The 64,530-nt window shown below is 31.3% G+C and overlaps 3 protein-coding genes across 5 annotated transcripts; all 3 read right to left on the bottom strand.

Moving 5' to 3' along the window:
- Positions 1-4,110: 4,110 nt before the first annotated feature.
- LOC133703779 (protein HOMOLOG OF MAMMALIAN LYST-INTERACTING PROTEIN 5) lies at positions 4,111-8,972 on the bottom strand. The gene is made up of 6 exons (XM_062128454.1): positions 8,802-8,972; positions 8,600-8,700; positions 6,826-6,935; positions 5,832-5,907; positions 5,563-5,703; positions 4,111-5,073 (listed from the first exon to the last, which is right to left on the bottom strand). The coding sequence occupies exons 1-6, from the start codon at positions 8,893-8,895 to the stop codon at positions 4,285-4,287; spliced, it is 1,311 nt and encodes a 436-aa protein (XP_061984438.1). The 5' UTR covers positions 8,896-8,972; the 3' UTR covers positions 4,111-4,284.
- Positions 8,973-28,562: 19,590 nt separating this feature from the next.
- On the bottom strand, positions 28,563-32,311 carry LOC133703413 (uncharacterized). Its single transcript, XM_062127900.1, has 3 exons — positions 31,461-32,311; positions 30,940-31,002; positions 28,563-29,106 (listed from the first exon to the last, which is right to left on the bottom strand). Exons 1-3 carry the CDS (start codon positions 31,632-31,634, stop codon positions 28,675-28,677), a joined length of 669 nt encoding a protein of 222 aa, XP_061983884.1. The 5' UTR covers positions 31,635-32,311; the 3' UTR covers positions 28,563-28,674.
- An 11,309-nt stretch (positions 32,312-43,620) lies between these two features.
- LOC133703751 (putative hydrolase C777.06c) lies at positions 43,621-55,838 on the bottom strand. Of its 3 annotated transcripts, none has more exons than XM_062128386.1 (10): positions 55,489-55,837; positions 55,240-55,378; positions 55,025-55,152; positions 54,428-54,575; positions 54,221-54,326; positions 53,941-53,999; positions 49,534-49,569; positions 49,343-49,452; positions 49,188-49,249; positions 43,621-44,543 (listed from the first exon to the last, which is right to left on the bottom strand). In XM_062128386.1, the coding sequence occupies exons 1-9, from the start codon at positions 55,659-55,661 to the stop codon at positions 49,189-49,191; spliced, it is 960 nt and encodes a 319-aa protein (XP_061984370.1). In that variant the 5' UTR covers positions 55,662-55,837; the 3' UTR covers positions 43,621-44,543; position 49,188. The 3 variants fall into 3 exon arrangements, 2 of the variants coding, with proteins under 2 accessions (XP_061984370.1, XP_061984371.1); XM_062128387.1 differs by having other exon boundaries at positions 43,621-44,535; XR_009843930.1 differs by lacking the exon at positions 43,621-44,543 and having other exon boundaries at positions 49,114-49,249; positions 49,534-49,613; positions 55,489-55,838.
- Between the last annotated feature and the right edge of the window lie 8,692 nt (positions 55,839-64,530).

Here is a 64,530-nt window from a genome sequence, read left to right as displayed (position 1 = left end):
CTTTTGATATAATTTTATTAAATTAGTTATTATATTTTTGTTCTTCTATATAGTTTTTGACATGTTTAGTTTTGTTTATTATTGAATTAAAAAATAAGTGATACTCACAATATTAATTACTTAAAAATAGTTGTTTCCTTTCAATATATCAAAACACTAAATATATAATCAATCAAAAGAGACATCGTGATTCTATCAAAACCTTGATGTTTGATAGAAAATCATAATTGAAAAAAAAGGGATGGATTACCATTCACACGGAAGGATGTTAGAAACTTAATTCATCATCAATGTTATAAAGGAAAAGAAAATGATGTTAATCCTGAGGGGTATAGTTAGATTGATTAGATTTTAGGTTTATGTTTTAGAAGTTATTAGATCAAATTCCATAAATCTCAAGATTATTGGAGGTTTACATTATTATTAACTTCAGGGCTCGTGGGATTAGTCGAGGTGTACACAAACTGGCCCGGACACTCACGTTAATAATAATAAAAAAAAACAAGAAGATGATGACATGAAGCTAATTAAATTTCAATACATGCAAGGCCAGGCACGCATAAAATACATTAAGTATCATAACGAAGATACAAAAATCATTACATGTGCCTATAAATTACATGTTCACCTGAAATAACGACCATGCATCAAGAAATATGAGATCAAAGAAGCAACAATAGGAAGAAGAAACAACACTCTCTTGGGCATTGCTACAACTCCATTGTTTCCAGATCCCTCTTCGATAATGGTATCCAATCTTGGAAAAGAAGAGCGTGATCTTTGTCGAGATATCAAGAGTGCTGGCGCAACATCCCCCCATTTTTGCATGCATTTCATCTTCTTCATCATCTTCTCTAGCGTGTAAATGCAAACAAAAACAAGATCAGTCTACCTGCTTATAATCGAAACCTGTTTTTGTACTATCGAAAGTATGAATTCTGGCAACAATTAATGTATGAATGCATGCTTATATACGCTTAGAGATTGGAAGGAATTGGATGGAGAGAAAGATCAGGGCTTATAGCCTAAAATAAAATGGCTATTAGTTAGCATTGTTGAGTTAGATTGATGGCAAACATGAGTCTGCATGTGTTGGCACAACACTAAAAATGTCTTGTGGGGAAGCTCTGAGAGGTTTCACGTGACTTTCTCATTTCATTTACTAATTATATGGATGAAGGACTATATAATAGTCCTAGCTAGGATATAGGAAATTATCTAAGTCTGGTGAAAAGAAATTTCGCAAATTACAATTTCCCCGCAGTCCTCTCTTTATTTGGACTCCTTCCTCTCTTTCTAAAACCACTTTATAATAGTATATATATATATATAATTAGTCATCTTGAACTATTTTACTTTTAATTTAGAAATAGTTTTTGTTACATAAATCGTTTCTTTTCATTATAAGGGCCTTTATATTTCTTTAAAATGACATAAAATATAGGCATTTTAAAGAAGATATAAATTATAGATCTATCTTATATTAATTATTTATTAAATATGTTTTGAAAAAAAATAAAAAATTATATAGTTTGTAAAGTATATAGATTGTTGAAGAAATTAAAATTGTCATGAAATGTTCTATAGATGTTTTCTCATCCTTCCACGGTATCTTGAGACCACCGTGTTAAGATCTTTGATGATTATTTTATTTTGGAGAAAAGTTTGCAAAATTAGTTAATACGATAGAATAAGTTATTATATGTGTATTAAGAAAGCAATGATATATAGATTGTAAGAATAGTGAATATCTTGTTATGGGAATATGATTATAAGGTGCTGTCATTTTTTATTTATTTATTTAAATTGTTTACCATTATCATAAGCTAATGCGACTGCAAAAGGATGAGTTTGAGGTTTATATATATAATCCTTATTTTTCACTAACATAATTATTGAAAAGGTGCAAATCCCGTTAAAAAAAGTATGGGGGTTACATAGGTCATTTTCTACGTTTCCTCAAAAGTTTTAGGGAAATTTGTAAGACTCGAATTCTTGATTTTTGCGATATAGGTGTCTGTACTTGCCATTTTGCATAAGAAATCATTCTAGGATTTTTTTCATTTAAGTTTTTTGGGATAAACCTAAAAGCCTTTTAGATCCGTCCCTAATGATTTTGATGCCAATCACATAGTTTGCTTCACTCCCGTCCTTCATTTCAAAGTTTGAGGACAACTACTTTTTCTATGAGAGTCATCTCCTTATCATTTCTAACAATTAATATTCATCTATATATAATGACACGATGAAAAATCCCTTATTGTATCGTTTAACATTCATACAATGATCATCTTTAATCATCAATAAACCCATCAGTGATTGCTAGAATCACAATGATTGCTAGAATTAGATGAGTGGAGACAAACCTAACTATTGGAGGGGAAGTTTCTTAATAGCTTATACCTTTTTGTTAGGTATATAGTCTTTTTTTTCCACTAAGCTAGCCTTGTATCTTTCTATGGACCTGTCTGCTTGACATTTCACATTAAGAACCCAGTTTTAACATTGTATTGTTGTCTCTAATGAAAGTAAACCATTATGTTGTTATTTCCATTTGAATGGAAAGCGTTATGGTTTTCTCGAATCCAAAAAAGAAAAAAAAAATTATGGTTGCCTTCATTCCATATGGAGACCATTGTGCGCTATCAAAATAAAGAGAGGAAACTATTGTAATCGTCTTCACCGTGAGATGAAAATTGATGTAAAGTGGGGATTTCCAAAGAAAATTGAAGTCCTTGGAGTCGCATCCAATACAAATGAAGATCCTTTCCGATGACAAAATCTAGAGTTAAAAGTCAGTAAAAATAAATGAATAGATAAGTCGATGGGAATTCAAGAAGAATGGAATCAAGTTTAAATATCACAGATATTATTATAATGGTATGTTTAGAAATCTAAATATTGCTACTCTAAAAGATAAATAGCTTATATTAATGAATGACATGCTAATTAATGCAACATTTGACAATAAAATACTCAATTTCATAGATGACCATTCTAGTTACAACCAAAACTTCATTCCAGAAAAATGTTTCCAAGACTACATTCAGAGATGTCCTGATTCACAAAGGATATATTAATGGATAGCAATGCTATTTAGATCATAAAACATCAATTCAGCATAACAAAGAGCCATGAATTGTGATATGAAGGTTTAAAATCTACCCACCTAAATGAACTGCGTTTGCATCAACAATGATTGATGAGTTTTTGAGGTGCAAGCAAGCAATTTTCTATGGTTTTTGTGCATCAACAAGGTATGTATGTGGAGAAGAATAAAGAATGAACAATAATGAAAGCAAAACCTTCATAGAGCAAAAAGAAAATCCTTATTGGCAAGATAAATTTTCTAATAAGGATTATATCAAATATTATAAAGAAGATTGAACCCCTAATGTTGGCCCCTAGGATTGCAAAACCTTCAAGGAAGAAGGATAAATTGAAGTGAAACCCCTACGTATGTTAAGGGTAATACACCGACAATTAATGGTCATAATAAAAAAAAATATTGAAAAGCAATTATATAATACAAATGCTGTTCACAGTGGAAGCATCAATCGTCTAACAGCTTCCATTCCTTGGAAAGCGAACTGAAAAATAAAAATTCCAGGTACGAGTCATGCGAAAGCTTAGGGCAGGACTTGACACCCTGCTAATCATTATTTTAGTCATGCACAAATTTAATCCTTTAATTAAATGTTTTCAAGTAAAAGCAAGAAAACCCCATGTTGACGATCATCTTGAAGAGTTCTTGGCACCCAGTGACTCATGCCTCTAGGTGTTATCCGAGAATTCAAGTCACATTACCATATCCATCACTGCTTTCTGCATTCCGACAAACCAAGACAGGCTGCACATGTTTAGGTCACTACGGAGTTGTTGCTGGATCATCACTCATGTTCTTGAAAGCAGAAAGTTGATATTTATTGTTTTGGTTCCAAACTAAGATCACATTGGCCCTGGTACTCAAATGACATATATTCCAGCAATATATGCTTTTTTAAGAATGCTAGGAGAAACAAAGGCAAAAATTTGCATCGCAGAGATTTTCAAAATGATGGGAAAAGGTTTCTCTAAACCAAGCAAAGTCAACTATCAGTAATTTAGATGTTTCAAAGAAGAGAGAATAGCCATTAACATTCATTCACATCAAAGGGTCAAGATGATCAACAGCAAAGCTTTGGTGCAAATATCCGACCACTTTACATATGAAGTTCACACCATACAAAAGCCAAAACCGAATGATAGCACAGAATCCAACCCACAAAAAAATAAGAAAGAAACTCACTGACCAACTGATGGATTTGTCAGCAATTCAAGTGATTTCCTCAAGTAGTCCACAGCAACTGACACGTCATCGAATGCCAAGGCTCCAACTGCAAATCTTGCAGCTTTGTGTGCCTCTACAATTTTCTCAGGAGGTGGTTGGTAATTGTTGTCATATTGGTATGTCTTAGCAGAAGTTGATGCAGGATCCGAGTTGGCCCTCATTATGCTGCTTGAAGGGTACTGTGGAGTTGATGAATAGCTGCTTGTGGGAGGGGCCGGCGGGGGGCTGTGTGAAGAATCAGAACCCTGATAGTATGATGGGTGATGTAATGGTACTGATGGGAGACTACTCTCTGAGAAACTTGGATAAGACTGGAAGTTGGGATAAGAGTATGAGGAAGGTTCATGAGATTGGTAATTTTGTGGCAAATGTGGTTGAGGTTCTTGCGAGTTGGATTGATGGTGGTATGGTTGAGCATATGCAGAATTCTCTGATCTGCTTGCTGGAGGAGGTGGATGAAAATCATGTGAAGGATAGCCAGCAGCAGGGTAAAAAGAAGGTGGAGGGGTGTCTGTCGAATGTTGGTTGCTAGCTGAGTCATAGAACAGAGATGGTGGTGGAACGTGTGCAGAATGGTGGTTGTTTACCTTATCATGGAACAGAGGGGATGGTGGAATGTTTGTATAGGGCTCATCATTAACTTGATCGTGGAACTGAGGTGATGGATCAGATTCTGGACGAGCATTGCTAGCTGCAGATTCTGGACGAGCATTGCTAGCTGCAGATTCACTTGGTCCAAGATCCTGCAAGGACAATTATAGTATGAGCACTGAAGATGCTCAGGTTTGCATTGACTGATAGCTAAATCGAGAGTGCTAATATGAGGGTAATTAATACTACTCCATTGTTAAATTAATTGACCATCTATTCGTCCAATGTCAGAGCCAATTTACCAGGAACTTTTAAACTATGACAAATCATAGTACTAAATAAACAATAGCATTTCATAGAAGATTCTATCAGAATGTCTAGCTTGCTAATAAAACAAATGCAATAACTATAAAGCTAAAATCAATGGAAGAAAAAAAAAAAAAAACCCTAAGGGATCTGCTCATAAGGAGACTCCATAAGCAATAATATTCAAGACAATGGGCAGAAGAATGTAGAATCACTAAATGCCCACGCCCATTTTGTTTAGAACTTTCAGGTTATGAATAAATTCAGGGGAAAAAAATGATGTTACATTCCAGCAAACAAGATTAACTATGGTACTGTTGATATTCGAAACGTACATATCCACCACTAGGTGTGCTTGATGGAATTGATAGATTTTCATCATCAGCAGGTGGGCCTGGGTTGGGCTTCCTTCCCTCTTTCAGAGCTTTCCTTATGTCTGCAGCTTTCCAAACTGCATACTTCTGTTTCTGCTCAAGCTGGCAAAAGAGTGAAAAGTGTTAACAACATTCAACCAACCAACCATATTTGCATTCATGCAGTAAATGTGAACAATTTAAAGAGCAAATATAGATTTCAAGTGGAAATATGATAAACAGGAACTCACATCAGGCTGAAGCGCACCAAATTGAGTTATGATCTCAAAGAATATGCTTGCTGCATAAAATGTTTTTGCAGTATTCCTGTAACAAGATAAAAGTTTAATTTGAAAATCCAAATTTAGCAATTTTGTGAAAAATGTTTGATGAGCATAGACATATCCGACCATTAAAAAATTCAATCATCTAATTAAAGCAGCCATAGTCTTTATGATTACGCATTGATTTTCAAAGATCATGTAATTAGTGCACAGTCACAGAACCCAGAGGAACAATAAAAACAATGATGAATAAATTAAGGCACACCTAAGGCAAAATATTACCAATTGAGTGCAATACAAGGTATTTAGGCTCCCTGTCAATGAATCATATCAGATAGTATCAGACTTACCACAACCAAGTGAAGCCACCAAAAAAGACCTGGCTTGGGCTTGCATAATGATGCTATGCACCTATGCGAGTTACTCTCGTCAAAATTATTACAAGAATAGTTTTAATATCCTTCTGGAAAGCTGTCACTTGCATAGTTTTAGATGACAACATTCCTATTCTCTTGTCCTCTTGGCAGGGGGTGCAAGCTTTGAAGCATATATTTTGAGTGAAACCTCATACAAACATGCAAGTGCACACGCAACACAAAACAAAAACTTAACTGGCAAATCATAATTATAAGATGCCAATTTGCATTTGTGCAAGACATTTTATATGAATGTCCCAAATAAAAGGCCCTCAGCTCTCCCAAGACAAACTACACAAGTGGATGAAGCTAATTTTTTCATTTGAATTCTGTTGTGACTAAAACTAGTTCAGTCAGGAATGAGGACAGCCACTGAGGGAATCTCAAGGAACAAGTTCCATCAGTTCCTCACTAGTAACAAGTAGATGAGCGATGATTAAGGTATTTCTGCTAATATCAGCTATAGGTACACCTGGATGCATCAGAAACATAAACCATGTTGATAACATAATAACATAGGAGAGAAAAAAATAGATGCATCATACAAATCAGCTCGTCCAGCACGATCTTGTTTGTCTGCCTTCCCAAACACATTCAAGGCAAATCCTTCAAGATACAGATTGTCTTCAGGTCCCAAATTCAATGATTTCTTATCCTGTAAACAGCAAACCCACACTGTGATGAGTGAAGTTGTGATCAAAGACATTTTAAATATAAAGTACATGGTTAACCATTGCTCAAACACAAGTATGCAAGGAACAATATAAAGGGATAGCATAAGTTTCCTTTCCCCCATTAAATCCTCAACAAAGACTGGTTAGATCTATCAATCCAATAAACGACATGAAACATCTGGAAGCATCCGCTTGTATAATAATTTGTATCTTTATATAATAGTATAAATGAAAAACATAATTTTCAGAGCATTGTTTTAAATCACAATTCCAGAAGTAAGAACATTCATTATTGAAATACGAAAAATCCCAATTTTAGTTTGAAGCTGCTACAAATTTAGGAATTATTTGAATATAAAGGCAAAGTAAATACTTTCTGAGATAATAAATTAAAACGCTTCATGAATATGGAATACTGTTTTCTATTATTATTTTTTTTCAAGAAACAACATTTACTCTATCAAATTTTCAAACTCCTCAGACCAGAATAACAACCAACCAAAGAAAAATAATCAGTAGGCAACACTATAGCCTGAAAAATAGTAACCAAACATGTTGAATTGCTTAGCACAAGCACAAAAGGTATTTTCACAATTGAAAAGAGAATTTTCTGAACGAGGAAAGCTTTGAAGATTGTGAGGGCATTACAGATAGCAAGAACACAAGCACTGGTTTAAGCTACAAAGCAGATTCCAACCATTGATTTTAAACATTCAGATTAAGCAACCTGGTCCATTAAGAGGCGCTCAGTGACATAGAAGTGTCTAATGGTGTTATTGATGTTGGGCAACTTGAGTTTAGGTTGGCCATGCAAATGAATGAAGTTCTTGATGTTGTTTATTGTCAGTGTGGGCCAACTTTGAACTCAAATTTGCAAATCTTCATCGCATGGGAAAAAAAGTTTATCCTATGTGATTTTAAAGTTTAGAACGTGATCTTTTCTTATTATCCAACAATGCATGCATTGGAGTTATGTACATATGGTTGTTTTGGTTTCTAAGCTTTCTATGTGCCTATTTGTGTTTCCAATAAATCAAAACCTGTGTTATTTATTATCTGCCAAGTTTTCTATTTAAGTCATTTATTTTAGTCTCAATCTGTCATTTTGGTTTATCCTTAGACTTCGAGGGTTTTTCCAAGTGTATAATGATCATCCAAACCATGAATTAATGATCTTTGGTTAAAAATTGAATTAAAAAAACTATGACTTGGCCTTATGGCACCTTATTCAGTTTTGTATCACCTTGTTAGAAGTGAACTTTTATGCTTAACCTTGTATCTCTAAAGTGGTGAGTAAATCTGTATATTTAGATCTCTTTGGTTTTGATTGGTTTTGTATCTTAGAGTGGCGAGCATAAAGTATCCTTTGTGTGTGTGAACTATTTCTACCCTAAAATCACAAAAGCATGCTTAATATTTGTTAACATTAAAACAACAAAAGTATCATACTACTTCCCCTTTATTTTGTTCAACTTACTCGGAAATTATAAGAACCCGGTTGAATAAAGCTTCACCACCCAGAATTTATTAATCGAAAAGAAAAGAAACCCGGATTTTAAAACTTGAAAATTCAACAAAAAAAAAGAAGAAAACATACTTTAAAAAATAATGAAAATAACAAAGAAAAATAAGGATGAGAGAGAACCTTTTCGAGCTGATTCATGAGAGAAATAAGGAGAGAATTAGTGATCTTAGTCCGTTCATTTTGTGGAATCCTCAATCCTTTCTCCATCGCATATAATCGACCTGATTAGATTGACAGAACATAGATGAATAAACAAGTTTTCTCAATTCAAAGAGAAATTGAGAGAGAAAACCTTAGGGTTTAAGAAATTGAAAAGACTCACAGTAATAAGCGACGAGAGTTTCATGTTTCTGTAGCTCATCGGCTCTTTGCAGGTACGGTAAAAGGAGTTTCGCTGGCTCGTTCTCGCTCCCCATTGCCTTCTTACGTTTTAACTTCCGTGTTTATTCTCTCTTTGTTCTTTTATTGCCTTGCAAGACAATTGCAGTGTTGACGCCCCTAGGCCTCAGCCTAGCTTAACATATTAATTAACAATTAATATTAAAAAAAAAAACCTCCAAGAAAAGTATTGTTACCACGATATTTATTAAAGCGAAATGCAGTAAACTGTATTTTTTTTAAAAAAAAAATTATTAAATTTTTTTTTTATGTTTTTAAATTATTTTAATATATATATATATCAAAAATAATTTTTTAAAAATAAAAAAATTATTATTTTAATGCATTTCTAAGTAAAAAATATTTTGAACCATACCGCTACCACAATCTCAAACAAAAATGTAACAAATCAAAATGAATTATCTTACTGATTTGTTTTTTCAGTTTATATTTTTATATGTTTTTATAGATCTAAATTAATGAAAAATTAAAGTATATTTATTTTAAAAAAAAGCTAAAAAAAATTGTTTTTCTAAACTTAGAAGCTAAACATACATTTTAATTCTTTAACTTTTCAAATTATAAACCTACAGTTTCTAAAAATATATAAATTTTAGTTTTAGTTTTAAACTTCATTTTCTTTATTTTTTGGTATTTGGTTTGACAAAAAAGAGAGAAAATAGCTGAATTTTGATAATTAAAAGATAAAATCTAGGTTGAAATCGATTTTAACTATGAAAACAAATGATTTTAATGTTAATGGATTTCTTTTGATGAAAAATTTTATACAAAGCGTTCTTTTTCTTAAACTTGTTTCAAATGGTAGATTTGCACCCGGAAAAAAATTATTTTGCGTTGATGGTGGGTTTTGAAGCTATTTTTTGGATTGTTAGATGCTATGAATATGTTTTAGAAGGTGTGAGTTTTTTTTTTTTGGTTGAAATATAGATGAAAATAGGTTTTTTCTGGTTTGAAACAAACTAACCTAATTTTCCAATGACTAGAGGTTGTCTAAATCTAGGTAGTATAAATGACGCACCGCTAGCTATTTTTTTTTTCAAAGCATCAAAGGGAAGATGATCCTTAAAAAAATTTAATAATAATAATAAGGCTCATGCCTGCACGCCTTGGCCTTTTTCTAGACGCTCAGGAACTCTAAATCTTCCTAACCCAAGAGATTGGGCTTTTTTTATTATTTTTATCCAATATAATTGCATTTTTTTTTTAATTTCTGGTTGATTATTAATTGAGCAACATAATTTGTTTTGGTTTGATTTTTTTTCTAATCACTTTGGTATTTTGTTGGTTCTTGATTTTGTAGTTGTTTATTTTAGATCAAAACTTATAAAAAAAAATGTTGAACACAATTGAGTTCATGACTCATATCACAAATTTAACTAATTAACTTTTGCTAGATAGGAATTGAGCTTGGTAATTTTTTTGTTGCATAAATAATTCTTGTTGATATTTTGAATTTTGATAGGATTTTTTATATATATAGAAACACATTGTAAAAATCTATATATAAATTTTTTTTAAGAAAGAAAAAATATTCAACCCAAGCACGGGTCAAATAGCTAATATAAATTATTTTTTATAAATAATTAAATTCTTAATAATTCGATTATATCCGTACTTAGATAATTCCCATGTCTATAAAAAATGTTTAGCTTATAATTTATCTCATCAAAAGGCTGGAAAACAAAATTTGTTTAAAAATGATTTTTATATTATTTTAAACTCATTCCATATTGTACTACCCAAAACATAATAATTCAACTCAATTAATCATTTTTAGAGTAATTTAATAATAAGAATTTAATTGAGATAATTTATATCTCTAAATGAAAAAAAAAGAGAATAAACTATGCATTCTATATTTTGATGATATTGAATTTAAATTCTTAATTTTTTATAATTATTAAATTATATATATTATAAATGACAGTGCATTACTTGATATGGTAATTTATTTAATAAAATAACTTAATTGTAAACTAATAAGAATGAGAATAAATTACAATTTAAAGCAAAATATTTTAAATTATGATATATATATATATATATATATATATATATATATATTCTTTTTCTTATATTAAAAGTGATTACTATATTTTCTCGCAAAAAATAAGTTTTTAATATTTTTGAAATGAAACTAAAATTCTTTTAGGATTTTTTTATCCCAGACTTCTTGTAAAATCCAAGCAAAACTTTTTTTTTTCTAAAACATGCCAAAGTACTTTAAATTTTTAAAAAATGCTAAAATAATTTTTAGAATTTTTGGTGGTATGAAAAAAAATAATTTATTGTTGTAAAATATTTTTTATATTATTTTTATAAGGCTTTGTTTGGTAAAAAAAAATATTTTTTTAAAATAAAATTGTCAAAATAGGTATAAAAATATATTTGTCAAACACACCTTTAAGCCAAAAAAATCCTTTATAAAAAAAAAATTGAAAACCAAACAAGGCCTTTCCCAAATGACTCCAATTATTACGTTGACTTGAAATCTTTGATTCGACTATAAATCTAACGAAAAACACTAGTTTGACCAAAAACAAACTAAAACCAAATAGATCAAACTTGTAAAAAACACAAAAAACTTGAATTTTTTTTTTCAAAAATGGATCAAAACTCATAAAACTCAAGAACACGAAAAGCTTGTCTTGTAAACATGAATCAAAATCTAGATCAGATATGAACAATCCAAGGACATAGGCATGTTGAAAATTAATCACTAAACAATAATTAAACATCAAACATCATCAATTATTAACCAATAATCACGATTTGATCAAAATAGGTTTCATAGCAAAAAACAAAACCTTATGATTAAAACTAAAAAAAAAATTATTGATGTGAATTAACCCTTGATTATTAATTAATCATGTCTTGTAAAATTGCTGGTGCACAAAATTAAACCAAAACTTGTCCAAATTATGGAGCCAAGATAATGTTCTTCCCAAGAACACGAAAAACAAAATAACAAAATTGCCTAGAAATATTCCAGCTATTGCCAAACCCAAAATTTTACCTTGCAAGCCGAGAAACCAAGTTTTTTTTTGTTCACACAAACCACATTACCATTGTTACACATGATTAAGCAAACATGAACAAGAAACAACACTAAATCATCAAAAGCTGCTTAATATTCCAATTCTCAAAACTTCCAAATTAAAATAGTAAGCATATTTGATAATTTGATGGTCATAACTGACATTTTAACACTTAATAAAACTCGTACAAACCCAGAAACCAAGATCATGTATCAAAGCAAACATCAAAAGCCTACTTCCACTTTTAGGCAGGTTTCAAAAATACTGCATTAAAAAACAAAACCACAAACATATCTTATTGGCATCTAGTAACATCAACAACAAACTCAAATCATAATTAAGCATAGAAAAATAATATTTTTATGCATTAATTAAAATGCAAGCTCAACACAATGTAACACCAAAACAAGTTCAAAACATCATTCAAACAAGCAAGGAAGAGCTATAGGTGCCTCATAGACATCACCTGCTAGTTTAGAGATGGTTTATACCTTCAAAGTTTCAATTAATGGCTATTATCCTTTTTGCTCTCTTTTGAAAAATTTTGCCTCCACAAATATCTACCTTTCCAAATCTAAAGAAACCCTCATGCTAGGCTTGTGAACATTCACAACTAGGATTTCTTTGTCTATATTTTTCTCTTTTTTTTCTCCTTCCTTTTCTCTAGATTATCAATAGGTATTTATAGGTTTTTGCTAAGATTTTTTAATGGATTCAATCAAGGATTGATCAATGATTGACCCTTTGATCAATATAGGAGGGTTTTGGAATGGTTTTAATAGCTAAAAGCTCTAGATCACATTGGTTTTGCAATGGTGGTTTTGCAATAAACTTGGTTTTGGGGATTGTTGATGGTTTTGATAAACTTGGAGGCTAAGAAGTTGTTTCCAACCTATTGAACTTAAGATAAACGTGGTCAACTCTTGATAAGAACCCATCAAGAAGATTTAAAATGTTAATATACAAAGAAATCCTGTGGTTTTGCACAATATGTATCACATTCATGGTTGACCGAGCTAACCACTTTCAAAGCCTTGTTAGAGCAACTATAATGTCATTATCATCAGAGACCATCTAAAGTTGGTAAAGGGTAGTCATACATTTCGTTTGGATCTAACATTGCTTAATTTAGAGTCTATAGCTTCACATTCATTCATTTAAAGATGTTAACTCAATCAGCCCAAAACTACCAAAAAAGAAGATGAATAGTGGATAGACTACATGTCGTTTACCTTCTATTCCAATTGTTGCATGTCATCTAGTTTAACCACTAATTAATTAGGGTTTTTAACTTTGGATTTGGCTAAAATTAAATTTAGCCCCTAATTATTTGATTTCTTAAAATTGCACCCGTAATTAACTTATAACTTTTGAATTTAAGCAGTTAGGTCTTTGATTTTTGTCAATTCAAATCCCTTTATTCTTACGCTTTTTACAGTTTGGTTTTTGGTTTTGAACTTCTTTAATGAATTCATCTATTTCAGTCCCTGAAACTGCACACATTTTTTTGTTTTGGTCCTTATTTTTGAATTTCTTTAATTAAGTTCCTAATTACTCATAAAACTTTAATATTTATTAAATTAAATCCCTGATTTAATCAAATTAGCCTTTTAAATTGTAATTTAACCTCTAGACTTTAATTTCTTTCAATTATAGCCTAAATTGAACTCAAAAACCAATTTTCATTTAATTGAGCCTTCAATATATTCAATTAAACCCTACAAAAAATTTCAATTGAATCCTTAAACATCCAATTTTAAAATTTTCTTCCCAAATTCAATTTTCTAATTCATGGGGCCTTCACCAGTCCATATTGGACTGCCAAATTTTTCAACCTTGTATATTTTGACCCTCTCCGACCAGTCTTCGATAATTTTTTAGGGCATTCTTCATGTCCTCTCTCTCTCTCTCTCTCTCTCTCTCTCTATATATATATATATATATATATATATATATATATTATTTCGACCTTTTCAATTTTTATTTTGTATTTTCTTTTTTATTTTTTTCCTTTTATTTTTGGTATTTTAATATGGACCTCTAAAATAGATAACAACATGTGTCATTGTCTTTCCATGAATTATATGGCTTTCATGCTATATAAGAAAACTAGAGGGTGGTGATAAAATTGGGGATTTGATTCTACAATTAAAAGAAGAGTTTTCCTAACTAATTTGGGACATCAAAGGCAGCTAAAACTATCTTAAACTTTCTAGGATGCTAAATTCGACCATAAGGAATTCTAGGTAAGGAAGGAAATTGTTTTGGGCTATTTAAACTTGTTTTTATAAAGAACTATATTTATTATTTGAGATTTGCATTATTGTCATTATATTTTTTTTTAGGTTCATGATAACCCTTTAGTTATTGTTAAGTGTTTTAGGCTTTATTTTTTTGTTGGGCTTTGTTTTGGGCCTTGGGTTTATGATCCATTAGGATTATCTGAGTTTAAATACTCTATTATAGGAACTTATTTTAGTTAGATGATTATTAATGTTTTTTCCATAGCTTTGCTTGTGTGTTATGAGGTATTCTAACAATTTTTTACTTATTGAAAGAACTAAATTTGACTTATCGACGAACACATGTCTTCATGACATCTTCCTTATACTTCTCATTCATGATTTGCTAATCATTATATAGGGGTTCAAACTCCAGTAATGTTGGTGCCTTAGTTCAAGGTAATTATTCTATCCTTTTTTTTTATCAAATCTAATTTCTGGCTTGCCAAGATTATGTCAATCTTGTTTGTGGGTTTCTGGATCAATATATTCACGAGGTTCGAATAAGTTGGTATTAGAGCTTGGCTTTAAAAACTAGGTTATATCACTTTTAATCTTTCATTGTTTGGTTTATTTATGAGTCTAATCTCTTGTTTCTATCCATATTTTTTTTGGGTCAGTTTACTTTATTCCTTGATTTTTTTTTAATGTTCTGTACTGTCATTAGCATTTTAGGGTTTGTGATAAAAAAAAATTTTTGTACATGTCAACTTAGAATAAGAAAATAAAGGAAACAACAAACAAATTATAAATTCAATGGAGCTGTTACAATCATTATAGTGCTAAGAAATTAATTATGACATGTATTCTAATGAAGCATTATCACCAAGAGAGAGGGACAAACAAATAAGGGTTCTAGTTAAAGAACAAAAAAGCTTATCATGTATGCTAGGGGTGGTGTAGAAACAACTTGATGATTTAAAATAATTAATTAATGCTAGGCAAACTTTAGAAAGAGATGAGCATCAATGCGAAAAGAATGAAAGATGAAAGAAAAGGGTTGCTACTTTCATACAGTGTTGTTAAAGACGAGTGTTAGCAAGGAAAAAGCATTGAAAGCTTAAACAAGAAGTTGGTGAAGTATCCATTATTCCTATTAAATATTCAAGGATGAATATTTATTAGAGAGAGAATGACATGATCCATGCAAGGGATGACATCTTGTTCTTAGAGGGAAAAGTCTTATTTAAGGAGTCGTCACCTAGTATTATGGTCACTAGGAACCCTAACTCGTCAAGATTTTATGATACGAGACTGGTTACATAAAAAGAAAGATATTATCACCCCTAAAACATCCCATCTAAGATAGGCTGCATTGCTGATTTTATCTTAAATTGCTAAGGGTCAGTTGTGTTATATTATCAATGGTCTGCCTCTAATATTCCTAACTCTGATGTTAGTGAATATTCAACTACAAAGACTTTCAACTGTGGTGTTGGTAAGTATTACATGAAAAAAAGGCACGATATTCCTAACTTTGATGTCACTGAATATTGGAGTTCAATAATTCTCAATTCTAGCATCAATATTCCTAACTCTGATGGTAGTGAATACCAATAGTATTTATAATAGTCTAATTTCCAGGACAACACCTAAACAATATTACGTGGAAATTTTTTTTTGTATATGTAAGTCCATAAAAAATGTACTGAAATTTCAACAGAGTCTCCCCTATACTGGGAGGTCTCAAGTTATTGATATAAACTTGTTTTATTCATATAAATCTTTCCTCAATTTTGATCCAATCATCATGGATCTTAATCACAACATTTATAATCTTCACATCACAAATTCCATACAACAATACACATCATAAATTGCATCTAAAGAAGCCTTAACACACACACACACACACACATACACACACACACACACACACCAAAAGCTTATCATTAAATTACAAGTTACCAAAAGTTTACATGGTTTCAAAATACACATATAATGTTCCTAGTTTAGCTAACAAAAGATGGAATAAAGTAGGAATCACTCTTGGCGTGAATACGATGGACTTGGAGAAATACAACATATGATGTAAATATTTAAAAAATAATAATAACATTGACAATGGAATCATTACTAGATTTTTCACTTCTCTTTATCAATTTCAAACGCAACATTAAGACTTTTTTTTTGTTTTTTTAACTTTCATCATTCAATGATACTCTGTATATCTGCTGTGATCCAAGCAATACCAAAAGATCCATTGGAGGTTCTAATTGGTCTAGGGCTAAGAGGTTCAAAGAGACTTTCAATTGATTCTTCGATATATATAGGTTAAGAAGGACTTCAAGAGGGTAATAAATAATGAAAAGAAATCCTTGATTTGTGTATTATTTAAATTGGGTTTATGTGTGACCTATTAAGAAAACTAGGGTTACTTAGCTTTCTAGTATAATTTTTTTTGAAGAATATTAAGAGAAACAAATTTTGCAAACTAAAAGTATTGTTTCTCTTGGTTCTTGATTGAACTTCAACTCTTCAAAGAATTGATCAATCTTTGCTAGTGATTTTATACTTCTTTTGCTCGTCTTTAGATCTAGGCATTGTGATTGAGTGGTTTATAGTCTTGTTGTCTTAGAGCAAGTCTTTCATTGTGATAAGCTTATCTTCATACTCAAACATGAATTAGATAGATCTTGGGTTTGCGAATTCCATTAAGTTCCGTTAGGGTTCGCATCATTAGGTCCGACCCAATCCAATATATTTAATAATAATATTAAAAAAATTAATAAAAGAACAAAATTTAAATTCTACAAAGGACATTTTAAAATATTTATGGGCCTATCACATGTTTTTCCAACCATCTTGCATAATATCGGGCTATATATTTATATTGTAAGATATATATCCGGTATTAAAATATCCGGTTTTCTCCAAAACATTTCCAAACATTTTGAAACTTTAAACTAATTTCCTCTTTATAAAAAAAAATATTTTTTTTTCATGCATACAACGCATACAACTGAATCCTAAAAGTTTTCTAAGCATATTTTCATTAAAAAAAATTGCATCTTTCTCATGTTTTGAAATGTAAAATGGATATCACAACCAGTTTATGATTATCCATTAGGGTTTGGTCAAAATATAAAAAATTCATCACTAATCATTTTGTTCACTTTATAATTAAAGTGTAAGGATTTAATTATAGACTTTAATATTTAGGGGTATAAAATTACATTATAAAGTATACCACCCTTAGGTATTAAAGATACAAAGCGCAAAATAAATGCGATGCTAAAATTTAAACTTTAGAACGATTAGGATTTAACTCAATAAGGTAGAGACTTCTTCACAAAGGGAGATCCACCTTGAACCTTAGACGAGACCAACAAATAGAAAATTGACCTAGAAAAATAATCAAATAATAATATGGCTTACCTCAGGTAGGGTGTATTAGGGGTAATGCGTCTTTTCCTTGCACAACCAGTCTCTTAGTTGGACTTTCACGGACCATAGGTTTCCTAGTAACCATAATACTAGATGGTGACTTCTAAACCTTATAATCATAACTTTATGATTATACCTAAACCCCTTTTCAACACACACTTATAGAAGGTAGACAACACCATTCTCGACAATGTGCACACCCCGTGACACTGGCAATTGGATCATAAAAGGCACCAGAACCTTAGACTACTACTATGGAGTTTCAAGCTTGACCACCTTGGGTTGTCATAAGGTAATACTGGATGATAATGATATTTGACGTCAATATCTTGGTCATATTAACTTTAAGGACTTGTTAAAGATCTTTGAAAGGGAAGCAGTACGTGGTTTACTAAATTTACAAACAGTCAGGAAGATGATGTGTGGAGCATGTTAGGAAGGAAAACAAACTGAGACTCAACATAAGAAAATTACTAACATTCTGACCTCAAAACCCTTTGAATTGTTGTGTATGGATCTAATGGGTCCAACTTAAACTGAGAGTTTGTGTGGAAAGAAGTATATCATGGTTATGGTGGATGACTATTTAAGATATAGTTGGGTTATTTTGTTAAGATAAAAGTTTGAATCCTTTGATTTTACAAGGGAACAATTCAGATGAATGCAAACAAAAAACAATCTTTTCAAGTTTAGAATTCATAATGACTATGGCAAAGAATTTAAAAATGCTAACTTTTTATCCTTTTGTGATGAACATGGTATATATCAAGAATTCTCTACTCCTATCACTCCTTAGCAGAATGGTATAGTTGAGAAGAAGAATAGAGCTATATAAGAAATGGATCAAATTATGTTCAATATTAAAAAAGTTGCATTATACTTATAGGATAAAGCTATCAACACTATTGTCGCACGTGATCGCGACGACGCATGACTGAGCTTGCTAAAAAATATATGTGGGCGTGCCTCCATAAGAGGCTTGTTATTGGGAAGGAAATGGTTTTGAGTTTAAGCATAAAATTATGATTAAGGTTTAGGAGTAGCCACCTAGTATTATGGTTACTAGGAACCTATGGTTTGCGAGAGGCTGAGTAAGGGACTAGTTGTGCAAGGGAAAAATGCATCACCTCCCAGTGCACCCTATCTAAGATAAGCTGCATTGTTGTTTGATTGTTTTTTTTTCTAGGTCATGTTTCTATTCGTTGGTCTTGTCTAAGGTCTAAGGCAAATCTCCCTCCGTGATAAAGTCTCTACCTCATCGAGTTTAATCCTAACAATTCTGAAGTCTAAATTTTAGCATCATATTTATTTTACATTTTATATCTTTAATGCTCGAGAATGTACTCTATTGTTTAATTTTACACCCCCATGTATTAAAAGTCAACATCTGAACCCTAATATAAAATATACAAAATGTTTGGTAAAGGGTTTTTGACATTTGGCCAAATCCTATCGGATAATTATAAACCAGTTACGATATCTATTTTTTGGATTTCTTAAAATATAAGAAAGATGCAATTTTGTCTTTTTTATGAAAATATGCTTGGAAAACGTTTTAGGATTTGACCGTGTTTATGAAAATAAAATATTTTTTGTTTTTTTGAAAGGGAAAATTCATTAAAAAAATTTTTATTTTTTTTTATTTTTTTAAGAAATATTTCAGAGAAAATTGGATATTTTAATACCGAATCTGTATCTTATAGCATAAAAACATAACCCAATATTAAACAAAATTGGTAGAAAAACGTGCAAGAAAACTAGAAATATTTATTATATTCATGTAACTATATATTTATTAATAATAAAGGCTAATTTATCTTTAATATTCATATAATATTAGATTAATGAATCTAATATTTGATTTATGAATCTAGAGTAAATATAAAGTTCCTGGGAAAAAATGATTTGCAAAGAAAATTATAAAGTAGTTATAATTATGGGATTTGTATTGCATCAAAATATTATTTCTAAAACGTTTCTGGTCGATGCTCTCTTAAATATTAGATATTTATTGGAGTCGTTAAGACTGATACATAATATGTTCTTTTTTTTTTATGAAATGAAATAGTTGTTCTTATAAGTTGAAGTATAAGAGATACCTAAATCTAATATGTATGTTCTTGTCATAAGACATATACACTGAACTGATTCACATGAGAATTTTATATGGAGAAATCACCTTTGTCTATAGAAAAGCTCATGTGACAATTGTGTAAGTGGTCCTTAAACTTGAAATGGGTAGACAATAGATATAACATAATCTATATGATCAAAAAAGAATTCATCACCATAGGTGAGTTAGAGAAAATGTTCCATATGTTCTCAAATAGTATTGATCGTTAAATCTTTGTGTAAGGTAAAATGAGATTTAAAAAGAGTTTCAGATCTTATTTAAAAGATCAAAGACTATAATGTTGTGAACAAATATGATTTGATATAACAAACACACTCTGTGCTAAAATGTTTAAATAGAAACATTATTGATGAAGGGATAATAATTACACTAAGAAATCAGATACTAAAAGGTTAAGTCAAACCACTTATGATTTTCCTAATATTTGGGGGTCATGACATGTTGTTAGATGGTGCACTTGATCTTTAAATATAAATTTATCAATTATTAAATTGATAATAAATTAAATTAGTTGATTTACTTAATTCTATTTATTTAGAATTATAATTTATATTTAGGTCAACATATTAAGAACCTAACGGGTCATATACATTATGAACCATTAATTAGAAATTAAACTAGGATAATTAATCAAGTGTGATTTGATTGAAAATAATTTTAGAAATTAAGCACTAGAATGTATTTAATTCAGGGATTATAATTCCAGTCATAGAATAATCAAGTAGGGACTTGATTGATTAAATTTCTAAGACTATCCTTAAATAATATATGAATATTATTTAAGGGGCAAATATATATTTTTCCATGTATAGGGTTTTTAGGATTCCTTAAACTATGCATTTTATTTTTGAGAGGTTGTCTATTATAGAAAAACTATGCAAGTCACATAATAAAGAGCTAGCACTCTAGGTATAACAATTTTTCTTTTCTAAATAGAGATTTAAGATATTTCTCATTGGTGGTTCGTGTGGATTATCGTTGGAGGCTAAACAATTGGATGACTTGTGGTTTGCGACAACCCAACCTTTAAGGAATTATTCAAAGCTAGAGAAGATCAGATCTTTAAGTAATAAATCCATAAACAACTCTAGATCTATCTAACAGGATTTTAAAGACTCCCAAATATTATTTTAAATTTGTCATTTTCACTGTGTGTATAAATTATGGGTACTACCGCATACAATGTTATCAGAAGCAAGGTTGTCAAAAACGCGTTTTGACTTGTAAAATTGTATGATTTTAGGAGTCAAAATAGCTAAAACGTGTGAAATCGAGTCAAACTCGCGCAAACTCGATCCAACTCGTTAAAATCGGTAAAAGCGGACTGATTTCATGAGTTTGCTAAAAAATTAAAAGTCTTCTCATTGTTGACTCCATCTCCTGATTTCATTGCGCCTGACACTCCACTTAGTGCACTTACCCCTGTCCCTTTTCAGCCTTTCTCAGAATCTCAAGTCTCAGCCTTAACAAATTAATATCAGCTAATTTCACTCTCGACTGCAGCTGGTTTCACTCTCGACTCTCCACTCACTAGTAACACAAATATATAACCAAGTTTGCTTGTTGGATTTTCATCTTTTTTGTCATGTTTTATTATGCAGAAGAGGGCCATGTCTTTTTTCTAGTTGTATACAGTGTTGTTGCCTGTTGTTATTAATGGTCATATGACTCATATCATTTGTAAAACATCACGCCAGCATCTCTGCTAATTATAAGTATATTCTCAACTGCAAGCCTTAATTAGATCTTAACATGTGACCCACTAATTATAGGAATATTTGTTAATCTGCTAATTATAATTATATAATATATAAGCCTAGATCCCAGGCACGCAATCTGCTTTGATTGATTTGGAAATTTCATTTTTAAGAAGTTCTAATCCTTGGATTTTACTTGCATCGTCACAGTATAGGAAAGTTATGTTCCATAAAAGGAAAATGCACAGATCATGTTCATGTAGATCAAAATTATTGGTTTTGGTTGGTAGACACTTCTAGTTCTCTCATTTCATTCAAAACCATCTGCCTATTTTTGCACTTTATGCTACAAAAGCCTTGATCATCCCTGCAAGCATATATATTCAACATTAGTTTTTAGAAATCTTGCATGAAAGATTTAATTACAAAATATAATTTCATATGAAACTAGTCCAGCTGACATGGTTATCTAATTAATTAGTTATATCTTCTTAATCAGGGTTATGTAATTTAGCAGAGAGGAGGGGATACGTACTTCTGGTTTCTCGTTAGATCTTCATCCTCTAGCATCTCTCTGGCTGCTTGTAGTTTTCGACGCTTTTTACAGGGTAAATCTTTCTGTTCAACAGATATTAGGTTTGTTTGGGAGAGCAAATCTTTTCAATCAGAAAATGATAACATTAAATTGCATAAAAACAATCACCTCTTTTTCAATCGATGACTGTTGCATGCAATTGGATGCACCATTTGATTAGTACGAGAAACTAACCTGATACAATTAATTTTGGGTAGAAAAGAAGAAGAAGAATAACAGAGGTTGAAGAGTGTTTGATTTCTTAATTCGATAACTTTATTCCCTTTCTTTGTTGCTTAAATAGGCTAGCAAGCATTACAACTGACAAGGCAAGAAAATAGCAATAAAACAGGAAATCCTAACAGAGTGGCTGCTGAAGATATGGAGCACCATACTAACAGCCTTTATTTATTTGATCGATTCTAGTGCAATAAACACATTACACAACAAATACTGTAATAATCCTTCTGACTTGGTCCAACCTCACGTGTATCTCAAGGCCACCAAGTCTGATTCATATCATTCCCCCACCCTTGAAGCGTCCTTGTCCTCAAGTTGGAAATCTGGATAAGTGTCGGAGAGTCGTCATAAGTTCTCCCATGTCGTATCTTCACAGGAAACACCCTTCCATTGAACCAATACTTTAGTTTTCGGTCTATACTTGCCCTTCTGAACCACCTTTCGATCCAAAATGACTTCAGGTTCTGGTAAAATTTGAACATCAGCAGAAACAGGAGGTAATGACACTATAGGTAAGTTGAGCAGACCAAAATGTTTCCTTAGTAAACTGACATGGAACATGTTGTGAATTTGTGCCCTAACTGGCAAGTCCAACTTATATGCAACAGTCCCTACCCTTGCAAGAATTTTGAAGGGACCAAAGAATCGAGGAGACAACTTCAACGAACTCCGGAATGCTATAGAGTTTTGACGGTACGACTGTAGATGTAAATAAACATAGTCTCCTACCTCAAAGAAAACCTCTTATCAGTGACGATCAGCCTGACACTTCATCCGAACCTGGGCAACAATCAAATTTTTTCGAAGATCACGAAGAATTTCATCCCTTGAGCACAGCATATCGTCAACGGCCTGGACTTTGGCAGCACCTGGAATATACGAAATCATAGAAGGCGGGGAATGCTATAGACAGCTTCGAAAGGAGTTATTTTGGTTTACGAATGGATTGAAGTATTGTAAACTCAACCTACGATAACCATTCCAACCATTTTTTTTGGATTATCATATGTGTAGCAGTGAAGGTACTGCTCGAGGATACGATTTATTACCTCGGTTTGTCCATCCGACTGTGGATGATAGCTGGAGCTGTAACAAAGAGCAGTGTCGTGCAACTGAAAAAGGGACCGCCAGAAATTACTGAGAAAGATTTGGTCGCGATCACTAACAATCAAGAGAGGCATTCCATGTAACCGTACAATGTTAGAAATGAAAGCCTTTGTTACAGATAATGTCGTGTAAAGGTGCTTGAGAGGCAGAAAATGAGCAAATTTAGACAATCGATCTACTACCACCATAATTGTATCGTGGCCTTGGGAGGACGACAGCCCGTCGATGAAATCCATGGATATGTCAATCCAAATACGATCCGGAATAGCTAGGGGCTGCAGCAACCCTATTGGTCTAAGAGTGCCATACTTGCAATGTTGACAGACCATGCAATTTCAGATGAATTCCTTCACAGTGGTGCGTAACCCTGGCCATAAAAACTTGAGTTGACCCGGTTAATGGTTTTAAGATAGCCAAAATGTCCTTCTGCCGGTGATGAGTGTGCGTCTGCTAATACTGCAGGTAGTAGGGAGGAGTTTGGGCTCAAGTGGACTTTACCGTTTTCCATCCAAACTCCATCTCTACGAAAACAATTGGATAAAGCATTCTTGCTCAAGGTGGCATAATAGGGATTGTCAATTACCTCTTGTTGCAGGGAGGACCACCAGTTTACAGAGGGTAGCGTGAGGGCCTGAAACTGAAGCAAGGTGACTCGAGATAGAGCATCCGGACCTTGATTATCTCTACCATGTTTGTACAGTATGGTGTAGTTATAGCCCATAAGTTTGGGCAGCCATTTAGCTTGGGAAGGAGTCGAAATGCACTGCTCGAGTAAGTATTTCAAACTTTGGTGGTCGGTCTTAATTACAAACAGCTTGCCCAACAAATACGATCGCCACTTGCGCACAGCTTTCACCACCGCCAACATTTCCTTATTGTAAGTTGATAGTGCCCTTGTCGACCCTTTCAAGGCTTAGCTAAAGAACGCAATGGGTTGGTCATTTTGTGACAATATAGCTCCCAGACTTGTTCCGCTTGCATCGCATTCGATAACGAAGGGCTGTTCAAAATCCGGAAGACGTAAAACTAGAAGAGTAACAAGGGCTATCTTCAATTTCACAATGGCTTTCCTGAGATTCAGTTGTCCACTAAAAACCATCCTTGGTTAAGACTTGTGTCAGAGGTGCAGCAATCGAACCAAAATCACGAACGAATTTCCAGTAGTAACCCGCCAAACCAAGGAATTCACGAACCCCCTTTACTGAGGTCGGCACAGGCCATTGCTGGACTAAATTGATCTTATTTGGATCCACAGCAACACCCTGCCATGAAATTCGATGGCCTAAGTAGTTGACCATGAAAACCCCAAATTAGCACTTGGATGCTTTGACAAACAACTGATGAGTGGATAGAAGTTGGAGGACCACTTTTAGATGCTACAAATGCTCGTACCAAAACCTGTTGTATACAAGAATATCATAAAAAAAAACCAAGACAAACCTTCGTAAATGAGGTCGAAAAATGTTGTTCATTAAGTTTTGGAAGGTAGTGGGAGTGTTAGTCAAACTGAAGGGCATCTCAAGGAACTCGTAATGGCCATCATGAGTGCGGAAGGCAGTTTTTGAGATGTCGTTGTCACAGACTCTTATCTGATGATAGTCAGTCCTCAAATCCAACTTTGAAAAATATTTTGCACCTTGCAATTCATCCAATAACTTGTCAATAACTGGGATCGAAAACTTGTCTTTAATCGTGATGTCATTGAGAGCATGATAATCAACGCAAAATCACTATGAGCCATTAGATTTTTTTATCAACAGAACTGGTGACGAAAATAGGCTTCGGCTAGGACGAATGATGTTGGATTCAAGGAACTCACTCACCAATTTTTCTATCTTGTTTTTTTGATAGGGTCTCGTACTGACCGGTGGCTGATTTGGAAGCAGGGAAATATGGTGATCATAGCTTCGTACCGGCGGCAACCCGGATGGCTCCTTGAACAAGTGATCAAACTCTGTCAATAACCTTTGCAGGTCGGCTGGAATGTGTGTGGTTGGTTTCGGCTGGGCTGTTGTTGACATCATATGAGGGAAAAATCTGGGGCCTGAGTGGTGCAACAGTTCCTTCTTAGTCATGGGGGCTAGCTTGGATCGTTGTAAGCCCTGAATGGTGTGTGATTTCCCTGCCTGATAGAAGGACATGTTTAGTTGTTTGTAATATGTCTCAATCAGACCCAATGTTTCTAGCCATTGCACTGCCAAAACGGCTTGACATGCAGCAACAGGCAAATCATAAAAATCAGCTCGAATCAACAACCCATGTATATGAAGTAGAAGCCCCATACACCGCCCTATACACTCGATAATTTCTTTGTTTCCAACAGTTACCCGAAACACCTTGTCACGGATTACTGGTAACCCAAGTTTGGTTACAACCGCTTAATCGATGAAGTTATGGGTACTGCCCCCATCGATTAGGACTGTTCAATCTTTGTTTCCTACCTTTCCAATCACTCGAAAGGTTTGTGGATGAGTCATTCCGGCCAAAGCATGGAAGGAAATTTCCGGAATGGCCTCATCTACAGTGTTCTTAATTTCCATGTCTATGTCAGCTAGTCCATCTTCAAAGGGTTTGACTTCCAGCATGAACAATTGTGGCCTGGTGCACCGGTGTCCAGGAGTGAATTTGTCATCACAGTAGAAACATAAACCCTTCTCTCGTCTTTCCTTAGCTTCCTAACTAGTGATGCGTTGAATAGGGCCTTGAAACTTGGTTCCAGCCGTTTGGGTTCCAGGTTGTGTTGGCGGTGGTCCAAGAAGACCCGTTGTTGTTGTTGGTTATGACCTGTGATTGTAGTTTGGCATTGTTGAACGAAAATTGGAGCTTGGCTTCCGCTGCAGCAGATTTATTTCCTCAATGAGATGGGCTACACTGATGGTTTCTAAGAGAGTCTTTGGTTGTTTGACCTGTACATCTATCCATATATCATCTTTTAAACCTGCAATAAAAGAATCGATTAAAAAATTCTCAGGTAGGCCGTCTACCGTATGTGAGAGTCGCTCGAAGACTTCTTGGTAGGCTATAACGTTGGTAGTTTGTTTGAGTCTAGACAAGGCTTCTGACGGATCATCGTAGTCCGTGGGTCTAAAGCATTTTAGGATAACTTTGGTGAATTCCACCTAATTCATTGGACCTCGATCCCTTGTGAACCAGCGATACCATTGTAAGGCAAGCTTTTCGAGATGGAATGACGCCAGCTGCACTTGTTGCGTGGGTTCGATCCCTTTGAACTCAAAGTATTGTTCCGCTTTAAAAATCCACCCGGTAGGGTCTTCATCACCACGATATATCAACAAATTCAATTTTAGTTGAGTATGATGTTGAATTATGTCAGTTGGCTAATTCTGGACTCTGTCAAAAACATTCTGATACCTTTCAAAACCTGGGCGTGTGAGGGTGGTAGGACTGTTGCCCGACGCCTCTCCTCTATCAAAAGGATTGCCTTCCCTGTCCGGTGGAGGATCTTGGCAGCTAAGTCGAAAGGCTTGTAGTTCGGCCATGACACCCTGTAATGTCGATGTAACCTGGGAAAAATTTTGTTTTATCTCATTCAAGTCGTGTTTCATCTCATTGACGTCTTGTTTTGTCTCATCAAAGTTGGACTCATGACGGGTTAAGATGTCGATGACTTTCATTCAGAATTCTGCATTTGATTTCGAACGTGTCCATGAACTAAACTAGGCTCTGATACCACTGATACAATTAATTTTGGGTAGAAAAGAAGAAGAAGAATAACAGAGGTTGAAGAGTGTTTGATTTCTTAATTCGATAACTTTATTCCCTTTATTTGCTGCCTAAATAGGCCAACAAGCATTACAACTGACAAGGCAAGAAAATAGCAATAAAACAAGAAATCTTAACAAAGTGGGTGCTGAAGATATGGAGCACCATACTAACAGCCTTTATTTATTTGATCGATTCTAGTGCAATAAACACATTACACAACAAATACTGCAATAATCCTTCTGACTTGGTCCAACCCCACGTGTACCTCAAGGCCACTAGGTCTGATTCATATTATAACCTTGAACTTATATTGCTTAATATAAAGTCCTGAAAATTGAACTGAAAGAGGAAAATCATTTAATACAAGAGAAAATAACTCAGGTTGTGAGTATTCCATTTGTAAAGAAGAAAATCATTACTTCTTTGGAAGTATGCTTCCTCTAACATAAAAACCATTTGTGTGTGTGTGTGTGTGTGTGTGTGTGTGTGTGTGGTTTAACTAGCTAGGGTTGTCTTCTTTATGTGTTTCATGCAAAACCTAGTGTCATCAATTTATGTCACACTTTCAGGACTAAAGTTCTATTGGAAATTACTAAACAATTAAAACAATGATGTTAGGCAGTTTGTGATGTGCGGCTTTACATAATTATATAAACATGTAAAACAAAATGTTATTAATTAAGAGCATCTTTCTATCCAATCCACTTGGACTTGTTCAGTGATGAAAATGACGATGAAGAAAATCTTAATAATGCTGAAATGGAGTGTTATTGAACTGAAGATGATTTAAAGATTCAGAATGATGTTAATCAAGATAATTCAAGGAGCTTGGAGTTAAATATTGTTGACAATATTGGTGTTGGTACTAGTAATAACACTAATGTTCATAATATCGGTGCTGGTACTAGTAGTAGCAATAATAATCCTTTAGATGGTAATGATTTTGATGAATGTTTTAGGAATAATGAGGAAGATAAAGGCAATAAGGCTGTGTTTAGTTTACATGACATACCAACAGATTGTTTGTTTTAGGTTTGTTAACTTTTAGTTAATGAAATTCTATGGACATATATGAATTTTTATTTGAATTATGTATTTTAAGATGTTTAGATATTTATATTGTTTATTTTACTTTTATTTTAATTGTGTTATATTATTATTTACTACTTGACTGGATCTTGCAATTTAGTTAAAATATTTTATTTGTGATTTTTTTATTTTAGTTAAAATATTTTACTTGTGATTTTACAATTCAAGTTTATATTGTATGTTTTGTGTCGTGTTAAAGAATTGTTTTTGACAAGATGATGTTGAATTGACCGATTAAAGCTTCAAAAACGAAACTGCTAAGTTGTTTTGGTTCTTTATTTTGTTTATTTCCTGTAATCATGCACATAAACATTGCTTTGTTAGCTGGGCGAGCTCCTGCTAATTAAGTTTTTGCTTAATGCTATAAATGAAATTCTTTCATTCATAAGAAATACAAAAAAGGAAATGAATTTACATTACCAAGATAGATAGAATTGATCTTTCTCAATCTTGCATAACAAGCTGCTCTTCTTCTTTGCTTCTTCCTCATTTTTTAGCATGATCTGATAAGAAAGATGATAACTATAGTACATTGTCGCTACTGACAAAGATTACCCGAAACATGTCATACTTGACAACAAAAGAAAAGCGTTCAAGGTAAGGTAGTATCGTCCTCCTGTAATCCGAATTTAGAATCCATGAATAGCAAAAACGCAGGGATTTCCATACATGGAGACATGCCACTCTAGGCTGCTGGACACTATTGCAAGTCAGGCATACTCCAGAATTAGCACCTTCCATCTTAAGGAACTGAGACTTGAATAAAGCTAAGTTGGCATAGGAGAGGTCATTGATATCGTCAGCTTTCGGCGATACTATTACGCTCATAGAAATTGTGTCTTCTGTGCAAAGTCTTGCAGCAGAGGAATCATCTCTTGATTCTCCAGCATACGCATCAAAAAAGCCATGTTCAATCAAGATAGCCATGCTTGATATGTTTGATAACATAGATACCTTGTGAAATGTTGCAGGAAATGATTAGAACATAGACAAATGATGTGATGCCGTCATCCTAAATGACAGCCAGCTGCGACTCAAGGCATGTGCCCTTGAACAAGATTGAAACTTCTACTAGAAAGAAGGGAAATGATACGATCACAATCATTCATATTACTTGTACACAAGCGAACAACTATTTTAGTCTTAAAATGTTATAATTAGGCTAAAAACTAAGACAAAATTATTTACCATTAGATTAAAGATTGGAAATAACTTGCTATTTTTATAAAACCGAACATTAAGAACATTATATGATGATTTCTTTTTAGTTGACTATCATACCAAATAAATAAGATGATAAATGCATTAATATAAATGAAATTGATGAGAATATTTCAGGAGTAACAGTTGTGATGTAATGATGCAATGGCATTCTCATCATTTTCCCGAACATTATGTCTAAACAAATCACAACTTAATGGAAGGAATAAGTTCTTTGACAAGCTTAGGCCATGGATAAAATCTGATTGTGCAGTTGATAGACTAGCATGGGTGCCTCTAAAGAATTTACCAGTTGTTGGCTGGAATGTTGGTTGCCTTTCGAAAATCTTACAAGGTCTTGGGAGGATTATTGGTTATGACAAAATGAGCTTAAGGTTTTCTTCTCTATATGCTTTGCGCCTTCTTATTGGCACCATGTCTGTGGAAGAACTACATACAGTACTTAATTTATGATTGAATGGAGATGGGTCAATATTATGGAAATAGACTCACTTCATTATCCTATACCATGGATACCTTCATAATAGAAGACGATGGCGAGTTAGAGTCTGCCCGAGTTGATGTGGAGAGGAATAATATCCTTCTGACTCTGTGGACTCAAAAGTGGATGCTTTTTAGGAATTGGGCCTTAGTCCTATGGACTCTCATAACCAAACGGCAGACTCTATGGGCAAGTGTTTGCTAAACAAAGGAAAATATGTAAGGTGCAATGGAAGGTAATTGTCAGAGAAAAGGCTAGAAGAGGTTTGGGAATAGGCTCATTTTGGAAACAAATAAAGCTATGTTATTCAAGTGGTGGTTATAGAGGATAAGCTCCTCACCTAAAGCTTGATGGCAAGATGTTATCTGTAAAAAATATAGATCTTTATTTGAAAATGATCTTCCTCTTATTAGCAAGTGATTATCATGTGTTTGGCAACAAATCGTTTCTCTCATACGCCTGGTGCAGTTACTTTTGAAGCTCTGCGAGGTTGGTCTAGCTAGCTATATGGTGAGAAATGGACTGAATATTTCTTTTTGGAGTGATAGATGGTGAGAAATGGACTGAATATTTGCAGGAATGAGAAGTTTATTAGAGACCTCAAATGATTTGTTGGAGCAGGGAATGTCTTTAAATCTGTTTCTTATGTAGCAGCCATCTTTTTTATCCTTGGAACAATCCTTTTGTCCATTTTGTACAGCTTTATTAGAGACCTCAAATCATTTGTTGATACAATTCCAATTTCCATGGAAACTGTCGACAAAATTCATTTCATGGTAGGGTTTTTTGGAGTGTTCCAAACACAATAGATGAGCTGCTGGTTCAATGGCTAATGATGGTAAACGGAAGGTTTTAGAAGAAAACATGGAAAATACTCTCTTATGGTATTACTTGGAGTATTTGGTTATCTATTTCTTTTTTTTTTTTCTCTATCTTTTTTATGTAAAAACTATATCCTTTCATGATAGCTATCCTCTAAATGACTAGCATGATTTTAATAATACCTTCAATTAATATATAAAAAAACAATCCAACATAATGTTATTCGAAAAAAAAAAGGAAAAGACAACAAAAATCCAACTTACTAGCTCTCCGGTTAACTCTTTGTTTTCGCAAGATTTCTTCATCCATGCTCCATACCATATGATCTGAAGTGCAAAATAAGGTATTTTTACACATTAAAGTGCATGCGTGCAAACTTTCTAATTAAAATTCAGAAAGGAAAATTTACCACTTTTTTTTTTGTTTTTTTTGTGAATAAAAGCAAGAACACTTGTGAAAATGTTAAAAGACAAAATTAGATTGACACAAGAAATTTACGCAAGATCATTTTAACTTTCAAAGTGATGGCATTTAACCAGACTGATTATGTATCTCATCCAAGTGCTACCATGGAGAATACATCAATAAGGAAAAGAAACACCAGAAAAACAGCTGAAGTTATAACTTGTAACATTATTTCCAACTGGGAAAAGGCTATTGCACAACACCAGGGAGCGGCATTCAAAAGGCCACCTAATTGATTAGTCCTTTCTTTCTTTCTTTCTTTCTTTTTTCATATGGAGAAGTACTTTAATTGATCAAGCAACACTACGTAATTTCTTACCATATTTCCATGGATGCTTTTGAATATGGAACTTTGAACACAACCAAGACTTTCAGTGCAAGCAGAGAAATGTTTTAGCGTCTCAACAAGCTCATCAACCAGAGCAACTATTGGCCTGAAGATAAAAAAGCTTGTCTCCAAATTTCTGTTGTTGAAAGGCACAAAACATGCCATCCCTTTTCTTCTACAGCGTTTCTTTCTTTCTTTCTTTCTTTATTGTTCCTTGTCTGGAATGAATCAAAAGGCGGCAATATATATAAGCACTTGATCTCTTGAAAGAGGGCAGTATTAGCTGAAGGGCGCCCCTTGGATAAGAAAGCGAGCCACGTTGTGTGTGGATCAGTAGAAAGACGATGCTGATTTTGGTAAAACAAGGAACTCAAATGGTCATGGCAATTGCCCTGGTCTTCGGTATTACAGAGAAAATTTACATGAGAGAAGAAAACTAAGAAGAAATTGAGGGACTTTGGAAATAGGCATCCCATCAGTCTTGCCTTTTGACCGTTTCCAGACGTTAAAAGATCAAAAAAGACAGAAGAAATTTCAAACTTGTTAATGTGGTAAGAAATTGGACAAGGCTCCATGGACTTCTGAGAAATTTCAGACGAGAAGCTAACCATTTTTATTGTCGAGCTGCGAACCGACCACATTCACTATCTGTGAGTCTTCTCTTCTTGTGGTAAACAACGAAATTTTGACCCGGAAACTTCGAAGAAACTGCGAAGTAATTAATGGTCAAGCACTCAAGGTAGAATTGGACTTCCATTCGAGGATTTGAATATTTAACTTGGATCCCAGGACCCGTGCAGTGAATCAAGACCATTGGAGATGACAGCACCAAAAATCATGAAATCAAGGAATTCAAATTCCAGAATTTCTGATGAGGCTACCAAGCAAAAGCTCCATAAAAGACGCTAGTGGTATATCAAAATAAGGTGTTCACAACTGACATCGGAAGTGAATTTCACATTAATAAGATATGTATATTCAGTAATGGAGTATTACTCCTACTTTGCAAGAAAAACAAAAAAATGAACACGAAAATTAAAGTTGTGTAAGTTTGTGGACGAAGTCTTGGTTTGTTGGAGATATATATGGTAGCACTGGCAAGGCAGAAAAGGCAGACACTTGATGGAAACGAAGCAAAGTTTTATTGATGTAACACGAAGTAATGTTAATCTGAATGCTTTTTTACCCTGCTCCGGAATTAAATTTAGTTTTCTTTTTACTTGTTCTATTTTTTTGTGCAAACATTTTACTCATTTCAATGCAATTACACTTATATTATTTTATCTTTTTATTTTTTTTTAATTCTTAGTCTTTTATACATGTTTTATGTTTTACAATAACTTATATATCTTGTTTTATACTTAAGAGTGCTCCGGAAGATATAAAATGTAAAAAAAAATAACAAAATAAAACTTTTTTAGCATAATTTTAACCAAAGGACTAAAGAAAGCATATGTCATTAGAGCTAAGAAGTAACTACACGAGGAATCCAACATGAATAAGGAATCCTAGTGGGATTCGAATGGATCAAAGTAAATATATTAAATTGGACCTCTATGTACTCATTGGATCATATCTGGAGCTACCTGTATAATTTTTCTATAATTCAAGTTAGGATGAAAACTATGCATCTCAAGTTTTTCATCTATATATGGTAGACCTGGTAACTCATTTGAAAAAGAGAGAATGTCATATTTGAAGTTGGGTTTAAAATCTATCAGCAAATGAGCACGAGTGCAACCAATCTTTCCATGTTAAGATGATGACCTGACAGATCATTAATGATGTAGAAAGGGTCCCACAAGACCAAGAAACCTCTCTAGAAGGTCAAATCCAATGCACAAGTCATTATAGTCAAATTAATCTAATTAAAAATTAGTTATTAACTAAGAAACTTCTCTACTTCCTCAACTCGGTATATAACAAATCCTAACCTCTAAAAAAAAAGGGATCAAGTTTAGAACATAGAAGGGAAGGAGAGAATTTATTATTTTCATAATTATTAAATTTTTTATCTTTTTCCTTTCTAAATTTATGATAAGCTTAGTTTTCAATTTTAAGAGCTTAATACTCTTGAATTTAAATTATCATGAGAATTTGTGCTTAAAATTATTATATATCTAATTGTGATACATGAATATCTTATGTTTTTCTATGATTATACTTGATTTAAATTTTAATATTTTATCTTGATTAAGTAATTATGTTCTGATACTTGTATCTATGTGGGATAATATTTTTACTTTCTATACTATAAATCATTAATTTTAAGAGTTTAAATTTACACCACTTTGACACTCGTCAAATTTTTGGCGCCGTTGTTAGGGATGTTAATCCTTGTTTACTTGAATCAAGCTTGTATTTTTGTTTTGTTTAACTTGATACTTTAGCATATAAAAGAATGTTTTTTAGTCTATGCAATGCACCTTCTATTTTTCAAAGATATATAATGAGTATATTTTCATATTATATACAAAGAATCATAGAGATTTATATGAATGATTTTACTGTTTATGGTACTTTTTTATGCATGTATCGAAAACTTAAATCTTATTTTGAAAAGATACATGAAAACTAACATTGTTTTGAATTATAAAAAGTATCATTTTATGGTTGAACAATGGATAGTTTTAGGGCATGTAGTTTTTGCTAGAGGTTTGGAAGTTGATAAAGTTAAGATAGATATTATCTTGTCCTTGTTTTACCCTGCAAGTGTGCAGGAAGTTTATTCTTTTCTTGGACATGCAAGTTTCTATTCAAGATTTATCAAAAACTTTTTAAAAGTAGCATTGCCTCTTTGCAGATTTGTGGCAAAGGATGCAAATTTTATGTTTGGTCAAAAAAGTTTTTTATTTCATTCACATTTAAAGCTCTTTCCTAGTAAGTTATGCTCTTGTTGGATTGGATCTTTTGTTGTTAATAATATCTTTAATTATGGTACAAACAGAGTGAATGGCAATGTTGGAGACCTTTAATATGAAGGTTTTAAGGAAGGTATTGTGACGGAGATTAATTTGACCAAACCTTAGACATGAGCATGGAGTCTAGCCAAAGACAATAAACAAAGACGCTTATTGCGAGATAACCCATTATACAAAAACAATAACAAAAATTCAGATTTGCTTCACTTTGCTTTTCTCTTTCATTTTTTATTTTTTTTTGGTGTGTTTATTCATGTTATACCTAGTTCAGCTGAATATGTGCATGTTTAGGTGTTTTTCCTTTGCATGTGAGATTTGCTTTACTTTGGTATGAGTGCTTTTTTTTTTAATAAAAAGAATCAAAAAGTTATGTTGGATTTTTATTTCAAACAATAAATGTTAAATTTTATATTTTAATCTCTCTATGGTTGATGAGAATATATGTATTATAGTTTCGAACTAGCTGAGTTTAATGAAGGTATAAATTGAATAAATGAATTTACTTGTAATATTTGAAACTTAATTTGTTTAGTAATTAACTTTGAAAGTATGCCATGCTAACTTAGTATATGATTTTACCTTTTGTGAGTTTTGAGCCTACAACATGATTATTTGATGAGCATTATTCATTTTTATGTATTTATAGAACTTGTTTAATATCATGTAGAGACTATAAAGACTATATTTATATTATATGTGTACATGAATATGATAAGGGCATATAGGAATTTAACCATTTGAACCTAAAAAACCAACTTAAAGAAAAAGGGCATTTGTTTATTAAGAGGTTTATGGTTAGGAATTTTGAAAAAAGTTGTTATGTTATGGAGTTTTGTGTTGAATTTGAGAATGATCAGTTTTGGGTGAGTTAATTATCAAGAAAAGAAGACAAAATGTCAAAACATAACGATGATAGAAGAAATAAAATAAAATATTATCTTCGTGAGTTGAATGAAAATATACTATGGGAATTTGAAATAAAAATAAGCTAAGTATTTATGCTTTCATGATGATGAATTTGAATGCTTTGATGATTATATGTTATTGAGATTGTCATTAATATGCTTTACTAGATTCTTTGGTTATTAACATTTTCTTTACCTTTATCTTACCTCACCTTAACTACAACCCCATTACAATCTTGAATAAAGACTCTTTGATTCATGTGTTGCATGCAATATTTAGTAGTGGAGATAATATTTAAGAGCAAGCATAAGAAGAATCTTAATATTGAATGAATTTGAGTGAGAACACATAAGCCATAAATACTTTGTTAGAGTGCATGTTAATGATAAAACTTATTATTTTGATATGACATGCATTTTATTCAAGTCCCAAAGGCTAAGGAAGGTTTTAAAGTTACATTGTGAATAAAATCATGATTTTTTATGGTTTAAACTCTTTTAACTTGTTTCTTACCTATAATGCTTGTACTTTTTCATGTTGTTAGGAGATTGGAAGTAAAATTGAATTCTTTGGTGGTTTTGACTCTCTTTTTTTAATTTGCTAGCTATTATTTTGAGTGATTAGTTTTTCTTTGTTTTTGAGTTTTGAGTCTTATTTTCAAAGTCTATTGTTTTTTACTTTTTTTCCTTGCTCGACGACATGCAAGATCTAAGTAAGAGAGAATTTCATACACTAATATTATACTATATTTTTAGTACCTTATTCTTAGTTTTTATACATGTTTTATGTTTTACAATAGCTTACTTATTTTATTTTGTGTTTAACGGTGCTATTAAGACATAAAATGTAAAAAAGAGCAAAATAAAATATTTTTAACATAATTTCAAGCAAAGGATTAGAAAGAGCATATTGGAAGAATTCATTAGAACTAAGAAGTGCAAAGCCTAACTACATTATGAATCCAACTTGAACAAGGAATCATAGTGGGATTATTATTGTTCAAAACACATCTATTAGATTGTACCTCCATGTACTTTTTAGATCATATCTAGAGCTATTTTTATGGAAGTTTATTGTAATTCAAATTGGGATGAAAACTAGGCACCTCAAACTTTCCAACCATATATGTTAGCCTAATAACTCGTCTAGAAAAAGAAAATGACATGTTTAAAGTCGAGTCTGAAATCTACTAGCAAACTAGCACGAGTCCAATCAATCTTTCAATGTTGGGATGATAACATGGTAGCTCATTAATGACATGGAAATTGTGTAAAAAAAAAAGAGAAGGTGATCAAGTTCAAAACATGGAGAAAGGGAATGAGAGATTTTATTATTTTTTTAATTTTTTTTTAATTTTTTTCCTTTTCTAAATTTGCATTAAGTTTAATTTTAGTACTCTTGAATTTTAAATTATCATGAGGATTTATGCTTAAAATTATTCTATATTTGATTGTGATGCATGCATATATTTTATTTTTTATGATTATACTTGATGATTAATAACTAAAATTCTATATAATGGGCAACATGTTTTTTTTTAATTTATTGCTAGTAATTAGTTTATGAGATATTCTTTACTAATTAATTTAAGTAATAGAAGTATCTAATTTTCAAACCCAAGTTTTTTTATTTGTTACTTGTAAAACTTAAGTCTTGATTAAATTGACTCCCCATTCATTTTTAATTATCACGAAGCAATTGCACTAGTCTTGATCTTAATGTTATTATGTAAATAAATAATGCATACTTAATGAAGGTTATTATGTGATTAGTGTTAATTGATGCACATATGTTAGATTAACTAAAAAATAAGAATATGCAGAAAAAATTGTTGTTTTTTATTGATAATTTATTTATGATCACAAATCATATTAAATATATATATATATATATATATATATATATATATATATATCCAATGATTGGTATTGAGATATCCTTAAGGAATACTTCTTATAATTGTTTTTTATAATCTGTTAATTTTCCTTTTATTATTCAGAATTTATTTCTTTTGTTTTCTTAGATTTCTATGTTTTTTTAGTTAGTTAAGATCATAGGCAAAACTCCAATTTTAGTTACTTTTAGAATTGATAAATGTTTGAATTTAAAATCTATATTTTTACTTGGTATGTTTTAATTTAAACTTAAATAGCTTGTTTTGATTGAGTAATTAAGTTCTATTATTTGTATTTTTATTAGAAGATACATTTACTTTGTATACTATAAACTATTAACTTTAAAGGTTTAAATTTACACGACTTCAACACTCATTACATATTTAGGGTGAGGTTTACATGCATTAATTCTGATTTCATATTTTAAATCTAAATACAATTAATATGAGATAATAAGTACGTAAAGCATGATAAAAAAAAAATTTATGCTAAGGAAGAAAGTCTAGCCAATATATTTTCTAGCACAAAGATAAAAAAACAAGCTTCATAGCTAGCCATGCTACTTTGTGTTTTTTTTTTAATAAACAAATAAATATCATAAATACAACCTCTTTTTTTTCTTTAGTGATAGCCAATGGTTTGGATTTAATGGAACATTCTTAGGCTCTTCACTATGTGCAACAATATGATAGAAAAGTGATAAGATACATATGGAATCTTTTATCAATCCAAAGACAATGCAACATATAGATTAGTTTGTTTATATGTTAGGCTAATCTCATCCCTGTAAATATTAATATGAAATTAGTTTGTTTGTAGAGACAAATGATCCAATAATTGTACTACTAGAGTTCACAATTTATGTCTTAGTAAAGCCTAGATGATGAATGGTGGAGATTGTCAAATTGCTTGATTCTTAGCACACATTTAGCTGGTAACTTGGGCCTTTTATTTTTCTTAGAATGGTCTACTCCCGTCATTTGCTATAAATTTTTAATGTTATTGGTAATTTTAGATGTTGTCTTTTAAGATCTATTTTATTATTCTTGAATTTCAATCTATTCAATTAGATTGAAAATTTTCCTCAAAATAATGATAAACAAAATAAATGAAAAATATTGTTAAGATAAGAAATAAATAATGTCTTTATCAAAATAGAAAGAATATTGCGGAAAAGGAGTTTAATTTGATTGTACACTATTTCCATTGTCATTTTTCTCCAAACATAAATAATATAGCATGAACATATTTTTATAGTATTCTAAGTAAAAGAAAATATTCTAAAACTTTCAAAAATAAAGTTATGTGATTTTCCATTGAGAAAGAAATGGAAAAGTAAAAGAAAATTAGAAAAGGACAATAAAAATTATTCTTTTTTGTTATTGAATAACCTCTAAATTAAATTTTTGGTTATTATCCCGAGAAAAAATAAACAAAAATAACAAGAACAAAAATAACAAGACAAGATAGAAGATGAGGATGTAATTGTACTTGGTAAAAGTGTAAAAGACAAAGTGACTATCTATATATTATGTTTGGTTAATGGTGGATAAAACAAGATAAAATATGAACAAGTTTATTTATTCTTAATATGTATTACCATAAAACTTACATTTTTTTTAAAAAATAGATATTATTGTTATTATTTATTTTATATTGAGTTTTGAAATTAGAAATAGTATTATAACCTTAGTTAAAAAACCTAAATTGACCCGGGACCTGAACCGATTCTTGTTTAAAAAAAACTAGAAAAAGAATCGACCTGACCTAACCTAGTCAATAACCTAGGTTGATCTAGTGTAAAACCCAACTAAAAAATCTATTGAATTTTTTTTGTTAAAATGACATCATTTTTAGCCTTTTTTTTTTAAAAAAAAGAAATATTTAAGGTTAATCTCGATTGATCATCCCAACCTATGACCTAAGCTTTGCCCAAGTCAACTTTCCAGTTAGGTTTTAAAACAATGATAATAATCACTTTTTATCGTTTGATATGAATGAACGAGCATCACCAAATGATCCATTAGATATACTAATTGGACCTATTACAAGATCTGAAACTAAGAGCATCCAAAAGGAATTAATTGGGCTGATTCTAGATATTTGGGTTAACAACTTGCAAATTTTTCAAACTAGATCTTTGTGCACTATTTGGGATGTATTTAAAGCTATAAGAGAAATTTTGCTAAGATTCTAGTTGAGCAAGAAACATCCCAAGCTTTCTATCAATATATGTTAGATCTAGTAATTCATCAAAAAAAAAAGAACAACATGTTAAAAAAAAAGGCAATAATTTATGGTTAAATTGAGATTATTTTGGTTGTTGTACATTCTAGTTGTTGTACATGTTTTGTTATTTGTTGACTTTTTATTTAGCAATGATTTTTTTTCTATAAGAAAAGCATAGTTGGTAGCAATTGAGATTATTTTGGTAAGGGTTTTCATATCATCAACTTGTGTTTCCTTTTGTTTTATGGATTTTCTCATTAGCAAGGTTTTCTTATCATTCAAGGATATTGGAGGAGGTTTTGAGCTTATTTTTCCTAATGCATATTATTAGATCAGGATGAAAGTTTACCAGAAATTCCTAAAGGTCTTGTTTCATATATGGTTAAAATGTTAAGTCAATCGAACATCAAGAAAACCTTGCGATAAGGTCTAAAAGCTATAGTGAGATAATAGTATTAATTTCCTAGTTAATTTAAGATTTTTTTCTATTTTATTTAAAACTCTTATATTATTTTTGCAGCATTGTTTATGATCCATTTTTTTTTATCTTTTTACAAATATATTTATTTAGCTTGTATTTAGGTTTTTCAAAATATTAATAAAAGATGGATTGATTATTTAGAAATAAAACTTTTGTACGAGAGTTTGCTCTTTCTCTTGGTTCTTTATAGAACTACTCTGAATTATCAAAGAATTAACAAAGTTTTGATGGATAAAATAATAACAAGATTAAGAAAACAATCTCAAGGAATTGGTATGGTCAGAAAGAATAAACTACAAGAAAGGATAGTACATAAAGGAAAATTAATGTTGTGAGCACTGGTAAAAAATTACCAGCGTTAATGTGAACAGATAAAAGGTTTATAAATGAAATAAATGGTGAAAAGACCAAATAAATATATTTTGTAATAAGAAAATGTTCTTAAGGATTTATTAGAATAATTGGTATGATTTATACAAGGGTTAAATAAGAAAATTCAGATTTTTAGCATAAAACCACCTACCAACTAGTTTTACATAATCACGTATAACTTTTAATCAAATCGTTGAATCAAGTTGCAATTTTACATGGAGTCTCTTGATATGTTTTCTTACCTTATATTAAAATTTCAAGTCAATAAAGTTTTTTTAAGGGCTCCCAATTTAAGCAGAAAAATAGGCAGTCTACGTGAGAAATCTAAAAAAGCATAAATGAGTAATAAACTTGTAATTAAATTGAACAATGCCACACCCCTTTCCTCTTTAAAAATCTAACCAACAGCTCAATAAAAGTTTTCTCTTATAAAATTAAGTGATTTTCTCATAGGTTTTGTGAGATTAATGTGTTTATAATAATTATAGAGAGAGACACTTCTTGATTTAGGCATCTTGATTTTTAGATCAAGATTATTTTCTTACTTACTCTTTCTCTCTTTGTAATGTTCAAGTTTTATTTCATATTTTATTTTCATTAATATCTTATTATATACTTTTCATTTCCTTTACTTCTCTTAGTTAACTTATATCATAATTATATTCTTATCTTATTTATTTATGTTCTTCCTTTTCATTATATCTGGCTAAGTTAATTATGTTAGGTAAAAAGATTTCACTAATAGTGTTATAATAAATATAATATAAACTCAACATGAACTTTAATATTTATATCCAAGAAAGTTTGTTATTAACATGTCTTATCATTTTTATCTTATTCACTCTTAAGACCTTACTTGCTAAATGGTTAATCTAGATTTATGTTGCATAACACTTGATACAATAAATGCTTGATCCTTCATAGTCTTCGGTCGATATCATTGTTATGTGAGAAATTTGATTTATTGTTAATATAAGTTAGCATCATGAATACCTGATAATATTTATAAGAATTTGTGTTATTTAAATAAAATAATTAATATGATCATGTTAATAATCTATAATGAGCTATGAATGATAAATCATCTTATTCAAACCTTCTTTATGTGTGGTTTCTAATTGAGTAATAAAAAGAATTTATATTACACTTATTTGAAATACCATTAGTGAATCCTCTAACATTGACAACTATTTTTATCATTGTTTAATCTTCACATTAATCTCACATCTCAAATATATCTTTAACTCTTTATTAAATTATATATATTATTTATAATTTATATAATTGACCTCCTTGTAAATCGACCCCGAACTTGTCAAGTTATTTATTACTTTGACACTCCTGCACTTGTGATAAAATATCAACTCTTTGATCGTGTCAATAGCCAAGAAAAACACATGAAACTTGTTACAAATACCTTGCGTAAGTAGGGTTTGACACTTGATTCTTTAAATGTTGATGATATATGGTGTCAACCTTTTTTTTTTTGTTATTCTTCAAATTCACATTTTTCTTTCCAAAATAAAAATAAAATAAAGGCTGACATTTTGACAAAAGAAAGCTGAGAAATTTTCACATGTACAAAAAAATCAAGCTACAATTTTAGATGGAATCGAAGCCTAATTATACCTTATTTTACCTAATACTAGAGAGACAATGTAAATTTAAAGTCAAGTTACATGATTATTGAACGAATCTACATACAAATTAAGTCCAAAAGACATATTTAGATTTTTAATAAGTCAATTTGATTTAATCAATTACCAAATTAAAATTTAATTATGTTTAAGAATTAATTTTGGTCCAATTGAAAGATTTAATTACGTGCATAGACTTAATTATACTTTAAATTGATCAAATTAATTTTATTAGAGACTTAATTGGTGAAAAATTAAGTTTAGAAGCCCGATTTGGGCTTAATTAAGAAAATTAAAATTTTAGAAGACCAAATTTAATTTTTTACCAAGTCAATTGATTGAAATTAAAGATAAAATTACAAGAAAATCAAAACTTTAGAGTCAATTAAGAGCTAAATTGAAAAACTTTGCAGCCAAGAACCATTTTACCATAATTTCTTACTCCAAAAAACTCGAAAATATTTTTTTTTTACCATAATTTCATTTAATATTAGGTTACACAGTTACATTATAAAATACAAACTCAGTATTAAAACACCTGATTTTTCTCTAAAATTTGAAAATTCCAAAAGATTCAAAAACAAATTCCCTCATTTCAAAACACAAAAAAATAGGTTTTGTTTTCACCTATATGACCAAATTCTAGAGGTTTTTCATGTATATTTTCTAGGAAAAAAAAAATATCGTAACTAGTTTATGATTGTCCATTAGAATTTGACTAAAATATCAAAAATCCTTCGACAACTATTATTTTTAATTAATATACAATGTTAGGAATTAGTTGTAGATTTTATTATATAGAGTTATAAAATTACACTGTAAAGTACCTCAAGTGTTAAAAATACAAAATAAAAAATAAATATTATGCTAAAATTGGAGTCTTAAAACAGTTAAGATTTACCTCGATAAGGTAGAGACTTCCTCACAAAAGGAGATCTACCTCAAACCGTAGATGAGACCAACAAATAGAACACGATTTGGAATAAAAATCAATCAATAATACAACTTACCTTAGATATGATACACTGAGGGTGATGTATATTCCTCTTGCAAAACTAATCCCCTTACCTAGGCTCTCGCAAACCACAGGTTTTCTAATGACCATGATAACTAGATGGAGACTCCCTCTAATCATAACTTTATAATTGAACCCCAAACACCCTTCATTTAAGGAGGTAGCTTTACCATTCGACATCGTGCACATTACGACATTTATCATCAAGATACTCTTTGAAATAAAAAAAATCATTTGTCAATGAAATTATCAAGTTGCATTTTCCCTTTAAATTCAATAATATCAACTCTCACAACAGAATCTTGTAAAGATATTTTATTCTTTCTTTGATGCTAAGAAGAAGAATTGTCAATAGCATCATGATGTGATATGTGGTAGAAAGAATTAACATCCTCCTTATTATTGCAAGAAAAACCAATTTCAGTGTTATTCTCATTATTATCATCATCTCAATTCTCATATCGTTCAAGACAATCTTGGAATTACTGAATTTGTCTTCTCATTTCATCAATTTAAAGAGCACAAATGTCCCTCTTAAATTCTCATAAACATGACGTCCATGAACAATCATGATTGTAAATCCTAAATTCTCATACCAATTTGATATCGAGATGGTATGGATATGAAAAGGTAACATTTCATACACATAATTGATAGTGTTTCACTCACGATTACAAGGTATAAAACCTAAGAGATACAGAAATGAATAAACTATCATTCTAAAAATACAAATCACTCATTACTTTAGAGATACAAATTTAAGGTATATGTCCACCACTCACAAAGGATATCCATAACTTTGATAGATTGTCAAAAGGACATGTCAAAGACTCAATTCAAATTTTGCCAAAAGATCTAAATACATAATCTGATTCAATATTATTTACATGGAACACTCTTCAAGTCTAGGTTAACACCAAAACAACATAATTAAGACCCAAAAAAATGATTGTCAGAAAACTAGACAAATACTAACTAGACAAGTAATAATTATCACACGTTTTTAACTCATAAAAAACATAAACAAACACTTAGAATGCTTAAAAAATAGACATAACTTCTTGTAAAAAAATAACATAATTGAGACCTAAAAATATGATTGTTAGAAAACTAGACAAATAATAATTATCACATGTTTTTAACTCTAAAAGACACAAACAAACACTTAGAAAAATAGATATAACTTCTTGTAGAAAACTTCAATGTAGCATGGAAGGACAATCTAGAACGACCACATTCTGAACTAGAAAACCACGCTGGATAAGATTATTTTACCAAGCAATAAATACAAACAAATTCAGGCTCGAATTTGGTTCATGGGTTAACTATAAACAGTAGCAAAAACTTCACCCATTTGCATTGTCAACCCAAACTCAAGTATCCAAACATCAATAGAACCATTAAAAGATGCTCTTGCATTACGAAGTGGCAATATGATTCTTATGGTTTCTCCTCCTATTTAAAACAAGTTTATCACACCAAATTATCGCATAATCAGTAAATTCAATAACAACAAGCTTTACCTTTTTTCTCCTTCAAATATTGGTGGCAATCAAAGATCAACTTAATCTTTTTCTCTCACCTAAATAGGCATCGAGATCATTCCTCCCCTGAAACGCTATAATTTTTATCTTAGTACTTCCAAAAAAATTCTCTAAGCCATCACGATACTCAAAATCTCTTACTATTCCTTTATCGCTGAAATTATCATCATGTTGAAATCCCTCATCTCTTTGATTTCTATACTTGTTAAAATCCATCACCTTGGTGCATTGATGCATGGTCAAAATCAATTCTTTAAGGAAATAATAACAAACAATAAAATCACAGCCTCATAACAATCACCCATAGATTTTAGCACTCAAAACAATCATGAAAAACAAAAAAGACAACAATATGAATTTACAACAACAAAAAAAATAGCAAAAATAAAAACAACAATGAATATGTCAACAAACATAAAAACCAATACGAAAACGAAAACATATGCAAGAAAGACTAATAACCCAAAACCACAATAGATTATACTGACCTGAAACTAACAACAACAACAACAAATAAACAGAATTAACTCACAATGCAAACTAATTTCAATAAACACTGATTTGTAATTTTCACAAATACCCAAGCCCCAAGTATACTCAACTAATCCTAAAATCAATGACAAATAACAAATTCAAGCTGGTATGTAAGCAAACTAATTTTGGTAGAAGGCTAACTTGCCAATTTATTAAGAATCATAACTTTCAATTTTTATAACAGAATTAACAACAAACGATTTCAACTTTTTTTTGTACTATACAAATTCTTATTCAAGAATAGCCTTTTTGAACATAACTTTTTTTTTCATTTTTTTATACTATTGCCGCAAGAATTAAGATTGAAAACTACAAACAAATAATACAGATAATTTAAAGATGGATAGATAGATAGAACCTAATTTTAAAGCCCTACGCTTATACCAACTAATACGAGCAAGAACCTTTGAACCCACAAACAAGATATAAATAATCCAAGAAAGCTAAAATCAGATTCATAGAAAACAAATCCAACGATTACTTGAACCAAGAAATCAAAGATATTTGGTGAAAAACGAACTTCAACCCTATGATTATAATGAATCGCAAACTGGAAGTATAGGAAGAGCATCACAAAAATTGATGATCTTTTATAAGTCCAAGAAAAGTTCGATGAAGAACCTAAAATATGAGCAACTCACAAACTCTCTAAAAATATCTTAAATACAAGCTAAATAATCATATTTATAATAAGTAAAAAAATCATAAATAAAGCTGGAAAAATAATAAATGAGTATTAATTCAAATAAGAACAAGAATCATAAATCAACTACGAAAATAATGTAAATCATGCACAATAGTTTTTGGACCTTATCACAAAGTCTTCCCGATGTTTGATCGCTATAAAATTTTAACCCTATAGAAAACAAGGCCTTTAGAATCTTCTAGAAAACTTCTAGCATGATCCAATGGCTAAATAAAAAAAATTATTCTTGTTTGCGTAAAACTATGCATTAGAAAAAATAAAGGCCAAAACCAACTTAAACTTGTCCAACTCTTTAAGGAACCTGTAAAACATGAGGAAACCAAGCCCAAACCGCCTCTCCTTATCATTATCGCTTCACCAACTCCTTTTCTTGTTTGGATTTACATTAATTAGAGTCTAATCATCCCTTGTTAAAGTCTAAAAGCTTGAGTTGACTCAAATATCCTGAATAAGCCTATTGAAGGTTTTTTTAATTTTCTTGGTCATTGACCTTGTAATAGGCATAATTGGCATCTTTATTAGATCATGTGTTGCTGCTTGATGATTCTTATTACATGCATTAATTTCTTTTTTAATTGGGAGGTATAGTGATGAGATATTTTGTGATGTTGTTCTCATGCATGCAAGTCACGTACTATTGGGAAGATTATGGTTGTTTGATAGAGAGCTTATTTATGATGAGTTCTAGAATAGGCACTCTTTGGTAAATGATAGTAAAATAATTACCCTTATATCTTTAACCCCAAAACAAGTATATGAAGATCAATTGAAATTAAAAGGAGAGACTGAGGCCAAGAGGAGTGAAAAGAAAGAGATGACTGAGAGGAGAGAAAAGAGATGGGCCACATGAGAAGAAAGAAAAAGAGGTTGTTGAGAGAAAAATATAGAAACAAGTGAGTTTTTATGCAAAAAAGTGTTTTTTATACTAACTAGTCTATATTTGTACTTTTCTACCAAAAGACATGTTTTAATACTAAAAATATTGATCAATCTCTCCTAGTATTGCTATTTCTTTGTTATATGAATATGAGGATACATTTCATGATGATGTTCCTTGTGGTTTAGATCCATTTAGGGAAATAAAACATCTAATTGATCTCGTGTCTAGAGCTGCAATTTCTAATTGACCAGCCTATAAAAGTAGTTTGGAGAATACAAATGAGCTTCCAAGACAAGTTAAGGCACGTATGACTAAGGGGTACATAAGGAAGAGCATGAATCCATGTGCAATAACAATGTTTCTTATGCCGAAAAAAGATGGGTCCTAGATGATGTATGAATTGTTAGGCTATCAACAACATTACAAAAAATTATTAACATCTAATTCCTAGGTTGGATGACATGTTATATGAATTATATGGTTCATGTATCTTTTCAAAAATTAATTTAAAAAGTGGTTATCATTAAATTAAAATGAAAAAATGAGATAAATGAAAAATTGTTTTTAAAACTAAATATGAGTTACATGAGTGGTTGATTATGCCATTACTAATACACCAAACACATTTATAAGATTGATAAATCATGCACCAAGCACATTTATAGAAAGATTTATTAGTCTATTTTGATGATATCTTGGTGTACATTGAAAGCTTCGAGGATCATATTAACCATTTGTGTTGTGTGCTTGATGTTTTAAGAAATGAAAAATTATAAGCAAACTTAAAAAAGTATACTTTTTGCATTAATAAAATTGTTTCTCTTGGCTACGTTGTTAGTGCAAAAGGTATAAAGATGGTGAAGAAACTCCATGAATGTGTTCACCATCAAATACAAAAGAAGAATGAACAATATACATTTAAAGCCAACAAGTGTTGTAGGCGTGTTATCTTTGAATTTGATGATTGAGTTTTGGTGCATATAAGAAAGAAAAAAATTTCAGCCTATAGGCAATCTAAGTTGCAGCTTAGAAGGGATAGTCCATTCCAAGTCCTTGAACATATTAATGACAAGGCATTTAAATTGGCACTTCCAAGCGAGTATAATATTAATGCTACATTTAATGTTTATGATCTCTCTTTTTGATGTATATGATGATTAAAAGTCAAATCATTATGACAAGAGAGAGAATGATAAGAATCAACAAGCAACACCACAAGATTTATTGCATGTGTTGATTTGACCAATTAATGTGTAAGAGCCAAGAGGATCAAAGAGGTTTTCAATATGTTGATTTATGGCATTCGAGTCAAGCAAGCTTCGAGAATTCCTTCTAAAGTGGCGTCAAGCATGAAGTTAAGTTTAAAGAAGAATCAAGCCTTGATCAATATGATCCAAGCAAGAGATGAGAATGATTAGCATGTACCAGAGCTTGGCTACACTACTTTATGTTAAGGGTCATGACTTTTAATCCAACTATTAAATCAAACTGAAATTTTGCTAGATTTTAAAGGTTCTTTTTCCTATAGGGTTAAAATTTTATAGCAATCATTCATTGATAAAACCCTCCAATAAAGACCAGAAGTTACTACATAAATTAAGTTTTTATTTATACAACACTTGGACTTTATATTTAACTTTTAAGTTAGTTATTTATGTTTAACTTTCAATCCATAGTTATTTAGAGTTTATTTTTGCTTAAGTCAAATTTTAGAATGTGAAGACAAATTGGTTTTTGAAAAAAAAATTTATAAACACTCTTACTTTTGTTCTTCATTAAACTTCTCAAAATTTATCATAAAGATCATCTTTGTGGCGTTCTAGCCATATTCTTTTGATTCTTGATTCAAATAATCAATGAGTCATGATCTAATATGATTTTAATTTTCTTGGATAAGTATCTCAATTCTTAATTGTGAGTTCTGTGAGGTTGGCACAAGTTTCTATTCCTCTTATCTTCTATCCCGGGATTGGTAACCCAACACTACCTCAAAGTTTCTTACTATAATTTGTGAAATCTTATCAAACATGAGAATGGTGCAGGTAACATGTTTGACATCAATCACTACCCTTCATCCTCTTCCTGAACTGCCTTTCATATAATAAAAATAATCGATTCTACAGTTGAATTTCACTTGAGCTGCTGAGGCTATAAATGATTAAATTTTGTCTATGCTTCCCACAAAATGGGATGACAGATGATATAATGATAACAGTTGTTTCATATCTCAACCGGCATGGGCAAGTTAATAGAACCATCATCCATATGATGGTAAAAGCACCAAAGGACAGCTGTTCTGAATTCAGAAATCTTAAAAACAAAAATAAATAAATAAATAAAAACAAATCCTTCATTAACCATTGCCGCATAACAAAAGTCAAAACATTAAATTAGTGTTTTAATGTGCAGGCGTAATTATAGTTTTAAGATATTAAAAATATTCATGGCTAAATGGAACCCCCTGTATAGTGATACATCAATAACAAGTAGACCACCTTTATTGAGGAATGAGAGAGATTGAAGATGTGCTTAAAATCATGTTAAATAAATATATGCCTAAAATAGTGAATATAATGTAAAGCTCATATTGATCCAGACCTTAAGATAGTTCTACAGGAATTCTCAGACCATCGCGCGCCAGCTGCACTGGTATTCCTTCCCTGCATGGAAACAATTATAAGTTCAAATTCTTTAATTTATTGTAAACACAAGAATAGAGGTTCTTGTCTAATCACGTGAAGCGAAATTTATACCTTTGAGACCATTCCGTTAGAAAGTCATTGTCCTTGTAATGATCAAATTCATGGGTCATTCCAATTAAAAGAGCTCGCTTTGGGCATAATCTCTTCACTGTCTCAAGAGTCTGCATATTTACCATAACATGTGAGAATAGAAGAATGAAAATGTTCCAAGATAATTAAATGATGAGAAATGAAAGACAAACCTGAGGGAGGCAAAAGTGTGTATTATGAGACCCATTCTGTACAAGAGGTAGAAAGATTGGTGATTATATGACATAAATTCCTGGAAGATACCAATGAGTTATAATGCAAAATGGCAACATGAAATCCACTACGTTGTCCAGCGATATTGATGTGAATCAGCCTATAATATTGAAGGATGCATTAAAAGTGCTAGTTGGACCAATTTCAAGACCAAGAGTCAAGAAACTTAAGGAAACATTCAATGGGCTTATTTAGAATATTTGAGCTAAGACAAGCTACAAGTGATGATCATACCTTAATTTGATCCATGCAAAGGAAGGGACTGATCCATGGGCATAAAGTTTTTGGCACATTGGGCAGCATAGGGAGAGGCAGCTACAAGTTTTTTCCTTATTCTACAAGGACCAGTGGCAGCTTAGGAGTTCTACGTTTACAAAGAATCCTAATTATTTAAGGATTCTTAGTTGGCAGCAACTTTACTTATCTTCCTAGGTAATAAAGCTGACAACTTGTCTTTGATTTGCAAGACAAAGTAGGCTACTTTTCCTTAATTATCAAGGACTACAAAGTTGGTTTTTCAAGGATATACAAAAGTCACTAACTCGTTTTTTGGACAACATACGGCAACCTTGTTTTTTATTCAGACTTGGGTTTTATGTTTAGTTTTCATATTTTGGGTCATATTATTAAATTAGGTTTAATGTCAGCCCATTAGTCCATTAAGGTTAAGTCTATTTTGACACTATAAATACTCTTTTGTAAAGATTACTATTCAGATTGGATTATTATTGATTTTGCCACAACTTTTGTGTGCTTGTGCAAGGATTATTCATACCTATTGGCACTTCATTGAAGAGTCTTGAATTTATCAAAAAGATCAATTGCCTTTGTGGCGTTCATCCTTATACTTACAATTCACAATTCCTTAAAATCATCGGTTGGAGTCTTCATTCCGATAACTTCGATATCTTGGTTCAGGTAATCATTGCGTTGAGTTTTTGCTATCCTTCAATATGATTTTTAGCTTTCTTGAGTTATTTCTTCCAGTCATATGGGTTCAAGGGTTCTTACCCTCCGGGTTCGCATAAATTAATATCAGAGCAAGGCTTTAAAATCAAAATATATCTTTCTTTTAAGTTTCTGCGTTTAAATCATATTATTATTGATTTTGCTGCAACTTTTGTGTGCTTATGTGAGGATTATTCATACCTATTGGCTCTTCATTAAAGAGTCTTGAATTTATCAAAAAAATCAACTGTCTTTGTGGCATTCATCCTTATACTTACAATTCATGATTACTTAAAATAATTAGGTTGGAGTCTTCATTCCGATAACTTCGATGTCTTGGTTCAAGTAATCATAGTGTTGAGTTTTTGCTATCCTTAGATATAATTTTTAGCTTTCTTAAGTTGTTTCTTCCATGCATGTTGGTTCAAGAGTTCTTACCCTCCACCTTCGCATAAGCTGGTATCAAAGCAAGGCTTTAAAATCATATTATATCTTTCTTTAAGTTTCCGTTTAGTTTCATTGTTTTCTTTACATCTAATTGTTGCAGCATAGTATAAAAAAGGGTTGAAAATCACATATTGTGAAATCTACTACAAAGTAGAAGTGACAAAAGTTTGAATTCAGGATTTAAAAATATACACCAGAATCTAATATTTCTTGGAGTATTGGATATCTAAGTTTTGATAAATGATTTCGGGGTTATTTGAACACAAGTAGGTTCGAGTAATTTTGAATTGCAAAATTGGTTTCTTTTACGTCGACCACAAAATTTCTTTGTTTTGCTATTGTTAGTTTCGGTCAAATTAGTTGTCTATTGATAGTTTCGGTCAAAAACAGAAGTGGCTAATGATTCTAAAGGTAAATTTGATGCTTAATCTACTCTTAACCATGAAGTTAAGTGTTTTAAATGTTTGGGAGTTAGACATGTAGCTTCTTATTGGCCAAACAAGAGAGTTGTGATTTTACAAGATTACAACGAGATTGAGATCGAGAGTGACAACACTAATGATAAGATGCCACCACTTGAGGATGCTAGCGATGAAAATGTAATGTATCCAATTAAGGAAGAATCATTGGTTATTCGACGTGCACTAAATGTTCAGATCAAGAAAGATGATTTGGAACAATAAGGGAGAATATCCTCCATACAAGCCATATCATACTACAAAGTATGTAGTATGATTAGTGATGGTGGAGTTGTTTTAATGTTGCTAGTCTTATATTTGTTAGAAAATTGAATCTAGTCACTATTAAACATCATAGACCATATAGGCTTTAATGATTGAATGAATGTGGAGAAGTTAAAGTTAATAAACAGGTCTTGGTGTCTTTTTCGATTGGAAAATACAATGATGAGGTTTGGTGTGATGTGGCTCTTATGCATGCAAGTCACTTGTCATTGGGGTGTTTGTGCTTGTTTGATAGGAGAGTAGTGCATGATAGGTTTAGAAATAGATATTCTTTAGATGGAAAATCCATCACATTTGTACTATTGTCACTGAAACAAGTCTATGAAGACCAATTGAAACTCAACAGAGAAAGGGAAGCCAAAAGGAGTGAAAATCATGGAGAGATAGTGAGCTTTGAGCAGGGAAAAAAGTCAAATTCGGTCAAGAGAGAATAATAGCAAGCTAGTCAACAGTGGAGGGGCAAAAAAGAAAAGATAGTGTTGGGAGAAAAACAAAGAAGCATGAGAGTTGTTATGCAAGACAGTCTTTTGTTAAAAATGTTCTTTATACTAACAATCCTGTGCAAAATAGTGTTGTTTCTTTGTTGCAGAATTATGATGTATTGCCCACAGATAGTATACCTAGTGGTTATTGGGCTTGGGTGCAAATGCAGAAAGAGAGATTTCTAGCCCATTAGAGATCTAAGTTACATCAAAGGGGAGATGATCTATTTTAAATTCCAGAAAGGATCAACGACAATGCATACAAAACGGATCTTCCAGGTGAGTGTCAGTGTAATTTTCAATGTTTTTTTATCTTTCTCCGTTAATACAGGTGACAATTTAAGGTTAAATCTTTTTTAGGTGAAGAGGAATGATGCAAATCAGCCTACAACATCAAAGGTTCAGATTGGATTATAATTGATTTTGCCACAACTTTTATTTGTTTTTATGTGCTTATGTGAGGGTTGCTCGTACTTATTGGTTCTTCATTGAAATTAAACTATCTTGAACTTATCAAAGATCAAATGTCTTTGTAGCGTTCTTCCTTATATTTTCAATTCGCGATTACTTATAATTGTTGGGTTGGAGTCTTCAATCCAATATTTTTTTGCGTCTTGATTCAAGTAATTATTGTGTCAAGTTTTTGCTATCCTTAAATATTATTTTTAGCTTTCATGTTTTGTTTCTTTCTTGTGTATAGGTTCAATGGTTCTTATTCTTGAGTTCACATTAGATATGAATGAAATAAATTGGCATTATCCAATTTTGTGAAAAAAAATTGCATATCAACCACATTTATTGATCAAAGTCAAATAGCAAGAACTATATACCAATCTCAATCCATAATTTGATTATGAATCTTTTTCCTTTTCTTTTTTTTTCCACGACCATTTAGACTCGAACTATACTACAAGAAGCGACATTTCCCTTCCCTAAATCCCTTCCTTATAAGAAGAGCAGTGCATATTATAAATATTGACTACTAAAGCCATTTCGATCAAGTTTCAAAATCATATGGTTTCCTTTTTCTGGTTCATTGGAAGGATATTGGGCTTTGAGCTCTACAACAAGAAGGGACCATTCCCTTCCCTCCTATCTCACATATGAGCAGGATTTGATCCCAAGTCACTTGAAACAACACCGTGCCACTTTGAATATTAGAAAAAAATGCAACAAAATGTGCGCGCAGTGTAATTGCATATTTCACTCAAAATCTTAATTTGCCAAAATGGTCAGCCTTCCATCTTGGCAATTGGTGGAGGTACATTTCAGCCTCCATTGAATATCCCATAAAAAGTTAAGCAATTAGATGGCAAGGTAACAATGATGATGTCTGTAAATTAAATGACAAATTGAGACTTGGGCACATAATTGGAATTCAAAGAAAATTAAGAGGACCATTTTGCAAATCACGGTCATTACTTTCTATGCTTTTACATGACTTACTTTGTTGGAGAACACACCAAAAAACAAAACTATAGCAAATGGCTTACTTTGTAAGACAACCAAAAGAGGAACACACTACAATATTTGTACAAGCCCATGCACACAAAATGCTTGTGTCAAAACCACCCAAGGGTTCATTTTTCCCACATGATATGCAAATTCTACCAAAATTTGATGAAAGAATGTGGATGTTTGTACCTCACTCTGATACTATCCAATATTCATTGGATTCAAAGAGGGAATATAAGAAAATAGAATATAAAGAATTTTTGCAACTAACCTTGTATAAAGTGTCCAGGATCAGAATATCCAATTGCCCTGCACTAGCTTTTGAAATTACTGCAAAAACCAATATGTCACTGTATCAAAAACATGACAGCACAGATCCCCAGAAAACCATCCTCTTTTTACACATTCCACAGCCATTGAAAATATCTCCACATGACAATGAATCATCTCCATTCGTGCACAGAATTAAGGGACTCTTAACATGTCTAAACAGTGCAAATATATGCTTCCAAATAAATTCTTACAAGAAAAGTGAACAAAATAAAACTAACCATGCTCTGTGCTAGATGGAATGCGTGAAACATCAGATATATAAGCTACTCTACATTTTTCACCAAAGAGAAACCCCAGAGAAATATAATCTTCTCCATGCATCACCTACATTACAGAACAAAGATGACACAAGAATAAGAAACAGGGTAGAGAGATAGAGTTTTAGTAGTTTACACATATTTTAAGAAAGGTTCAGATCTGGTAACTGGCAAAGGAACAAACTGTATGCCTGATGCAACAAATGGTCTTTGATGGTCTTCCTCAATTATATGCCAGTCCAGCTGTGCTACTCGTCTTATTTCCTGGCCTGGCTTCAATTGTTTCTGTACCAAGTAAGGGAATTTCTCTGCAATGCTGCTCAAAGACAAAACATGCAGTGACATCAAGTAATGTTAAAAGTCGGATTGAAGTAAAGTGCAAAGTACAATAATAAATCAAACGAATGGCACACCACATAAATAAGTTCTATGATCAGGAAGTCTGCATAAGACCTTGGTTTGTTGTAGAGTATTCACTTCTATAGTTACATTGCATCAGTATGACTCGACTGGCAGGAAAATAGTTATCTTTCCTCTTTTAAACCTTCAAATCTTATCAACTATAGAAGTCTTAATAGATGTTCAAGTTACTTTCATCAAATAGACTTCAGTCCTTGTGTTGATTATCTCAAAACTCACAACGAAGGAACGATGAGCAGACAAAAGCATCAAATGATCATTAATTATCAAACATGCCCTGCCAATGGGGAAAAAGTAGTAAAGGTGATGGCGATAAAACAAACCCAGAAAGAAGAGAATAGTTACCTATCCATTGCATGGTGACTTAGGTAGATGGGAGTGGGATCAATGTCATTTATCGGGCTATATGGTTGCACAGCACGTATATCATCAAGACCAAGAACTGCATCAGCATGTTCATGAGTCAAAATGATCTGCAGTTGATAAAAAAAAAATCAGTCCAAGTGGCCTCAAAATGAGAAATAATATAATATATAGGAAATCATGATCATAAGCCTTACAGAATCAATACGAGGAATGTTGTGGAGAGTAAACCACCTAAGGACTTGCTCCCTGAATGTCTTACCCACATCTATCAAAATATAGCTGTGTGCATTATCACTCTCACTGTAGTGATCTATAACGAGTGATGTATTGCATCTGTAACCCACACCCAACAAAACACCAAACTCACTTTTATTTTTAATTAATTAATTAAATCCATCAACATTACATTAATTCCACAACGGACCAAATATGATAGATCGAACCTGTAGTTGGGGTTTTGGTTGGGAGGGACGGAGAGGGCCTGAGAGCAAACGGAGCAAGGAGGATCTGATGGCTGGAGGAGGCACCTGACGTTGGGGACGGCGCTCGAGCATCCTGTCCCAAGGAAGATTAGAGCCGATCTGTTATTACAAATGTTGCTGTTTTGGGACTCCATTTTTCAGATTTGATTAGGGGTGTGTAGTGTGGGAACAAGGGATTTGAGAAAAGAATGGCTAACAAATAAGAAGGAGAATGGAATATAACAAGGAAAGAAAAAAAAGCATGCTAACTGTAGAGAGGGAAAAAGAATTATATTTCTTTTTTTATTTATTTTTATATTCCCTCTGTTACAACTGCCTTCATATGCAGGCATAAGTAGATCATGGGAATAAGTTCTCTTAGGGGTGTGAAAGTGTCATAAAGTATGCATTTTTATTGAACCTATCCATCACTTTGAAGATAATTTCCTTGTCCTCTGATTGAGAGATGCCAATTATGAAATCCATACTGATGTCTATGAACAGTGTTGTTGTCACTAATAATGCCTCGTAATAATCTTAGATTGGCCATATTTTTTGTTTTGCATCGTTGATAAGTTGGACATTCTCTTACATATTATCTGGTCTGTTTTTGTTATTTTTTCAAGTAAAACATGTGTGGCGACCCTTGTTGTTGTGATTGTAGAACCTGAGTGTCCTTCCAAGGATGTATCATGATAAACAGTTATGAGCTGATGCTGGATTGTTTCCCACCATAAGTTTTCCTTTCCTGAATAAATAATTGTCACTCCATTTATAGTGAGGGTATGTAGTCGGATCTTTCATTAAATCTTTAGGTCTTTTGTCATTATAGAGACCTAATTGGAAGGCGGATATGAGGGTTGCCTAATTTCAACTGAAAATAGGGAGCAGGTCCAACCCTCATAGAGAAACGAAAGATATCTCCATTGATAGTAGAGGTAAAATAGAAACTCTTACATCCCGTAACCGTGATATAATGTTTTTGTTATTTAGAAGTAGGTTATGTTGCTTCACAATGTTCAAACAAGTTAGCAATGGTTATAAAGGCTATAGAGAGGTTATGATTGATAATAAAGGTAGTGATAAGGAGGATATACCATCAATTGAAGATGTGATGCAATCCAAACAATACCAAAAGATCTGTTAGAGGTTCCAATTGATCTAATGACAAAACTTATAGCTAAGAAGTTCAAAAAGGCTTTCAGTTATCATCTTCAAGACACATGGGTCAAGGTGGATTTTAAAAGATATTAAATAATGAAGAACAAGCTTTGATTAGTTTAATTTATATTCAAAAAGGGATTATTAGTGGGCATTCAAACATTACAAAAAAAAATTAAAATAAGAAGATTTAAATCTGTTAGTTTTGACCTTTATCTAATGTTTTGGTCATAACTAGAGCTAAAAAAATGAATTATCATACAATTCTTGTTGCATTGAAAATTAGACATTCATATATTTCTAGTGATATATGACACGTACTCTAATTCATTAAGACAAGAGAGAACCATACATTTGAATTTTAGCTTTAATTTTGCCAGCAGATTACAAAAATCACTTTAGTCTTATTTAAACTAGTTAGACTATTGCTTTATTTATCTTTTAGTTACTATTAAGCCTTTTAGAGATTTTAGAGCTTTTATCTAAATTCAGGTTTATTGGATTATTATTATTATTTATTATGTTTATTCAAATTTATTAGGGATATCCTATTAGATTTAGGATTCTTTCTAGTATAAATACTATTTTGTAGAGAGTTTTAGAGGTTAGACTATTAAATTATTTTTTTAATAAATAAACTGGCATTCTTGCTATCTCTTATGGTTAAGTAATTCTCATACTAAGTTTTTGATTGAACCTACAAACTCTTCAAAGCGTTGATCAACTTCATTGTGATTTTACACTACTCATTTGAATCTATTTAAAGGTGTAGGTGGGGGTGATCATTGCGTATAATTTTGGTTCTTTAAGTAGGTTCTTATTGGGTTAAGTTTCAAACCATTCAACTCTAATTTTAGTATATCTTGGGAGTTTTCCATATTAAGATGCAAGTGATGATGGTTTTGAGTATTTGATTAAGAGAGAGACATTTATGGTTAAAAGACCATTGAAAGTGTAGGTTAAGGTGACTGGTTTAGAGAAGCAAAAAGAGAACATCTTCCATACGAGATGTCGTGTTCAAAATAAGATATATAGTATGATCATAAATAGTGGATATTGCACTAATATAACTAGTACTACTCTAGTGGATAAACTAAATTTGCATACTACAAAACATTTTATGCCTTATAAACTTTAGTGGTTGAATGATTGTGGTGTGGTGAAGGTGATAAAACAAGTTTTAGTTTCATTCTATATTGGAAAATATTATGATGAGATGTTATGTGATGTTATTCCTATGCATGCGAGTCATTTATTGTTGGGTAGATAATGGTAGTTTGATTGGAAGGTTATGCATGACGAATTCCATAATAGACATTCATTTGTGAAAGATGGTAAATCTATAATTATTATATCTTTAACATCTAAATAAGTGTATAAGGATCAAATCAAACTTAGAAGAGAGAGTATAACTGAAAAAAGATAATAAATTGGCCATGAGTCGATTAAAAAAATGAGAAAATTAAGAGAAAATAAGAAAGTTTGTTTATGTGAGAGAGATTCATTCAAAACATCTTTTCTACTAACAAATCTATGTAAAGTAGTTGTGGTGATTCCTTACTACAACATGATAATAATAAATTGCTCCTAGAAGAAGTTTCTCATATTACAGATTTGAGGACAAATCTTTTTGAATAAAAGGAGGATGATACGGTCCAAATTAAAGCTCTATTTGGCCTAACTAAGTTGATGATGTTCTCAGCCTAATCAAGTCAATATAGGTTCGATATGGTTCAAGGCTCATCAGGGTTGCATAGTGGCAGTATGTGAGGCATGTTTGGGCCTTATCTTATGTTGGTTAGGGGGCTTAATAATTTGTATGGGTTTTGATAGTAGAAGTTTCTAGTTTGATGAGTAATTAATGTTTCAAAATCCTTTTATCACAAGGATTTCTTACATATCCTAATTACATAGGGAAAACGGGCTGGTATCACTATTTGTGTACTTATTTTTAGGAAGTTTTCATGTGGTAAAAAGAGAACACTAAAGGTGGCAGCAAAGAGGAACATTCTTTGTTATTGGATTTCATGTTATTCAAGGAAGCTAAAAGGGGCAACAACTAAGAGATTTAATTCAAAAATTAAAACACAAGTTTTCCTAGCTTATTTGGGACATCAAGGGTTGCTATAACAATCCTAGACCTTTTAAAATACTAATTTCAGCTATAAAAGGGTTTTAAGCAAGAAAGACATTTATTTAGGCTATTTAAGTTGTTTTATGTTGAACTAAGTTATTATTTGGGTTTTGGTTTTGGTTTTATTAATTTCAAACTTTTTTATATTTAATTTGGGATTTATTTTCTTAATATGAAACATGGCTGCCAATTAGTCATTATTTAGGGCTTATTAAGTATTTTGGATTTTAATTTTAGTTAGGTTTTGTTTTGGGCCTTTTGTCTATAATCCAAAAGGAGTTTATTACGGTTATCTAATGAGACTATTTAAGTGTTTGTATGCTGCAAATTTTAAAAGTCTTGTTATTTGAATACAATTAATGTGTTGAAGAAATTATAGTTATTTTGGAAAATTATATATATAAGAAATTAAAATTGTCATGAAATTACGGGTCATTACAACTTTGTTCGTTTCTAAACTTTGAATTTTGATTGCATCATATTTAAAGATGTTAGTAACAATAAAGGGTTCAATTCAATGAGAACACAACGTATTAGGAAAAAGCTTCAAACAAGAATGAAAAAGAAGAACTTTATGACCAAACATGAAATTCACATCTTTTGCAGACAATTTGCATAGGGTCAATGCTATTTTTGAAAAGTCATTGATAATATCTGATAGAAACCTGAGAATGAACTTCCCGCACACTCACAAGATAACACAAGGAAAAGATAATATCTATCTTAGCTTTATCAACTTCCAAACCTTTGAAAAAAAAACTACATGCCTTAAAACTATTCCTTATTCAACCAAAAAATGACACTTTTCATAATTCAAAATAAGGTTAATTTTCGTGCATCTTTTCAAAATACAATATTAAGTTTTCAAAACATGCATCAAAAGAATTACCATGAATAGTAAAATCATTCATAAAAAACTCTATGATTCTTTCTACATAATCTACAAATATACTTATCATGCATTTTTAAAAAGTAGCAAATACGTTGCATAGACCAAAAGGTATTCCATTTTATTCTAAAGTACCAAGTAAGCTAAGCTAAACTAAACAAAAAATAGAAGTTTGATTCAAGTAAACAAGGACCGGAATCCCAGGAAACAATGCTAAAAATTTGACAAGTATTAAAGTCGAGAAAATTCAAACCTTTATAGTATAGAAATTAAGGGTATCGTCTCCTAGAGATACAAATATTAGAACTAAATTACTCAATCAAGACAAGATATTTCAATTTAAATTAAAATAAACCAAGTAAAGAAGTACTAAATATACTAATCTAACTAAATTAACTAAAATGCAATTTAAATTATAAGTAATTAAAAGTGGGCCTTGTTTATGATCTAAAAGAACTCAAACAACTTAGAAAGATAATAAAACAAAAGAAATTAATTTTGAAAAATAAAAGGCAAATCAACAGAATGTAAAAAAATAAAAAGAAAAATGTTTTTTTTATAAGAAGTATAACTCAAGGATAATTAAGCATCAATCATTGAATTTTAATATGTTTTCTAATTTGATTTGGGATGATAAATAAATCAATCATGAAAAACACATTTTTCTACCTATCCTTATTTTTAGTTAACCTAACATCCATGCATCAATTAATCTTAATCACGTAATAACCTTCATTATGAATGCAAGATTTAATTATATGACAACATTTATATCAAGATCGATGCAATTGATTATGAAACTTAAACACACATGAGAATTTAATTTAATCAAGACTTGTGTTTTTCAAGTAACAAATAATCAAATATGAGTTTAAAAAGTAGATACCTTTTCTATTTAAGTTAATTAGTTATGCATTCGACATAAACTAATCAATAACAATAGATTTAAAACCAAAAACATATATTGTTCATTATAAAGAATTTATATCATCAACTATTAAATTTAATCATAGAAAAACATAAGATATTCATGTATCACAATCATATATAGAATAATTTTAAACACAAATCGTCATGATAATTTAAGATTCAAGAGTATTAACTTTTTGAAATTAACAACTAAACTCGTCATAAATTTAAAAAAGAACAAATATTAAAAAATAATTCTAAAAATAAAATAATCCCTCATTCTCGTTTTCTATGTTATGAACATGAACCCTTTTTTTAGAGGTTAGGATTTGTTATATATGGAGCTGGGTAGGTGAAGAAGTTTCACAGTTAATAACTAGTTCATAATATTATTACTTTAAAGCTTCCTTATAGTAATCTAACTATAATGACTTTTGCATTGACTTTGACCTTTCAAAGTTTTCTTGGTCATTTGGGGCCTTTGCCATGTCATTAATGAGCTGTCATGTCATCATCCCAACATGGAAAGATGGGCTAGACTCATACTAATTTTTTGGCAAATTTCAAACCTGACTTAAAATATGTTGTTATCCCTCGTCTGGATGAGTTACAAAGCCTACCATATATGTATTGAAATCTTGTTATTTCTAGTTTTTAGCTCAACTTTAATAGCAACAAAATTTCATCTGTAGCTTTAGATATGGTCTAAAGAGTACACGATGGTCCAATCTGGCAAATTTGCTCTGACCAATCTTAACCCCACTAGGATTCCTTGTTCAAGTTGGGTTACTAATACAATTATTATTTGCACTCTTAGCTCCAATGACTTATCCCAATGTTATATTTCTATTTTTTGCTTGAAATTGTGCTAAAAATGCTTTATTTAACTCATATTTACACTTTGTGTCTCCATAGTGCTGTTAAACACAAAACAAGTAAAGTAAGCTACTATAAAACTTAAAATACGTATAAAAAATTAGATTAAAGTATTAAAAGATAGAATAATATAAGTGTATTAATGATTAAATTCAACTTGCGGTAATTAACAAATATTCTCCACCCACTTTTGATGCATGTAGGGACAAGTTCAACATCTTTATTTTGCACCATTATAATCCTTAATTTCTTAGGAACTATATGGATTGGACTTACTCACTTGATATGAAACAAATAGGGTATATTACTCTAGAATCCAAAAGCTTTAAACTTTTATCTTTCGCCACCTCCATCATAGATAGATTCAAACTCCTTTACATCTCCTTTATTGGCTTTGAGTTCTCTTCCAAAAGTATATGATGTATACAAGTGGAAGGGATAATTCCTTTAATGTCAACAAGGTCTATCCAATTTGCGATTTTATAGTCACAAAGCACACACACAAGTCTCTCATCTTGCACACCTATTAAGTTGTTTGCAATAATCACTTGTAAAATATCATTATTACCTAAGAAAGTATACCTTAAGTGATTAAGCAAAGGTTTCATTCAAGTTCAGAGTGCTTGTAAAGTAAAAGGTAAAAGCCTATTGTGGGAGATAATTAAATCATGAGAAACCTCATTATACCTGGCATGGTTTGGAAAACCTGCAATATCATAACTGAATCAACTAAGTTATTATATACAACTTGCCCTCCTTTTGTAGAAGGCTTATCATCACATTCAATTTATCATCAGTACTAAATCAAACATTTGTTACATAAAATAATCTATAATATCCAAGCATATAACAAAATATACATCATTAGAAAATTGTATGACATTGAAAATATTAAATTCAACTATTTCACCATCAAACTCCATAGTTAATATTCTTGTATGCACATCAACTTAGTTCTAGATGTCCTAAGTAAAAGTCTTCCTAAAAGAATGGGTGATGAATTAGATGAGTTATCATCTTCAATATCAAACATGTAAAAATCATTAGAAAATACCAGACTAACATATCCTCAAACATACCAATAGGATAAAAAAAGGAATAATGAAAAAGTTGAATAATAATACTAGTTTTGGTTAAAGGACCAAGGCTAAGAGTTTCATAAATAGATTTTGGCATTAAACTAATTGAAGCTCCTAAGTCTTATGACATGATCAAATGATTGATGTCTTTTTTCAAGTGTAAGAATGTCAAAATAATATATAATCCTACAAGATTAGGGTCGATCCACAAGGATGTTAATAATACAAAACCATAAAAAATAAAAGAAATAGAGTTGAAGAGAACTTTGAAATGTGATATTAATGTAAAGATTAAACAAAGATAAAAAAAAATTGCCAAGGTTAAACAATCCACTAATGATATTTAAAACAAGTATAGTAATTTAGGACTATGTCTTAGCTTTCCATTAAGCTAAACCACAACTAAATCCAAGGTCTACAACTCTAGTTATAACCTAAAAATCAAATGGTGTTCCAATTTGAATTGAATCAGCCCAACTAGAACTCTCTAAGCTTAACCCTCTATTTGTCTCCTCAACTTCAATAGTTAAATACATCAATCAGCCCTCTGAATTTTGAGGTATGCCTATTTTGCAAACTTGTATTGAAAACAAGTATTTACCATAAATTAAAGATATCTTATATTATTATACTTGTTATTATAAAACATGCTTAAGTTAGAAAATTTAATGATACTTAAAGTGCAATATGATGATATAAAACCTTAACAAAAATGCACTTTTAAGTACTTATCAATGACAGATATGATAACTGATCATGAAAAAAAAAAGGACATACATTGTTAAATCATGGAGCTACACACTCTTTTGTAGCATATAAATTTGTTAATATACTAAATATGCCTAAGTGTAAATTAAAAAAAAGAACTAGATGTTAGCACTCCTTCGAGGAAAGTGGTAGAAGTAGATGATGTGTAATGTACAAATAAGGGTTATAGTTTGATGGTAGTTTTAGTACCTTTAGAAGTATATGATTTTGATGTAATTCTATAAATGGATTAGTTAAGCATACATCATGCTAAGATGGATTGGTATGCCAAGATAATGACTTTTAAAGTACCAAATGAAGATGAAGTGGAGTTTAGGGGTGAAAGAAATGTTGTACCTAATTATATAATATCAACAATGACAACTAGGAGATTGATAAGAAGATGGTGGCATGCCTATTTAACATGTTGTGGATTTTAAGAAAACAAGTAAGGAATTGGTTGATATCCCTATAGTAAAGTAATTTCGAGATGTGTTTCCTGATTAGTGGCTATGATTACCCCTTAGAAAAAGATTGAAGTTTCTATAAAAATCTTGTCGGGCACAATGCCTATATTGTAGTCTTTCTATATGATGGCCTGATAGAGATGGAATAATTAAAAGTACAACTGCAAGAATTTCTAAATAATGAGTTCATTTGACCAGGCAATTCATTTTAGAGAGCTTTTGTTTTATTTGTGAAGAAGAAGGATGGTACCCCTACAAATAACTGAATAGGGTGATTGTAAAAAACAAGTATTTGCTTCCTTGAATTGATAATCTATTTTATTAGTTAAGAGGTATGCAAGTGCTTTCGAAGATAGACTTGAGGTTTGGGTATCATCAACTAAGGATAAAAGAGCAAAATGTGCAAAATACTGCGTTTAGGACTTGTTATAGGCATTATAAGTTTATGATGATGCCTTTTAGGTTGATAAATGCTTTGTGATGTTTATACACATCATAAATTAAATCTTCTGACCTTATTTTGATAGGTTTATGGTGGTGTTTATTGATGATATTTTGGTGTGTTCCAACTCTTAAGAAGAATATGAACAACACTTGAGAATAATGCTAAGGGTTTTTAGGCAAAATAAGTTGTGTATAAAATTGGATAAATGTGAATTTTGGCTTAATGAGGTGGTGTTCTCAAGGCATGTAATATCTAAGAAAGTTATATATGTGGATACTAAGAAGATATAAGTGGTGTTGGAGTGGGAGAGGTCTACT

Source organism: Populus nigra, chromosome 9 (assembly GCF_951802175.1).
Source record: "Populus nigra chromosome 9, ddPopNigr1.1, whole genome shotgun sequence".
Lineage (NCBI taxonomy): Eukaryota > Viridiplantae > Streptophyta > Magnoliopsida > Malpighiales > Salicaceae > Populus > Populus nigra.
The sequence above is the reverse complement of the archived record's forward strand: the minus strand, read 5'-3'. Positions and strand labels throughout refer to the sequence as shown.

Coding starts and splice junctions, on each gene's coding strand:
- LOC133703779 (XM_062128454.1), bottom strand. CDS start 8,895: ATGGGGAGCGAGAACGAGCCAGCGAAACTCCTTTTACCGTACCTGCAA. Junction 8,701..8,801: donor AACTCTCGTCGCTTATTACT/GTGAGTCTTTTC, acceptor CAATCTAATCAG/GTCGATTATATGCGATGGAG. Junction 5,704..5,831: donor TTGGTGCGCTTCAGCCTGAT/GTGAGTTCCTGT, acceptor CTCTTTTGCCAG/CTTGAGCAGAAACAGAAGTA.
- LOC133703413 (XM_062127900.1), bottom strand. CDS start 31,634: ATGGCATGTTTTGTGCCTTTCAACAACAGAAATTTGGAGACAAGCTTT. Junction 31,003..31,460: donor AAAGCATCCATGGAAATATG/GTAAGAAATTAC, acceptor TTTGCACTTCAG/ATCATATGGTATGGAGCATG. Junction 29,107..30,939: donor AAGAGTTAACCGGAGAGCTA/GTAAGTTGGATT, acceptor ACATTTCACAAG/GTATCTATGTTATCAAACAT.
- LOC133703751 (XM_062128386.1), bottom strand. CDS start 55,661: ATGGAGTCCCAAAACAGCAACATTTGTAATAACAGATCGGCTCTAATC. Junction 54,327..54,427: donor TACAGTTTGTTCCTTTGCCA/GTTACCAGATCT, acceptor TCTGTAATGTAG/GTGATGCATGGAGAAGATTA. Junction 54,000..54,220: donor TCCATCTAGCACAGAGCATG/GTTAGTTTTATT, acceptor TGGTTTTTGCAG/TAATTTCAAAAGCTAGTGCA.